Here is a 72,089-nt window from a genome sequence, read left to right as displayed (position 1 = left end):
TTCATTATCAGATATGTTTTTTCGCAAAGCATCTTGAAATAGTGGACGCGAATTATTTGAATCCTCTCCCGGTCTTTTGAAGAATCCCTTCAAGTACGAGAGAAGAGATTTCTTATTCTGGAGATTGCTCGAATTTACAGGAACGCTATTCTCGTTTTGGATTACATTGAGTGATTCTTCAGAAATCTGTTTCCCAGTATCATAAAGCAGCAGTCTTCTACCAGTTCTAAAAGTTTCACTATCGTCCACGCCACTGTTTTGACTGGTGCCGATAACTCTCTTGTTTGGATCTGAAAAATAAATTAGATATCAACCAACTCAATATCGAATACATGGATTATGAGCGCCCCCAAATAGAAACAAAACTGAAAAAAGAAATCACGAATTTTTGATTGCAAATTTCAAAATTTTAACAATTGACCACGTATTGAGTACTAACGGAGGAAATGAACGAAAATCCAATGTCACCGTGGGTCGAAATTCGTGTAAATATCTGTCTTTGGTTTCAGTATATTTCGCGTTTCCCAAACACTAGTGATTCTTATCTTAAAAGGGAGGTGCACAACTTTTTCAGTTCGCTTGCAGATATGAGATACTTTTGCTGCTAGCGGGGCAGAAACTTGAAGAAAAAGAGTGACCATATGGCCCGTGTTTTACGGGATATTCTTATGATTTTGGCGGCCTGAACTTTCTTTACGACATTTTTCACCTCATTTTCAAAATTTATTTGTTAAATTTTCGAAATCAAGGCTAAAGATTATTTTCATGGCATAAATTAGAATAGACTAATCCGACCTTGCGCTAGTCCGGCCCGTTCAGTAATCCAGCGGGCAAGAAGACCAAAAAATTAGGGAAAATAAATTAATTTTTCGGTGAAAAAATGATTGAAATATCAATATGCTTTACTAACTTTAATCCTTTATATGCTATATTAACCAATATCTGTCAATTTGAATGTTTTTTAAAGGGTGGTAACTAGAAATTTCTCTGTGCCCCCCCCCCCCAAAAAAAAGGTCCATCCTGCACGTCTGTGCGCAAAAGTTTATATTATTTCAACGAACTTTTTTTCAATTAACTTCTAGTAATCCGGCACGGTGTGTAATCATCAAATATATTTTTGTGTTATATAAATATATTCATCTCATATTTGTCAAACATACGTTTTTTTTGTGTAACTTACATTTGACTTTCAGTCAATTACCAATCAATTTCTGTTATTGGCAATTTTTCAGCAATTTTAGTTGCAGTTGCCAATCTTCTGGCTGAACTTTGCAACTGCACTTACCCTCGACAAATTTTTCATATAAATGGTAAGTTTACTTGTTTCGACATTTTTTTTTTTTTTTTTTGTGTCTGTAAATGGCAACTTTTCTTGGCATTCACAATTTTATTTTACTATAACTGAAAACTTTACTTTCATTTGGCAATTTTTTGGCGATATCCCGTATTTTCATATAAGAAATATAGTCAGCGTAGGCATTTATCTTATTATGTGTACTGATACTTTTCTACCGTAAGATCTTTCGTGAGCCGGATGAGAAATTCCTTGACGGACTGCATTTAACCCGCGGGACAGGGGTTGTGTACCCCCCGATTTAAAAGCCACTAATTAAAATGATCTAGATGAGCCTGATAATGCTATTCCAGGAGTATTTCTCCATTCTTTTTCACTCTTCAAATTCCAACGCAAATACCATACGTGTAAATCACGTCCCGTTTTTATAAGACAGTGCAAAATGGAATTTGGCGATTCCGTAGTTTTCGTAGAAATGCTCATTTTACCTTCTTTGTTTTTGAGAAAACAATTTTTAGTATGCTTTTAATTGCAATTTAAGGTTAGATCGTAATGCCAAACGATGTACGTGTATATATATTAGGCCGGTATTACACTATAAACGTTTGGTAAAAGTTCTTTTATAAAACTTGAAAAATGCACCCAATAAGAGTATCGGTTACATTCCGGCAAATGTTACCAAAACAGGATCATCACCCAAGAATTATGTTAAAAAAATAAATAATAAAATATTTTGTCTTACATATGATCTGTGCAAGAATGATTCCATTCTTTGGTCTCTCAGACAAAATCAAGTCAGGGGTCTTCGGTTTGCATTTGTTCATCACATAAAAAATATCGAGGCGTGACTCGGTGGAACACTTGGATATTATTGAATCCAGGCATTCAGCTGAAATCTTTGATAACACGCTGGAAAAAAAAAAACAAACTTTGTTGTACTTTTCCGTACAGTATTTTTACAGTGGTTTAAGAAATATTCAGGATGGTCAGAATCATCAGAAGAGGAGTCTGTCCCAATATTCCTCCAAATATATGCTCAACGAATGACCCGTGGGCCAAATGTGGCCCTCGGAGTCATCTGATGTGGTCCGAGACCATACACCTAATTTTGCTAGTGGCACACAGTTTCAGACCAATTAAGCGACCCGCAGCATATTTCCACATCATTCAAGTGGCCTGCAATTCAGTTCAGCATACCCGTAACCTGCGGTGCAATTCCAGATCTTTTGATAAAGTGGCCCACAATACGTTTTCAAATCAATGAAGTGGCCCGCGCTCTCCTGAAGGTTGAATACCCTTGATTTGAACATTTTTTTCTTACAACAATATAGTCTCATCACATCATATTTGCAGACCTGTTTAAAATACGATATTTAAGAACATATATAGCAATGTAAAAACAATTAACAAGCCCCATAGACCCCTAAGAATCCCACGGACCCCTGGTTAAGAACCCCTGCTGAAAATATCACATCACCCAATTTTTTTGACAAAGAGTAAAGAAGTGGAATGTAATTAAATACATACTCAGGATCACATTTAGTGGGATTTGCCACGTATTTCATCAATGTAGTACAGAAGCTTTGATCACAGAGTAATTCGGAACAGACGTCATCGTTGGTACAATTCAAAGACACTATCTGGTCACTGACTAAAAAAAAGAAATCGAATTCTTAAAATAAAAACGATGAAATGATGACAACAAATACAAATACAATGGCCACAACAGACCAACCGCCCAACGAGGTGACTGAAAAAAGATGTCCATAAAAATATGGATGTCAAATACAGTATCACCGAAATACAGCAACCCAATATAAAAGCATATATCACGTAAGAAAAAAAACTAATAATTAATGCTATATAATGCGCTGCAGGGATTGTAGAAAGGTTCAGGTCCAATTCCTGCCTGACTTTCATGCAGCGCCCTGTATCGGAAAGAATGGAAACTACATTTATTTCTGTGACAAAAAATGTTCTCCTTTATTGGAATAACTTTAAAAAAAAAAATTTCGCGAGCCGCATTCAGATACATCAATTTATTCAACTTTTATGAATTTTTGAACTATTTACGTATTTATGGGACACCCTGTATTCAGAATTTGCAATCAACACATTCACTAAATGTTTATTTCTCTTTCTCTTTTTTCTACTTGTCAACTAAGACAATAGAAACATCATTCGTTGTCTATAGCATTGGTGTTTCTATGATGCTGAAGCCATAGTTTATTTTGCTTTCAACTTTAAGAGAAATGTAATTCGATCCAGAACATTTTTAAATATATTTCAGGGTAAATACTCATTATTTGTTAATTTCATCATCAATTTATTTGTAAATTTAAATCAGCTGTAATTTTATCATAAATTCCATCATCGATCAAGACATGTTGTGGTTCCTAAGTATGCAAAAAAACTCAAATGGGGGGTAGTGATAGCTTTGTTTTGATTTCTGCATTATTTACATCGGAGTTGGAACAACACCTTAATATTCGCATGAGACATCATTACTTCTTCCTTCATTATTTTCTAAGAAAAATCCTACATTTTATTACTCAAACAAGAAATTTTCACAATTTCCAGTCAAATATTCGCAGAGATATTTCAATCGAAAATCCCCAACAAACAAATTTTGGAGAGCGAATTCCTACTTTAGAGGACCGGCTACGAACTAAACAATCTTATACAGCAGGGGTCTTCAACCTTTCTCTAGTCGCTAGCACTGCCTCTCCCCATTATCAAACGAAGAGCACCTCTTACGGCAACTCTGAAATAGTTATGCCTCCGATTGTAATCTCCTTTAATGTAATTTTTACATGATGAAGTAAATAGTATTAAATACTTGGGTTTAAATGTGGACAGCAATTTAAAATGGAAATCTCATGTTCATGAACTACTTAAAAAACTTCGTTTTGTTTTATATAATTTTTACTATGTAAGTAAGAAAGTTTCCGCTAATTTCTTAAAAGATCTATACTTTGCTTGGTTTCATTCACTTATAAATTATGGTACAATTATATGGGGTGGTGATTATAAAACTAATTTATTGCCTTTATAATGCTCTTTTTAGTATTATTCTGTTCTTAAACCGTTATAAAGGCTTATGCAGTTTAAAAGATAATGTTTCCGAGCGAAGACCTCATATGATTTACCGCAGCGTTTCTCAATCTTTCAGTATTTGCGACCCAATTTTCAATCATAATTTTCATCGCGCCCCCCCCCCCCACAAGTGCAGTACAGAGGGGCACCCCCCCCCCCATGAAATTTTTGGAACTTTCATATGGAATATTACATTCAAATAATTTGCTGAAAATTACTTTTATCAACTTTTTTAAACGAAAATAAAACAATCTTTCCTCTGAGAAAGTCACGAAAATACTGAACAATATGGAATGCATTCTAATTATTAAATACATTGTGCAGTACTGATAAAGTCATATTTGAAGTGTATTATATCAGTGTAAATGCGGATTTTATTTTTTATTATCTTATAATGCATTTTGTTTTGCTTTCCTTTCAGAATAAAATAATCATTTTTTTTTAAATAATACATATTTCTTTCGATATGCTAGCGCCCCCCTTTCAGTACTAATCCCCCCTTCAGTACGCCCCACAGGTTGAGAATCGCTGATTTACCGTATTCCTACTTTTAGGAAAGAAATTTTTCGTAAACATTTTTATTATTTAGCTCCGAAATTATATAATTCACTACCATTAGTAATGCAAAATATACCCACACACGCGGCATTTGAAAAAATCATTATTCAAATTATTAATTTCAATAGACGACTCTCATTTTGACCTTTAGGAGGAGCAATAAAATTTATTCAATTTAGCTTTGCCACTTTAATTACATGTATTTTTTCAATTAAAAAAAATTGTTTGTGTTTGTCTATGTATGGGTGAGTTTAATTTTTTTTCCTCATATAATTTTTATCTATAATGTTTTGTGTATATTTTACGTTTCTCGCCATGCATTAAGAACTTTGTCTTTTTTTGTGTTATGTATGTTCTTTCGTTCTTGATTTTTTATCTTTACGTATTTTTTTATTTGACAGTGATAATTTTGTCTCGTTTATGTTGTATATGTGTCTCTTTTTTTATGTTTCTGTTCACGTCGTATGCTTTATATATTTTATTTCATTAATTATCATGTAAATTTTTAATCATCCGTACAGGCATCACAGCCTCTGGATGATAAATATGTTTTTTTTAAACTAATCTAAATCTCTGTATGTTTTAAATGAATAAATTTGATTTGATTTGATTAATTGAAGACATATCTGCGAGCACGCAGGTGACTATAGGGTGGATACTATCGACCACTGAATAATTACGCGCATGATTCCTTGCGAAAAAGCAATATGTGAAAGTAATTTTCTTTTCGGGATAGGTCGAATATTTTGGGAGTTGTAACGTTTTGAGTTTTGTGACGTGTTTTCCAGTCAATTACGCGTTAAAAATACTCAAATTTTTCCCCCAGCTAATTGAAAATGACTTGGAATATTTAATCCCGCTAGCAGAAAAGTATAGTTGTTTTTTTCGCGATTGATAGTTCTCTTCGTGAAGAGTAATGTTATGACCTGGTTATTACGTATTACTTTTACCCATTCATGACCAGTTTGGTAAAGTATTAGCCAAATGAGATTTATTTGAACAATTGTCGCCCCAAAATCAACACTTTTTTGCCAAAATGTTGTAATTTTCTCTCCTTCACTATAAAAACAAATGTTATCGCTTAATATTTTCTTCAAATCAAATGAACACAGAGGGACAGACATGACCGCTGACCACCCATCTTAAGATGGTAAAATATTCATCTCTGCCTCTACCGGGACACGAACCCGGGCCCCTCGTATGCCGGACGAATGCCCTAATGAACAGAGACGTCGTGCGAAGGGGAAAAAAAAAAATTTTTTTAATAAAAATGGAAAACAACCGCGTAAAAGTTTGAAAAACTGAAGGTAAAATAACTGATTTCATATTTTTAGCTATTTTGATTTCTCTCGGGGTCATAGTATTGTTATTAGCTTCAAAAATGCCAAGTTATACATTTGGTGTGCATTCGGTGAATTTTGCAGGATTTGGAAGTAACGTAATTATTTTTTGAAGCGCTATAACAGCGTAATTACTGGTCCAATAAAAAAATGAAAACGATTTTGCACATTAGTTCTTCAAAAGGAATCGCGTGTGTAATTATTAAGCGGTCGATAGTATTCACCCTGTACGATGGTCTCATATTTCTCCAAAATCTTATTTCATTTCAAACCATGACATAAATACAATTTAGGGGTTCAAAGTGAAGTCTTTATACAACTGCGTGAGAATCGAAAGCGAATACATACAGTCAGAAACGAGTACAGTCGAGTAAAAGCCAATCGACTGCTTTTACAAGGGGACACCAGTATCGATTGGTGAGGGACAATGCAAGGTTATGGTGTCGCAGGGAATTTTTCTCCAATAGGGTTGTTAATAAATGGAATAGCTTACCCCCGGAGGTAGTAAATTGTAACACAATTGACACGTTTAAAAAGAAATACGATAAACATGTTGGGGTAAATCGAGAAGCTAACCATTCTTAGAATAAGACAACCATAAGTATTCTTTATGGGCATTGTATAATATTTTATCATGTGTATATATTGTTTGTAATTTGTGTTAATTGCATTTTTAATTGGGTTGCTGTATTTTTGAAACATATGACAACCATATTTTTATGGGCATCTTTTTATCAGCCACCTCGTTGGGCATTTTGCCTGTTGTGGCGTTGTATTTGTATTTGTATTTGTATTTGTATGTAAGTATAATAAAAAAAAGTACCGAATTTTAAAGATGTCCAACTACATTCTACTTTTCCCCTTACGACCGCGGAAGAAATTTTTCGTTCAAACAACAGTGGAATGAATTCAATATCAAGTTCTCTGTGTTTTCCTTCCTCTCTCTCCTCACCATCGCGAAGGTTTATTGTAACCCTATGAACCCCAAGGTTGTTTTCCTTTTCACCCCGTTTTTTTATACTCCTGTTAGTGGTTTTCTTCCTCATACATAATGTATTTTTCTACTATAATATACATGTAAGGGCAAAAGAGGCAACACATAGAGTGAGGATGAAAAGAGACTAAAAATTGTATCTTATTTACTTCTCTCCTTTTTCTACTCTTTCTTTCTTTCCCCTTCTTCCTTTTTCCTCAGGTGCGGTTAGGTTAGTACAAGGTCACCAGATTTGTCACCGATTCGTCAAATACAATATGATACAATTGTTTTGTAGCCAAATACTTGTACGTGAAGTAGTTTAATGTTTTAACCCTGATATACTTAAATTTTTATTTTATGGCGATTGTTACTTTAATTTTAGAGTTAAAATACAAACTTGTAGTATTTTTTATATATTTATTTTGTAATATTGAAACTCATTAATGCGTGTGTAAGTGTTACTCAATACTTTCTTTTTCCCCAATCAATTGTTCATAAGATACATATTAAAAATATATATGTGTAGTATCAGCAGTACGAGCTTAATTCCACATACTTCGAGTTTCAGTAATTCCATAATGTCACTCATTAAAAATTATCTTACAGTAATTTTTTTTTTAATGTATCAAAAGTATATGTTTATAAAGATTCTCAGTAGAAATTCCTCGAGAAGTCATGAGATCAGAAAAACAAAAGTTATTTAATAGGGCGTAGGTTTTTATTTATTACGGTGCGTGTTACTTGAATAATTTTTTCTAATGGGAAATACATTCAGGAAGGATCAGTAATTCAGATCATTAATTATAATTTATGAATATATGTTATCTTATATTATGTTATATTGTGATATTGAGACATGTTATATTTATCTGTCAATCATTGATACCATTTGCCAATCATTGATACCATTTGCCAATCATTGATACCATTTGCCAATCATTGATACCATTTGCCAATCATGGAAAATCATTTATTGTTTATTGAGTACCTTTTATCGATCATTGAGTACCTTTTATCGATCATTGAGTACCTTTTATCGATCATTCAGTACCTTTTATCGATCATTGAGTACCTTTTATCGATCATTGAGTACCTTTTATCGATCATTGAATACGAATTCTTAATCGTTGAATACCTATTCTCAATCGTTAAATACCAATTCCCAATCGTTGAATACCTATTCTCAATCATTGAATACCAATTCCCAATCGTTGAATACCAATTCCCAATCATTGAATACCTATTCTCAATCATTGAATACCAATTCTTAATCGTTGAATAACATTTATCAACCATTGATTATTATTTATCAACTATTGATTGTTATTTATCAACCGTTAAATACAATTTGTTGTACCATCAACCAATCGTTGAATACCCTTTATCAATCATTGAATATCATTAATCAATGGTTGAATACAAATACAAAGGCCACAACGGGCGAAATGCCCAACGAGGTGGCTGAAAAAAGGTACCATTTATCAATTGTTGAATACCATTTATCAATTGTTGAATTCCATTTATCAATTGTTGAATACCATTTATCAATTGTTGAATACCATTTATCAATTGTTGAATACCATTTATCAATTGTTGAATACCATTTACCAATCATAGAGAATACTATACCAATATACATATATATATTCTGCTTTTATTTATTTTTTTCAACTGTTTGAAAAATTTGAGCAATTTTTGTTGTTTACTTACACGTTGGAAGCACAATAGCCACAAGGCCGACGAGGAAACATCGTAACAGCAACATCTCGTTTCAGTTTCACAGCACCTTCGTCCAGACAGGTGCTGGATAACAACTGCGACGGAATCGAACAGTTCTCTTGCTTTTATATCCGCTTGTTTTATTCTAGAACATTCGTAGTCTCAAATTCTCTGGTGAATCTTACCATACGTGCCGCTTTTTTTCTGCGTTAATATACGCGGTTTATAAATTTAAAAAAAAATCATACTTTCTTTTCAGGGAGGATTACATGCCACGGAATATTATCTGCTTTTTTTTCAGTTAGTTTGGAATGAAAATAAATATTTTTAAAATAGCTTTTGCAAAAAAATATCGCTATACGAGCGAAAAAAATCTATATATTTTTTCTACAAAATTATTACTAATTCGAATCTCTTCGATTCCTCAATACCAGGGGTGCACAGCCATTCAGTCTACGGGAAAGATATGCGGCATTTCTGCCGTTCGATGGCCCCAAACTTGTTTATGAAGTATGACCATATGACCCGCATTTTATGAGAGCTTCTTCATAAAATATCCCGTGTTTTAGTCATTTTAATCAAGGCTTAATTGAATTTTTGAAACAAAGAATTAAGATTATTTTCATGACCAATAAATTATATTATGATAGTTATAACTCTATCATGTTCAAAAAAACTTTTTAAATACATTTAAATTCACTGCAGACCTTTTGTAGCCCTTCACTTCCAGCAAAAGTTATTTATTCGGGATAATTCACAATTCAGACCGGCATTTCCCCAGTGTGACGAGCTGTATGCATTTCTAAGGAAAACGTTATAAAAACTGAAGCAAAAGATTCGAAAAAGTGTCGTTTCCTCAAGACTCCAACATCATAATCAACAATTTCCTCTTAATTGAATCTCTCAATGCAATCAATCGATTCAATTGATCGATTCAACCTCTCTTCTTTAATCCAACGTAGGTTCTAGGTTGAGCTTGGGAACTAATGAAAAAAAGCGGTTCCAATTACCTTCCTTTACCTTACTTCAAAGTACCTGCAGTACTATACACTTATAATAAAATTCAAAAATAATGATTCAGGTATGAATAATAGCGATGCATGAATATTTATTAATTTTCCCTCAAAGAAAAACATAATTTCTTACATGTATTTGTTATAGAAAACTGCGACCACAATATTCACATTTCACTTTTTCCTCTATAATTACTCACAGACTAGGAAGTGCGCATTACATATAGTTTGTAAAACTAGATTGTTTTTCACCTATTTTCATGTAAAAATTGTGTATTGTATGATACTTGGAATGCAACGGACTAGCGTGTGTATTCTACTCCTAGTCACTAAACTTATATCCATTCCGCAGGTACACAATTGCATCTTTTCTCAGTACGTAGTTTATTTTATTATTATTTTTTAATTCAAAAAGTATGTCATGTACTTTTACACTGTATTCATTAGTGTCAGGTGTGATTTCATGCATACCCAATTTTGCAAGCATACATTTCTTTTCCCCAGCCCTTGTTTTTAACTGCACGTGTATTTTTCGATACTTTGGCCCTATCACATTCAGAGATATGTTGTATTTTTCTCCAAAACTCCATCAGAATATTCTCGAAGTATTCACATTGTTAACTGAAACCTGTTTCTCACTTTGGGTAATTTTGACTAATTTTGAGATGCTTCGCGTACATGTATTCTCTCCTATAACTGTGTACCATGCGACCATTATATTCACACAACACATATTCCTCTATAATTCTGACGGGCTAGGAAGTGCATAACGCTTCCCCCTAGGATTTGCGTATTCATAGAGTTCGTATATAAGTGGATTGTTTATTCATATGTTTTCATGAAATAAGTGTATTGTTAGATATTTGAAAAATGCAAGGGACCTGCATGTGAATTCTTCCCCTAGCCGCTGATTTTCTATTCCTTCCGCAGGTACACGATTGCATCTTTTCTCACAATGTAGTTTTTATATACTGTCACGCACTTTTCCCCCTTGATAGTGCCAGATGTAATTTCATGCGTACTCAATTTTGTAATCAATATACATTTTTTCCCCCTGCAGCCTTTGCTTTTAACTGTACGTGTATTTTTCGATACTTTGGTTTTTCACATCATCTTGAATCTTCCTGCCCCTGTCATACTTTTTTTTACCCCGGCGGTGACCTATCGGTTAGAAATTCTTCGGAATATGGACTGGGTCTCGCCGTTTCGGTTAGTAAGTAAATAAGTGTTAGTAGACGATTGTTTAAATGTGGTAAACACTTCTACGGAAGGCGAAACATCTCACTGAATTTTATGAATTGGCTTGTTAATTATATTTTTTGCGGTGAATAAATATCTTAAAACTTGGATCTGGAAAATAAAGTCAAGAACATTATGATGATGCATATCGCTGCCTATCGCTACAACGATAATAATAAGACAAAATCGGGTCTCGTTTGGTCCAAATGCAATGTTTTCTTCAGGCTCCACTTTTCTGCTGTTGAAATCATTGACCAAACGCCCATGAACTCTGGTTCTCTCTACATATTTCCCATGTTTCATTTGTTGGAACCCCCCCCCCCCCCACGTTTCTCATCCAAACTCACTAACACCTTGAAATCTTTCCAAGGTACCCCAAAGATTTCCGCGGCCACCTGCTCAAGACATCCTCTAAGTCTTATAAATCCGCGGTTTACGAGGAAGAGTAATCAGCAAGAAAATTTACGTTGACGCTCCTTCTCATTGCGAACGGAGCCTCTTTAGAAATAAAGTAGCATCTCCTAATATCCTGAGAAAAGTTAATTGCTGTACATGATACATAAATAAATACTTTTTGAAGCAAACAACTGATAAACAAAATTGAGAAGTAATGAAATAATTTAATTTTTTTAATTTTTTTTTAAATACGGGGAATGAATAATCTACGACATTTTATTAATTGATGTTCGTAATTATCAATGTAATTGAAAAAAAATGTGTTTTACACTAAAACACCCACCACATGGCGCTTCTTTTGTTTTTTTTGTTAGATTTGAAAATTTTGTAGTTCGAAATGTACCTCACAAATTACGCTGTTTCACGCAAAACCTGATGGATGCACACAAACATTGAATACTTAGTGCTCATTACGCGATTTGTGTTACACAAAACTACCACATTTCAATATGAGCACCCTCTGTAGCTGGAACTGCAACTAAACCAGAAATTCTTAACCAGGGGTCGAAGGAGATGCATTGGTGAGATGATCTTGGATTACGGAATGGACATTTCGTTTTAATTTTGGCATTTTTTAACATTATCGCTGAATGCCATTCGGTATAGGGTTAATTCCATCAGTGATCTCATACATATGTTTGGGGGGGGGGGGGACGCGATTGGAACATAGATAGATTTGGAAGTCTGGGGGGCACGGTCATTATTTCTGGGGGGATTATTTCGATGATGATGTTAATTCATATATGCATATATACATTAGATTAGTCAACTTCACCTTTGATTTGACGGGGGAGGGGGGTAGGCAATGCCCCCCCCCCCCCCACGTCTTCCCCGTATCTCCGCCCATGGATTGAAACAAGCCTCCTACAACTGTTTCAGTTGCCAATAGGAGGCCACAAAAAAAAAATGGAACAGTGATGGGAGCAATCGCCCTGAGCTGAATAATATGGAGAAAATTTATCTAATCCGTAAAATACGGGATGATCCGATGCTATTACACAATAAGTTGCTTCTCCGACGTACTGCCCTGGATCTGCCTGACTCCACTCCATTCGCAGCTGAAAATATCTGCCTCGGCTTCATTCGCAGCTGAAGATGCTTGCCTCCACTTAGTTCACAGCTGAAGATGCTTGCCTCCACTTAGTTCACATGTCACTCAAGGGATTTCTAAATGTGCCACGGATCGTTTAAGTGTTCTGTAAGTGTGTCGCGGGTTACTTAGGTGATCTTTGAATGTGAAAGTGATCTTTGCGGCCTACTTCAGTGATCCGAAAATGTGCCTTGGGCCACTTAAATGCTCTGGAATTGTGCCACGGGTCATTTAAGCGATTTGCAAATGTGCCGCTTAGTTCATTTTCACAAAATTAGGTTTGATGTGGCTGGCAACATTAGATAACCCCGACGGCTACTTTGTCCAGCGGTTCATCAGTTTAGCATCAAGAGTGGGTCACAATGTTCTTACCCTTCGAATAGTATGGAAATTAACAGAAATTGATTATAATAACATATAAAGGTATTTTCTTTCGAAATTTTAATTTTTAAAAAATATTTTTAAGATGATCAGTGATTTTTTTTTTCTTCGGGGGGGGGGGGGGGAGCACACGAGCCCTCGTTTCTGATCCCACCAATATGCGTTAGGAGGTAGGGGGCAGTGATGACGAAATTTTGCTGACAAGGCGGGGGTCAAAAATTGCTAAAAATATGCTTACGTAATACTTGAACGGCCCCTAACATGTTGCGCTTACATTTGATACTGTCATTAGCATGACTCAGGAAGAACGTCAAAAAACTATCGGGAGCTAAAAATACGAGTGTAATATTGTTGTGTTCCGGCTGGAATCAATAAAATAAAAAGTGAAGAGCAAAATCATTTTCGTATTTCTCTTAGTTTCGAAAAATGTCAAAAAGTAATTCAGTCGACTCTCGTTATAACGACCATTGCAATTCCATTGCAAAGACAGGTAGGATAAGTCCCAAATGTTTTCACATAGTAAATATCTCATATATCGTCCGCCTCATACTAGAAGCACGAATGTGCAATGTCCTTGGGGGGGGGGGGGAAACGACACTTGAATGTTCATCTCTACCCATGTTGCTTTATGGACGCTATTTTCCTAAAATGTTTTGTAACATATGTTTCAATAGTGCACACATTCGCGTTTCAGGCAAAACTTAGATAGCAAAGTGAGGTAAGTAAGTAATTAACCAGCTGATAAATAAAAGTGATAAAAAAACTGCACATTCCTGCTTCTGGCATGAGGGGGGGACGATATGTTTCCTTTCCGTATAATCACCACCCGATATAACGTCAGCTTTCGAGGGAAAGTTGAGGGGTCATTATAATAGAGCGTAGATTGTAATATGTTCATTTTAGTTTAGTTTTTCAACTGATTGAAAAAAAAAAGAAGCCAAAGTGTAACATCAAACTCGTTATAGCGTCAAAATCCTTTGAGACGGATGGTGGCGTTATTACAGGGTTTGACTGTATAAGAAAGCATCTTTCGCGGGCCAGGTAGAACCGCTTGGCAGGCTGCATTTGGCACGCGGTTCGGAGGATGTGCACTCCTGAGCTTGGCAATGATCATTTCAGGCGTTATACGCATAAATAAAACGCTAAAATTATAATTTTAAAAAAATAAAGCGGAAATTTTAAATGCTATAATAATTATAATATGAAATAATAATAAACTATACACTGAAGAGCCAAAAAAACTGGTTCCTGCCTAATATCGTGTAGGGGCCCCCCGAGCACGCAGAAGTGCCGCAACACGACGGGGCATGGACTCGACTAATGTCTGAAGTAGTGCTGGAGGTAATTGACACCATGAATCCTGCAGGGCTGTCCATAAATCCGTAGGAGTAATAGCGGGTGGAGATCTCTTCTGAACAGCACGTTGCAAGGCATCCCAGATATGTTCAATAATGTTCATGTCTGGGGATTTTGATGGCCAGCGGCAGTGTCTAAAGTCAGAAGAGTGTTCCTGGAGCCACTTTGTAGCAATTCTGGACGTGTGGGGTGTCGCGTTGTCGTGCTGAAATTGTCCAAGTCCGTCGGAATGCACAATGGACATGAATGGGTGCAGGTGATCAGACAGTATGCTTACGTACCTGTCACCTGTCAGAGTCGTATCTAGACGTATCAGGAGTCCCATATCACGCCAACTGCACACGCCCCATGCCATCGCAGAGCTTCCACTAGCTTGAACAGTCCCCTGTTGACATGTAGGGTCCATGGATTCATGAGGTTGTCGCCATACCCGTACACGTCCATCAGCTCGAAGTAATTGGAACCGAGACTCGTCAGACCAGGCAACGTGTTTCCAGTCCTCAACAGTCCAATGTCGGTGTTGTCGGGCCCAAACGAGGCGTAAAGCTTTGTGTCGTGCAGTCATCAAGGGTACACGAGTTGGCCTTCGGCTCCGAAAGCCCATATCGATGATGTTTCGTTGAATGGTTCGCACGCTGACACTTGTTGATGGCCCAGCATTGAAATCTGCAGCAATTTGCGGAAGGGTTGCACGTCTGTCACGTTTAATGATTCTCGTCAGTCGTCGTTGGTCCCGTTCTTGCATGATCTTTTTCCGTCCGCAGCGATGTCGTAGATTTAATTTTTTACCGGATTCCCGATATTCACGGTACACTCGTGAAATGGTCGTACGTGAAAATCCAAATTTCATCGCTACCTCGGAGATGCTATGTCCCATCTCTCGTGCGCCGACTATAACACCGCGTTCAAACTCACTTAAATCTCGATAACCTGCCATTGTAGCAGCAGTAACCGATCTAACAACTATGCCAGACACTTGTTGTGTTATATAGGCGTTGCCGACCGCAGCGCCGTACTCTGATTGGTTGCATATCTCTTTATTTGCATACGCATGCCTTTACCAGTTTTTTTAGCTCTTCAGTATATATGTATAATAGCAATAATATAATAAACTATAATATAAAATATTTTGATGTCATAGATTAATAATTATTAATATCATAGAGATATTTTTCACGCTGTAAGTGTGATAAATCATGTTATTATACAAAATAATCGTTTATTATGCATACTCGCCGAACATTTTGGTAAGTTTGAAAAATTTCCCTAAATCTACCCATTTACCAGTGATTATGCATAATACCCAATCGTCGCGTCGTTGGTAAACATGATAAATCGTACCACAGTCTACACTCGTTATAATGACGCCACTTTATAGCGACCCTTCCATTACAACGACCTGTAAGATAAGTCCCAAATGTTTTCATAGAACGACTATCATATACGTTTTGCATTCGATATAACGACCTTTCCAATATAGCTTCTGTTTTCGACGAGCGGTATATCGAAGCGAGTCGTTATATCGAGCGTGGACTGTATATGATTTCTTATACATGGTAGTACATACATGAATAGTATCATTATATTTGGGTCCAATTATATTCATCAAACATATTTGACTCGTTTGCAATTTTTTCCATATTTATCAAATTCACCGTTTGCACTAGGGTATTATTCATAATCACAGATAAAGGCCATATTTATCAAATTTACCAATAACATCAGGTTATAACGCATAATATCCGGTAAAAGTGATATTTTTTAATATTTATCAAATTTACCAATGACGTTTGGGTATTATGCATATTCACCGGTGAAAGTCATAAATTTATCAAACTTACTTAAAAGGCGATTAATTCCAATACAGTAAAATCTCTCTTTTGCGGACACCGACAGGACAAAAAAAAATTCGTCTGTAAAAGAGAGGTGACCGTTAATCAGGGGGTTTGACATACATACGTTTATTGTACAAGTCAAAATTTTTATTTGGCCGTGAAAGAGGCGGGTGATCGCATCTGAGGGGTGTGCGTTAAGAGGGGGTTTTACTGTCTTTAGGAATTCAATCACCTGCTGAACAGAATCGAGTGAAAGAAAACGAAACTGATTTCGCGCATATTATTCGCCACGTTAATTTACCCACCGCAAATTAAGGCTTTTGTGCCACATTTTCTGAAAATTTTCACGTATTTGCACACACACAAGGTCACTCTTTTGGTCATTGACATGCTTTCACACTCTCTATGTCGTTCTTTTGGTCATTCACATATTTGTATGCACACTTGGTCACTCTTCTTCATTCATATGTTTATCAGCATTTTAGGTCACTATTTTGGTCATTCACAAGCTTACTGACACTATTACGACTTTTTTTGGTTATGTATTCACGTTTGTAGCTTTTTGTCCATTATCTTTGTGATGGGAAATTGTTGTTTAACTGTTGGATGAGAATAAGACTGCAGGTCGGGCTCTGCTGGTGTCCCACATAAATTCTCCCACTCACTTAGAACATTCTCACTAATATTTCCTACACTATCACATTATTATTGTTGTTATATCTTCATAACCACTGTGTCACTCTCGTCGTATATATGCCCGCTTGTAACAAGAACTGTTCCTGTCCCTTGTGTACCCACAAGAACTGACCCTGTTTTAGTGACTGTGTTTACCTTGTATTACATTATTTTGTATTGCCGTGCATCGAGTCGACTGTGCGATATCTACATATGTTTTTCTTTTTTTATTGATCTTTCTTTGAATTTTTGTCATTTTGGTTATTGCTTGAAGCTTCTCTTGTATATCATTTAATTGGTACTAACACTCTCACTCACCCGATTGGTCACTCACCACCACCACTTTCTTTGCCTTCGTTATGATTTCATACATGTCTATATATAATCAAGTTTTATTGGTGTGTACGAATGATATTAATTCTTGTCTTTTATGAGTCTTTCAGAAAAAAAGACCCTGTCTTTGTTTCTTTGAAAAATTCACCATGGTAAATGTGTCGGACCTATTTTTACTGTCCACAATATAACAGTCACTGCTCTAGGAAACAAGGTGATGCTTTTCTCCTTGAAGTTTCGTTCAAGTGATATTTTGAGTCACATCTGCTGATGTTCATGAAGTTCACTTCATTTTTTCTGTGTTTGACGCTGAGAATTGTGGTACCAAAGATGTTTTTATTGAATAGCGTCAGTTTCGACTACAAATGTTTAAGTCGTTGTTATATTATTGAAATGTTGAATTATGATAACTCGTTGTAAAGCTGGAAAATGCTGTCTAATGATTTTGTTTTGTTTATCCCTTTCTCCTGAGCAGATGATAGTTTAAAAGGACATTATATTAACCTCGAGCATATCTTGATGGAAAAACTTTCATTTGGGAGATAAAACAGGATAAATCAGGGCTTTTTGTGTAGCATTTTTGTTTATATGTTGTTATCATTTGGATGACACTATATTTAATATGCATAACACATAATTTTTTTTTACATTCATGTTGCTGAGACAATAGCATTTAATTCTTTTGATACATATGATATCATGCTCACATTTATCACAAAGCCATATTTGTCTTTTTAACCTACGTACACACCATACACAATTTTTTTTTAATGTTTGAACTTTGTTTTGTTTGCATACCACTATGCATAACACTATTTTTTATTTTTTTTTGTGTTTGTACATATAACATTACCTTATGCTTACCTGTGTTTTCACGCTATCATTGTTATGTAATTGTTTCACAACTCACCTTGCTTATCATGTCACATGTAATTGATCTCTCACCACCACACCTTACATGTTAAAAATTTTACTTTATAAAATTTTCCACCCTCTTTATCGGTATATGTCATGATCGCAATTTCCACTTTAAAGTATTCATTCTAAAAATCTAAAATCCCATTTCAAATATTAATTTAAAGTTAACATGTTCATTAACATCTTCCTACACTCTTTCCCACGCTGAGAATTGCAGCACATTCATTTCATTTATGTTAGATATAACTTGCTGGGATCCATCAACAACATTGACGCCAATATATGAAAGCATAATCATGACATAGAAGTCATCAAGCCATAACATACTTGTTTTTCAAAATATCTCTGGCATTAGAAAAGATGCGACGTTTCATCTTATGAATCATTGCTATGCCACAATCTGGATTTTACCAGTTGAAATCCAAAACACCTTCTCCTTTTGATTCTTTGGTTTCTTAATATGTGATGAGTGCAATATCACCTTATTAGCCAATCACATTAGTCGTTCATCTGAACAAAGAAACTGAAACTAAAAGAATTCTGATTTTGCCTGTTGAGATAGACAGAGCTCACCAAGTTTTCTAGCAGAGAACACGCTCGTTCTCGTGAGTTCAATGAAGGTGTAGTCCTTAGTGTTGAAGTGCTAGGCACTTCGGATCCTTTTGTGAAGATGTGTCTTTACTTTCTTAAAGCGCTAAAATGCGCTTAGTGGGTGAAACGGGACCATGACGGAAACTAATATGTGAGGTGCCGTCAAAGAGGGATGGGATACCTCGGTGAATGGCGTAAAAAGCCATCGTTCCAGGTGGTGTCTGGTGAGTGATTAATATTTTCTTTTTATATATATATTGTCTTTGAGGGTGAGCGAGATAATGATGTTGATACATAATAATATAACATCAAAATACAAATACAAATACAACGCCACAACAGGCAAAATGCCCAACGAGGTGGCTGATAAAAAGATGCCCATAAAAATATGGTTGTCATATGTTTCAAAAATACAGCAACCCAATTAAAAATGCAATTAACACAAATTACAAACAATATATACACATGATAAAATATTATACAATGCCCATAAAGAATACTTATGGTTGTCTTATTCTAAGAATGGATAGCTTCTCGATTTACCCCAACATGTTTATCGTATTTCTTTTTAAACGTGTCAATTGTGTTAGAGTTTACTACCTCCGGGGGTAAGCTATTCCATTTATTAACAACCCTATTGGAGAAAAATTCCCTGCGACACCATAACCTTGCATTGTCCCTCACCAATCGATACTGGTGTCCCCTTGTAAAAGCAGTCGATTGGCGGTGTACTAAAAGTTCATGGTCCATCCTATCCATCCCATTGAAAATTTTGAACACTTCAATCATATCTCCTCGACACCTGCGTTCATCCAATGTAAACATATTCAAAAAATGAAGTCTCTCTCTTCATAACTCAAGCCCTGTGTGCCAATAAGGACACGCGTAGCTCTTCTCTGCACCCCTTCAACCAAGTCTATGTCCCTCTGTAGGTATGGTCTCCAAAACCTTACAGCATACTCCAGTCCAAGACGAACTAAGCCTCGAAAAAGCGGAAGAATGACTTTAGGAGAACGCGAAGAGACCTTTTTGAAAATGAAGTTAAGAATAAACTTTATGCGGCACAACTATTATCTTGAGTACGTTTTTGAGCAATGTCGATATATTTAAACTTAATATGATCGCGTTTATCACGGCGCGCGACACGTGCTTGCTAATTCTCTAGGTCACTCTCAAAGCTGCTAATTTCACTGCTAGTTCTCTAGTTCACTTTCTTAGTCACTAGGCCGAGGTGGATTTTTTAAGGGTTATATAAATATAAACCGCTTGGTTCCCCCACCCCCACTCCTGCAACTACACCTGTGTCGTTAAGTCACTCTTTTGGTCACTCCCATGATTGCACACTGTTTTGGTCACTCATATACTTGCACACGCTCTAGGTCACACCAGATCTAATGCACACGTTTACACAATCATTTGGTCATTTACATGCATTCACACTCTCTTGGTGGCTCTTTCCGTCATTCACATGCTTGCACACGCTCCACAACACTCACTGGCGTGGTCCCTCGCTGTTTTGCTCACTCACGTGATTGCAAACACGACAATTTACTCTTTTGGACACTCTCTGACGTAGTTCCTTGCTGTCTGGGCAGAGGTGGATTTATGGAGGTTTATACAGTCGAATCCCGTTATAACGAACTCCAAGAGACCGCAAGAATCACTTCGTTATAACGAAATTTCGTTATAAAGGAATTCCAGGTTACCTAGCATCGTTCCCATGTAAACTTATTTGGGGGATTAGAAAAGTGTTTCTAATCCCCCAACAAGTTTTATTGTATCATTCGTAAGAAATGTTGAAACTGATGAAAAATTTATGATCATGGTGTTTATGGAAATGTATGATTTGATCTTTAAATACAGAATTTCCATGAATAAAACAACACTTTTAATAACTAATGCTTCTCCATTACATGGTGTAATGATGTAAGTGTTCGATGCTAGATTGAGCTAGAGACAAAGCCATCGTCTCAATCATAAACCAACATGAAAACCCAGAACGACACTGCGTTTTTCATGTAATTACATGAAAAGTTTAATGAGACTTGAATCAGCACCTCCTAGAGATAGAAGGCCTTCGCACGGGTTGCCAAGTTAATCTGTAACGTTATTAAGACCACCTAGCAAGTTTGCCACATTTTGAACCACAGCATCCTATTTCGTTTCTTCTTATTTTGGCGTAGAATCTTCATGATTCGCCCATAAATACCGCATAGTGATTGGATGTGGGGGGCATAGAAGTCGCCAATTCTGAGCCTGATCATTTCTTTTCCCCCACAGCGATGTTAGAGAATTTTTTTCCCGCAATATTGGGAGGTAAAATGGACTACTTGCTCACGTCACAAGCAGCGTGCGGAGGCCTTCTATCTCTAAGGGGTGCTGCCTGAATTCTCTTTCATTGTACATAGTATATCACTTTAGTGCAGAAGGATTATACTGGGTGATTATAATTGAAATTTTTATTTCAAAACACTGTAAAGCAAGGACGAACCACTGGTCAGAATGACTAGAAAATTGGCATGAATACTCCCGAAGCGATGGAATTTTATTTGCCGAATGTAAAAAAGAAAAACTTTAAAAATTCACTGATAAGTTCTCAGCAAACCAACCTTGCAAATCACAAGAATATCCATTCTGGAATCAGCCTTCTAAGTGCGAAGTCTGTGGCACAGTGTTCAGCCAACTGACAGCCTCTAAATATCATGTCTCTAAATGTCATACCGTATACTCTAGTGTACACCCTCAAAAGTGTCAACTCTGCTGCAAATCCTTTAACTCGAAAATTCGTTCCCAGAAATGGGAACCATAATCAGCCATGGCAAAATGGCAATTTAATTGGCACATCGCAGAGTTTTATAATTCATGGTGACAGCCTAAAATGAGGTCACACCTAGTCAATATGTTCTGCTACGAGGTGGATGCTTAAAACTACTTGTTCAGAAAGAGATCGGGGATGTGTCTTTTGTAATGCTGTGAATGAGGTATGTAATGCTTGCTTTCAAGTCCGTAATCTGGCCAATGTACAAAAAGAAATTCTTGGAGGACCTCCGAAGCCAGAAGTCACACTGGTAAATGTTAAGTGAGCTGATTCAGGGTAGATTGATTAGATAATTCGAATTTTTTTCCCAGTGACTTTGTACTTCGAATCAACCAAGTTCTATTACATTACGTCAGAAATATTGAACGGATTAATGTGAAAAACCTGTGCATTCATGCAGCACCTCCTAGAGGTAGAAGTCCTCCGCAGTGTACTTGTGACGTCAGTAAGTTGTCCATTTTCCCCCAGAATATTCAGGGGTAAAAAATTCCCCGCTCGTGTCAGTATCATCGTTGCGAGGAAAAGAAATCATCGGGCGGGATCAGAATTGGCGACTTCTATGCCCCACATCCAATCACTATGCGGTATTTGCGAGCCACTCTGGAAGATTCTACGCCAAAATAAGAAGAAACGAAACAGAATGCCGTGTTTGAAAATGTGACAGATTTGCTAGGTAGGCTGAATGACGTTTATGGCAACCCATGCGGAAGCCTTCTATCTCTAGGAGGTGCTGATTCATGCCACAAAATTCAACAATTCAGCCGTATAACGTTTGTAAACGTTTAATGTGAGACATTTTCAATAATCGAAAGTCAAATTTGGAATGAGGAAAAAAAATTGTTCACTGCCATCAGCCGGGCAAAAAAAAAACAACTTAATGCATGAGCATGATTAGTGCAATTTTTTTCACATAATAAAAAGGGATTTACAGTATTTTAATTGTGATTTAATATGGAAAAAAAATTAGCTCAATTTAAATTTGTTTCTATTTGATTTAATGACTTCAAAAGTTAAATACGTTGTTATATGAGACATAAAATATAAGGATTTCGAGGTATAACTTTTATACAACGTTTTATAAATGAAGCTGTCTCGGAAAATGGGTCTAACAAGCTTCCGTAAGGCTAGAACAGGGGCTCTATCCAACCTGCGAAAAGTGTTCCGGTAGAAAAGTATCAAGAAGTGTCGGTAAATGTGATAAATCCGGTTATAATGCATAATCGCAGAGAATTTTGGTAAGTTGGATTTAAATTGGATATAAATTTCCATAAGTTTATCACTTTTACCGGCGATTATGCGCAATACCTAAGCGTCGCGTCATTGTTAAATATGATAAATTGTACTATATGATATACTATACATGGTAATTCATACAATTGCATCATTATATCGGGGTACGATAGTAAAACTTATTATCATTATATCGAGTCCAAGTATTTATTCAGCGCACATGCTAGATTCATTTGAAATTATTTTCTTATTTATGAAATTCACATCAATTACACTCTCGGGTTGTTATGCATAATCACAGCCATAGTTCGACATGTACAGCGAAATATGCACGCATACTCACAGATAATGGCGAAAAAAGTGTCAAGTATTTATCAAATTCACCAAATACACTAAAGCAGCGGTTCTGAACCGCAAGGGCTCCGTGCGCACCTCCCAGGGGCTCCCCGGCGACTCGAGGAAAATAAAATGAATCAGTAAATTTGATAGATAAGTAAATAAGAGAGGCCTACAAGGTTCTGCCATAAAAATTACGTACAAAAAAAGGCTCCTCCAGTCAAACAGGGCTCCGCCATAGAAATTATATACTAGAAAGGGCTTCGCGAGTCAACAGAGGTTGAGAACCGCTGCACTGGGGAATTATGCATAGTCACAGATATAGGCGATAAAATTCAAGTAATTATCAAATTTACTAACGGAACTTGAGTATTATGCATATTTGCCGGTAAAGGCAATAGGTAAGTATGCATAATAGCCGGTTGTTATATATAATGACCGATTCATCACGTTTACCGTAGCAGCTACTGTACATTGTATAGAAGAATTGTTCAATGCAAACGACGCATTCAGTTATGGGAAATATAGGCTAATATATTTGTGGAAAAAGAATTTACATCAATGAAATTGTCAAAAAAAAAGCAAAAACATCCGAAGAAGTCTTACTGATGAAAAAGATTATATTCAAGAAAATATTCGTGAGCATTTTTTGAATTTTTTTTTCCCCATGAATCGACACGTTATACATCTGAATCGAAATACATAATAATACGTTGTGATTTTTGTACACTTTTTAGGCGCATTTGTAGTAACTCAAATCAGTGGAAGGCCATAAATCTCCCATACATTGGCGAACGTCCCGGGCCACTCCACGAATACAGTCCTAAATATGGAAAATGAAACATTTTCAATTACAAATTTATAAATAACAACACAATTTATCTAATTTATCCACTACGAGAAATACAAAAAACAAAAACCTCATTATATCGACAACCTTTATGGAATAATCGTCTCTTGTGAATCGTGTCATTATAACTATTTTTAACTGGAAAAATCTAAGTTCGAATCCCGTGTGTTAGATGTTCTGTGCAGTTAAGGTGTCTGGCTGCGTTGGAGAAAACTTTTCAGTAAAATAGTCCGATGTGAACTTGAAAAACATTTTTTTTTCTGATAGAAAGTGTCCCAAACTGGAGAAATCTAAAAATGGAGAATCTATGCCAGATTCTCAACGTGGGCGTTAACGCCCCCTGGGGGGGGCGATGGAATGTTCCAGGGGGGGCGGTAGAGGCTACGGGTATAACATGGAATTCTATGGGTTGGATTGCGTTCGGGGGCGATGGGAGAAAACATTTCTGAAGAAGGGGGCGGTGGGACAAAAAAGGTTGGGAAACTATGATCTATGCCATTCTTCATGAAAAAGGTAATTTTTATGTCAAATTTTAAGCATAATCCGTGTAATATTCGAAACACGATTGCAAAACATTCTATGAATGGAATGTTTCGTTATTTTCCCAGTATATTCAGATAGTAATGTTGCAGCTTATAAACCAAAATTTAAAGAGGATTATATGATATACTCATAAGTTACACTCAAACCTATTAATGTACGTGTAAATTTTTCGAAATTTACTTATGAGTATATCATATAATCCTCTTTAAATTTTGGTTTAAAATCAAAATTCATCTATTTATTCGCTATTTAAATTTATGACCAAATTGCACAATATTTTTATACATGTCCTAATGTGGACTTTATCTCATCACATAGTCGTAATGAAGGTCATCAAACGCTCAGAATGTGTTCAATAATATCACCTTGTCAAGAGTGAAACTACAGTGTGTCACAAAATAAAAAAAATCTACATTTTTTTTTTATACTGCCCCCTTGCCCTCCTGTGGTCTCCGTCTATCCTGAGTGCAATCGAAAAAAATTCCACGGTTCTAAGTGGTAATATTCGCAGAGATATTTGAACTCAAAAACCGGAGAAAAGTTGGGAAAGTTTGTTATATAAATAAACCAACGCTTTGATATCTCCTTGAGATGGGAAGCGGGGTGTGTCCGGTCCTTCAGTGTATAAATAAACCGCACTTAGAAGCGTGTCAAGAGAGACAGGGAAACAGTTTTTCCATAGAAGAATTCAGATTTTTTTTTTTTTTTTTTTTTTCATTTTTAACACACTGCACTTTCCACGCTCAAAACTCGTACCGGGCCGTTCAAGTATTACGTAAGCAATTTTTTGGCCATTTTTGACCCCTACCTGCCCACCCCTTGTCAGAAAAAGTCAGCAAAACGCTGATCCCTCCCCCCTTGTCAGCAAAATTTCGTCATCAGCTCTACCCCCCCCCCCGAATCCTTACTCATATTTTCATAAAGGGTGTTGATGACGTAAGCATTATCCAACCCCCGCCCCTCTTGTCAGCAAATCGGACCCCCCCCCCCCCCTCCCCATCGATGATGACGTAATACTTGAACGGCCCCTACAGGATGATTTCTAAACACATTTTGAGCGTTTCTCAAACTGATACCAGGCCTGTCGACGTAAGGTTGATGAGATGAAGGTCACATTAGCACTTGTAGGTCACCCTGTATATGATTAACTGGTTACTTAAAAATACTTCACTGGTTTGAATATATTGGACATAAATTTAGCGCTTTTTTTTTGTAATTAATACAAATTTCTAATTAATTAAAATTTTAATTAATATAAATAACTTAAAATTTTTAATTTGTTAAAATAAGAAGTATTTATGAGTTTGCAAAATTATATTTTCTATGAAACAAGAAATAAATTTAAACAAGAAAAAAAAATTTTTAAATTTATTTCGGTTCTTGGTCATGAAAAAAAAAAAAGTTTCAGATCGAAAATTAGGAGATAGAATTTCTGAAAATTTCATTTTTGAAATTCATGAAAAAGTCAAATTTCTTTGCAAAAAAAATTTTAAATACACTATGCGACTCTCTCTCTCTGTTAATTCCCCAAAATGTCCGTTCCATTGAAAAATTTGTGTGAAAATTGACTGAAAAAAAAAATTTGTTTAAAAAAAAGTTGCGCGCGCACAAAAGTATAACGTCAGTCAAAAATGTGATGAGAACAACGTTTGAATTTGAACTCTTAGGTATTTTTGAAGATAACTACCCATTGCTGTGATTATGATCTGAAATAATTGCTACCGTATTTTCCTGCGCACAATCCGTGAATTTATACCTAATAAGAACATGGGAATTTCTGAGTGCGAATCATGCTGCCGCTGTGGTGGTCGAGTGGTTATAGTGACGGACTCGCAATGCGAGGATCCGGGTGCGAACCCCACAGTGGTGGTCGGCTGAAGTTGGTTTTCTGTGGTTCCCAACTTCAAGGCGCAAATGCGAGCCGATAAAGTCTCGCCACAGAGAGCAACAGTCCTACAACGAAAAATCATTCAATCATAACACTTCACTCATAGTTTGAAAAACTGGTGGCAGATGGCAGCACTACACATAACAAGCATTACAGAGAAACAAAAAAACTTCACGTCAGGTTTCACTACACGTACACGCACATTCCCGCATGTACCGATTCGTTGGGGGTTCCGCGGGGGGTTGTGGGCGGGGTGCATGTGTGGTGTAGCAGTAGTAGGTAGGGTAAAAAAGGGTTCGGGGATCCATGATGTTCTTAAGTCAGCCACCTCGTTGGGCAATTTGCCTGTTGTGGCGTTGTATTTGTATATGTACCGCTGCGTATTATCTGTGATTTCTGATTTTTTGTTGAGGAAATAAACGTTTAAAATTTTAGAAATTAATATGTGACAAACAATTTTTTTTAAAGACAGCAGACAGATGTGAATAGACAGATCGATATTTTTTGAACAAAAATAACACACCTTCCATTCCTCAATATTTGATCACTAGAGCCCGGAAGTTCAGACAAAATGTCATATAAAGGCCTATTTTCAAACATTTCTTATTGTGAAAACGACGTTTTGGGACTTTTCCTGCTACAAATGCCTATTCCAACATTGTTTTAAATTTGTTCGTGAATTTCAGAGGTTATATTCTGTAGAACCCGGATATTTTGAGCATTGAGAGCTTCAAAAGACTATCTTTTTAAAATCTCTAACTCTTAGTATTAATTATTATCAGAAAGTGCCTGAACGACGGAAAACCCTGGTGTTGTCCTGCATTAGCTTTGCTCTGCCCGGATGGTGTTATGGTTATGTTTTTTGTTTCAGACGAACGCAACCTATGTATGAGAAAAGCTGAGAAAAATTGGAATTTATTTTTTTTCCCTCAAATAACGTATGTTGCTCATGCATTGGATTGCATTGTATATGTGTAGCTGACTGATCACTGTGTGTCCCAAAGAGGTCATCAGTTGGCTTCTTAGCTCATCCAGGCGGTGTAGGGATTGAAAGGGCTCTGGCCCTAGAAGCCCATATTCTACTGGGGCCCCATTTTATTTTATTATTTTTTTACACCACAAACACACTGCAAACAACCGTCGCAAGTTATTTTAGGTATTTAGTATTCGATTGAATTCACCAGAGACGCCCTCAGGGGTGGTTGTGTTTCAACTGTAAAAATTGTATGGATTTTTCAAAATGATGCATCAAATCATTCGTAACTCGAAGGAGCCCCACAATCATTTTTTCTATGTGCTTCGTGTCTGGTAATGCTGGCCCTGGAATCGACCTAAGACTCTGTGGGGCCACAGAGACTTTATTTTTAGCACGAAATAAATTTAATTGTGAAAATTATGTACTTATTATAAGCTATGATGCAACAATAGGCGGAATAAGTACAACCAATTCGGACACGCTTAATATCTAAAGGCTTTTATTTATTCTTTCTTTCTTCCATCAACTAACTATAATGCCTTTTTTGCCTATTTCAAGCATTTTTGGTGCCTTTTTGCCTCTCTATTTTGAGTGCCTAAGGTTCCGGACTGTATTAATCACCGATGAATAAAATTTTCACATATGTCACTGCGGACATACGATGTTTTTATCATGGTAACCAAATTTGTATCTGTGGAATATGCGCGCGAAATTACGGTAGTATAATTTTAAAAATATATATATTGTTAATCATTATCGTAAAAAAAACGCATTGCTGAGAGCAGATTAAACGTTATCTTTATTAGCTATTATGAACCTTGAAGAGCTTTAAATTATTATAAATTCAATTTGCAGTTCAATTCTACTCACCTCAAAATCCACCATACGTCTTGATTCTAAGCTTGAGAGCTAGAAAAGAAAAAACCCCCAGATATATAATTAGCAAGAGAAACATGCAAGTACAACCACATTAAATACAGAATCCACATTTTATCAACATTCTAGTACAGTGTTTCCCAAAATGGGCAATATCGCCCCCCCCCCGGTGGGCGATGGCATTGTCCAGGTGAGGCGTGGGGGGGGGGGGAGGGCGATAGAAACTACGGGTATAACATAGGATCCTATGGGTACGCTTGAGTTGGGGAAGATGAGAGAAAAATATTTCTGAAGAGAAGGGGGCGATGGAACGAAAAGTTTGAAAGTTTGGGAAACCATGTTCTAGTAAATTGTTCTTCAAGCCTCTCACAACTGCGAACCCAGGAAAATACTTGAAAATTGCACTGACCAGCGGAAATGGGAGAAACAATTTGGGAACACGAAAAAAATTAATAAATAGGTGAAATAATTTGTGGCCTGGCAGAAAAATAAACAAATAAGACGAATAGTTTCGGACCAGCATAAAAATACACATATTAGACACATAGGAGAAATACTTGGAGATCCAGGAAAAAAAATACATAACTAGAAATAATCTGTACAAAGGTTTTCAACAGCTGGCTGATGCGAAGTTTTGGAAAGAGAAAAAATTCAACTGTGCCCCTGCGCGGGGAATCGGGAGTGACATCATCTTCTGATAAGTCGCCATCTGGTGGCATTGCCAGCAATTGTGAGCTTTGGCCTGAGTTAGGTCCAACCGTCCATGTACTGTCCCATTCAGCGTAAACGAGCTCCAAGGAAAGATTGAGATATTCGTTCCCTCTGAAGTCTAGTGCGTTTACCCGGAAAGTGAAGGGACGTTGGTTCGATTCCCCGCAGCGGCAGTTGAATTTTCTCCCTTTTCCAAAATACATCTTCGCATCAGCCAGCTGTTAAAAACCTTTGTTATGGATAGCGGAGAGTGAGATCATCTTCGAAATAATTTGTAGACCGGAAGAATATAAATAAACAAAATATAGGAGAAATAATATTTACAGACAGCAAAAATAAATAAATGGGAGAAATAGGTTTGCGAATCGGCAAAACACATGCATAAATAGAAAGTAATTTGAGAAATTTCCAGAAACATAAATAAGTAGAAGAAATCATTTGCAGAGCGCAGGAAATAAATAAACAGAAATAATTTGCGGATAGCAAGTTATAAATAAATAGGAGAAATAATTTGCGAATTGGAAAAATACATAAGTAAAAATAATTTGTTGTTTTTCAAAAATTACACAAATAAATTTGCGGACGGGCAAGAAGTAGAAAAAATAATTTAGGGACCGGTAAAAAGTTCATTAATAGCAGAAATAATTTAAGGACCGCAAAAAATTCACAAACAACAGAAATAATTCAGGGACCGGTGAAAAATTCATAAATATCCAAAATTAATTTGCGGACCGGACCGGCACAAAATCCGTACCGGCCAGCGACTTTGGCCGGGATTACACTATGAAAGTTTGATAAAAGATCTTTTATAAAACTTGAAACATTCAACCAATAGGCACATCGGCTGCATTCGAGCAAATGCAACCGGTGATCTTATTGGTTGAATTTTTCACGTTTTATCAAACAGCTTTTACAAAACTTTTATAGTGTAACCCCGGCCTAAAGAACACTAATATAAATGTTGGAAAACCTTACATAAATCAATTCGAAAAAAGTATAAATATTTCAAGTCGAACACCCTGAAGGCATTAATTCACATACTTCAAAATAATAAACAAGTAATGTACAGGGTGATTCTGAATTCACGGTACAAACTTTTATAGGGTTAAAAAGCCATATTAAAGCGAACATAATTCCGTGTGCCAAAATAAACATATCAGCCATTTCGGAATTCTCAAATACGTCCATCACGTGCAATGAAGTTCAGAATCACCTCAATATATATATATACAGTCAAATCCCGTTATAACGAACGCCAAGAGACCGGAGGAATCCCTTCGTTAAAACGAAATTTCGTTATAAATTAATTCCAGGTTATCCCAGCATTGTTCCTATGTAAACTTATTTGGGGATTAGAAAAGTGTTATTTAGATTGTTAGTGAAAACGAGATTTTCGCTATAACTGTATTCGTTAAAACGGGATTCGACTGTAGTGATTATAATTTACAGAAAAACTATTTCTTGAATCGACTTACTTTTCCGACTCGTTGTGTAAAGCATTTGAATATCTAAAGAGAGAGGAAAATAGATATGAGAAGAGTTTTTTGTGGAAAATATGGCAACCATTATGCAAAAGCCGATTATCAGATAATTCACACTGACATTAATCATATAAAATCTTGATACCTTATTTATAATGTCAGGGTCTTGCGGGTCTGCTTCAGAGCGAACTTTCGTTTCGCAATACTCAGTCTCCTGAATCACCTGAAAAATTAACACGGTGATGAGTTACAATTGAATAATAAAATTATGGATTATATTTATCCAGTGATATTTCAGGAGCTAATAATAATGATTTTCGGCATTATGGACTTTTTATATACGGGACACCCTGTACGTGAGGGGGTGCTCCACCTCCGGCCCGCGAATGCTGTTCCAGTACAGAGGAATCAGTACACATCACGATAGATACGTAGGCTGACCAGATATCTTTCCTAAAAATACGGGATACCGCTGAAACGTTGTCAAAGTACGTAGCCCTATACAGCCAAAAAAAAACCCCAAAAAATGTCAAAAGCAAGTAAAGATTCTATTTACAGCCGAAAAATTTGTCAAAGGCATGTGAAGTTGACATTTACAGCTAAGAAAATTGTTAAATAAAGTTGCCAGTTGAATCAAAAAATTGTCAAAAGCACGCGAAGTTTCCCCAATTATAGCCAAACAAATTGCCAAATTTAAATGAAGTTGTCATTTACAACCAAAATAAAAAAGTTGTCAAATGCAAGTAAAGTTTCTATTTACAGCCAAAAGTTTGTCAAATGCAAGTAAAGTTGCCAACTATCGCTAAAGTTTAAAAATCACGAATCACAGAAAATGATAGGTACTGCAAGTCAAAATGTAATTCGTCAAAAAAAAAACGTATATGTTTGAAAAAATACGTGAGATGAATCATTTATTTTATTATACCAATTATCATAGTAATAATTATCGTAATGTAATTTATAACTCATAAAAGTAATCTTGATTCTTTCTTTCCATAAATCCACTAACCCTTGTTGAAAGTAGGAGAAAAAAAACGGGACATTTCATGAGAAAGTTAAGAATGCCAAAACTGCTGGAATATATCGTAAAATGTGGGTCATATTGTCTCTCTGTCTCCGTATACAAATTCCCTGCCCGAGAGCGACAGAAATACCGCGTATTTTTGCCCACAGACTGAAAATATTTTGCACCCCCTGCAGTACATACAGTCAAACCTCGTTAATGAGTCATTCTTGGGAGATCAAAAATATGACTTGATAAGCGGAGTGACTCGTTAAACAGAGTAAGCCATAGCTGTGCCAATTCCTACATGAAGATAATTGGGACTTAATTGGGATAATTGGGATACTATAATTGGGATTACTTAAATATTGGATTTTAAATATTGGATACTTAATATTGGGATTACTTAAATTGGGATAATTGGGAAAAAAGTGATCCGGTAAGCGGAGTGACGTGTTTACCAGGTGACGCACTAATGAGGTTTGACTGTATATATGTATCATAAAAGTAGCTGTATATATTTTTTCGTAATTATTCATCATCTAAAAATATTGAATATTTCAATTGTAAGAGTTATCTATGGTTATTCAGAAAATATTATTCACCCTTATTGGTTGTAGAGCCTCGCAATCATCGAAATCTTTCATGATTTTTTGGTCATTTGCTAAAAATATTTAATTGAATTAATATAAGAATCAGTTGAAAGCTTATTCAAAACACATTATCATCACTCAAAATGCGTCAACACAAAATTTTCTTACGGTGATCCATGAGTGAATCGGGTGCTTAAACGCTTATCGTTGCCCAATTGATGAATCCTGAACCGCGGCAAGTCTTAAACCGAGTCCACGCCCGCATAAACAAACCACTAGTCGCACCTCAACTGATGTGGCCCGTGACCTAGAACCTCATTTTGTGAAAGTGAACTTAGCGGCACATTTACGGATCGTTTAAGTAACCTGAGCTGCAGTCCCACATCATCTAAGTCAGTGTTTCTTAACCTTTTTCAGCTCATGCCCCCCCTATGGATAACATTTTTTCTTGTGGCTCCCCTGTATAGGCCAGGGCCCCCTCTACCCTCATCCAAGATTGAGATACTTTTATTTTTTTTTATTATGAATGAAATTTGAATAAATCAGATCAATATCTGGAATCCTGGCTAGGCACGGATTCAAATGGTGTATTATCATCCCTTCCAGGAGTCAAATTATATGGTAAAAAACGGTCTGTGTAAAATATGGGACGATCCAACGAACCTGCACGATAAATCGATAAAACTGGAAACAACAGCTTACATATGAAAAAATCATAGTACCAGATCCCATATAGTGCAGTCCCCTGCCTCCATTATAGACACGAAGATCCGGGTCATGCCCATATAGACCCAAGGGTTAAGATGGCCCTGGTTCTATTGACGGATCTGTTTGATTCTGAAAGTAGTAATATTTTTCATGTTTCCCTTTTAAAGCTTTTCTCTTCACTGCTTTCTATGACTCCCTTCACCACCTGTCGTGGATCACCTTTCTTCTGATTTTCTCCCGTGGCCCCCCCAGAATATCTCAGGACCGCAAGGGGGCCATATGGCCCCAGGTTGAGAACCACTGATCTAAGTGACCCGTCACGGTTCCAGAGCAGATGAATTAGCCTGGACACATTCCCAGATCGCTTAACCACATTGAGATCAAAGACGTAATAATAATTTCATTGCCAGCGGCATAAATTCGAACGAGTCCTCTTTGTTTTCTTTCCTCTCTCCTCATAATCGCGAAGCTTTGTTGTAACCCTATATAATCTTTTTTCCCTTTCTCGTTTTTTCTATGCCCTGATAGTGATTTTTTTTTTCCACATATGATGTATCTTTTTACTATAGGCCTTTATATGTAAGAGTGAAAGAGAACAGTAGTGTGAGGGTGAAAAGAGAAATCTGCTTTGCACCTGCTAATATAACTCTTACCTATTATATGTATATACTGTTTCACTCTTTCATTTGTTTTTTCTTCTTCCTTTTTTTCTTCCACTCTTTTTTTTCCTTCTCCTTTTCCTTTTTCTAACGTGTGGTTAGGTTAAGAGAAAGTTATCATATTTAACGCCTATTCGTCAAATAAAGATCATCCGAATTTGTTGCCAATTTGCTTGTAAGAGAAGGTGGGTTAAGCGGCTCGTGGTTCATTCCCCAGATCACTCAAGCGACGCGACCCGCGTTACAGTTCCAGATCAATTAAGCAGCTCTTGGTGCAGTTCTACATCACTCGAATAGCTCGCGATACCTTCACAGATCACTTCAATAACAAACCTGCTGACAATGCAGTTCCACATCTCTTAAGTCACCCGATCGCATTATTAGATCACGCACATTTCCAGATTTAAGGTACATAAAAAAAATTCTTAATGTCATCTCATTGAATGAAATATCAAGAAAATGATATATCCGTTATTTTCCATATGCAAGTTATTATACTTTGCCCTTGAAGCTTGGCCGGGATATTACATTTTGAGATGATCAAAATATCTAAAAAATCATAAAATAGAATGTTCCCATACACAGGATGGGTATTGTCCACAGCCCAATAAGTGTTCCGTTATTCCTTGTGAGGAACAAACACAGGAAAGTATTTTCCGTTCTAGAATTGGAACCAATATTTCGAGAGATACGTTTTGCAATTTTGTTACATGTCATTTTTCTAACTGTAAGTTACACTCCAAACACCCAACGAAAGTAAATTTGCCTTCCCCCCCCCCCCCTCTCCCAAGCCTGCAGCGGATCGGAGCTAATTGAAAATGGACTGATATATTCGATCCCGTTAGAAGCCAAGTTGAGGTTTTTAATACATGATTGGCGCTTTTTCTCTTCGTGTAAAGTGTTGTAGCCTTGATATTACGTGTTACCTTTGCCCATTATTTTGGCAAATGTATCACCGGATTTGTAAAGTGTTAGGCAAATGAGATCTATTTGAAAAATTGTTTTCCCAAAATCAACACCTTTTTTTGCCGAAGTGAATTTTCTCTCCTGTACTGTTAAGTCAAATCTTTTCAGGGAAAGTGCAAGAGAAAAAAAACTGATTTGCACATCTTTATCTCCCTTGATTCCTCCCAGGGTTAGCCTTCTTATCAGCTTCATTGATCATTTTTGTCGCACCACGGTCATTTTCTGCACACGAGGGCTAATTAGACCGGGACCTACAATTTATTGCCGATTCCGAACGGCAGGCTTGTTTTTTTATACTCATCGAGAGGTTGGTGCGTTAACCCCTCGATGGGGGACTCCCTGCGGTAGCAATTTTTTGCTGCGGTCAAGTCGCCGTTTTTTGTTGTACCCCTGTGTCAGGAAAGTTTTCTGACAAGGACGAACCGGGTATCGAACTCGCGACACCTCTAAACACCTTTTGGTACTTTAGGCGAGCATCGTATCGACCGGGCTACCACGCCCCTGTTATCAGCTTCAAAAACGCCAAGTAATACGTTTGGTGCACGTTCGAAGAATTTGGGGAGGATTCGGAAGTGACGTAATCGATTTTTAAAGCATTATAACTCCATATTTATAGGTCCAATCAAAAAAATGGAAAAGAAATTCAATTCCATATCAGTTTTAAGGAATCACATTGGGCTGTCGATATCCATAGATAAATTTTAGTCGTAAAACAGTGGATATATTTCTCACATGTTAGTGCATGTTATTTTCATATTAATTTTAACTTATACGAGCCGGAGACACAAAAATTTAAATTTCATAGCTTTATAACAGTGGTTCTCAACCGGTGCTCCGCGGAGCTCTTGGGGCTCCTTGTTCACTCTGCAGGGGATCCACGACCACACTCTAGGAAAATTTTTAAAAAAAACATTAAATTTAGAAAAAATAATAATTACAAATATTTTTAAATAGTAAAAATAAATCAATAACCTTAATGAATAATTAAAAATGGGGCTCCGCCATAAAATCTTTTTACTAAAAAGAGCTCCACGCGAGTCAAAAAGTTTGAGAACCGCTGCTTTATAAGAAACATTTTGATTTTGCATTGAGTTTCTAAGATGACATAGTGCGACATTTGAAACATTTTTGTTGTTTTGTTGAAAAATATCTCTAAGGCCGGCCGGCATTACACTATAAAAGTTTGATAAATGTTCGTTTATAAATGCAACCAATAGGCGGATTACTCAAGTTTGACATGTAACAGGTGTGCTTATTGGTTACACTTTCCGAGTTTTATAAAAGAGTTTTTATCAAACTTTTATAGTGTAATACTGCTTGAGACTAACGGATAATGATAAGAGTGGTAGGCTGAATGTTTTATAAAGAGGAAAGCAGAGAACAGAAACGAAACATACATAAGATAACGCATTCGATAATTTTGAACCACTGCGGTTTTGAAAGTGTGGGCAAGCTAAATTCTTCGCAATTTCCTTTATTTGTGTGTCTGTGTGCCGATATATCTGTAGGAGAGAAAAAAAGAAAAATTCACAAGATCACAAATTTCTACAAAAATTCAAAATTACAGTCGAATCCCGTTTTAACGAATACCGTAATAGCGAAAATCTGGTTTTAACGAACACTTTTCTAATCCCTTAGATAAGTTAACATGGGAACAATGCCGGATAACCTGGAATTCCTTTATACCGAAATTTCCTTATAACGAAGTGATTCATCCGGTCTCTTGGAGTTCGTTATAACGGGATTCGACTGTAGTATAGAACAAATATTCTGAAATCACCATTCTACGTAAATAGTAAATAATTCATAAAGATTGAAGACACTTGTGTATTTAGAAATGTCCTCTCTCCACTTGTTAATGCAAGATTCATTGAAAGACTGGTTATTTGTTGAGATGAAGGAAAAAAAAATCATCACTGCCCCAACGGGAACTCGAACCCCGGTCTCTCGCTTATCGGACGAGTGCTCTACCATTCAAGCTATGAAAGCAGATAGAACACTTCGACCTTGGAGAGTATGTATATGTTGAAAGGCTCCGCACATGGACGGCGGCAGCAATTAATTAATAGCTAGTGAATGACATAGCCCACCAGATGGCCACATGCAATGCAGTTGCAGAAATGTCCTCTCCTTTTCTTCCTTGTGTATATAGATAGATAGATGGAACCGCTCACAACCCCGGACTGACGCAAAGCACTTTACTTCCGTTACCTCAAAAGAGGCAGAGTTGTGTCGGAAAAGTTAGCAAAGATTTATAGTGGTGGCTCCCCTTGCCCCGTGCTCGAAAGTTTCGAATCACTCGCGTCGTTCTCCCCATGAGGACAGCCAACTCGATGCAACGTACAGGACATTTGACTGAAATGGATGACTGAGTCCAATTCACTAGGGAGAAAAATTGCACGTGCGCCCAGTGGCACATAAGAGACCGCAGCCAGGGATTTCGAAAGAAGTGTGGAAAAGACCTGTGGGCAAGAAAGAAGAAGAAGCTGGCATGTTGAAGTAGGAGAGATTTTTGGGAATGGTCTAAATCGGTGGTTCTCAACCGGGGGCCATATGACCTCAGGGGGGCCCTAGGATATTCCGGGGGGGGGGGGGCCGCGGATGAAAAGCTGGCAAAAGGGGAGCCACGGCTACTGATACGGGGGTCACGAAGAAGTTTGTGGAATTAAATTTTTTTAGTCACTCTGACTAAAAAAAATTTAGTTTCAAACAAAAAATGCATAGAATATATTTTTCGCAATTTTTCCCCATTCAAGTAACATTAACATGAGGAAGGAAATAAAAAAAGTGGTAATCTCGGTGGGTTTACGACTTGGGGGGTGACAGTAGGCCCTGACACAAACTATAGAGGAGGTTTAAAGCAAAATGGAGTAACTGCAAAGACAGAAAGTTGCGTGTGTTCGAAGACTTTTCATTCAAAGAGGGCTGCCATAAAGAAAGCAGACAAAGATTTGTTGACCATTCATTGACATTTTTTTGAGTGCTGGTAGTAAATGCAATCCAAGAAGTAGATGGGTGAAAAATGAAAGCTTGTGTGTAAAAAAAACCCCATCGTTTTCATGCAATTACAGACGGATAGCCATCTAGTTTAGCTCAAAACTATCTTCAACCGGCACTGAGTGGTCTGATCACTAATCATTTTTGTCGCACCACGGTCATTTTCTGCACACGAGGGCGAATTAGACCGGGTCCTACAATTTATTGCCGATTCCGAACGGCAGGCTTGTTTCTTATACTCATCGAGAGGTTGGTGCGCTAACCCCTCAATGGGGGACTCCGTGCGGTAGCAATTTTTTGCTGTACCCCTGTGTTAGGAAAGTTTTCTGACAAGGACCAACCGGGTATCCAACTCGCGACACCTCTAAACCTTAGTGGTCTGATAGGGAACATATATTTATAAAAATCGAATAAAGAACGATTGCTCTGGGGTACTTTTTTAATGAATTTTTGGGGAGGGGTGTACCAACACCCATTCCCTCCACTGCAAAGAAACAAAGTCGAATTCAGTTATAACGAACTGCAAGAGACCAAATAATACATGAGGAAAAATACCCGCGAAATTAAATTTTTTGAAACTACATTGCTGTATAACTTAAGAAACTGTAATTGCATAAATTTGCTGTTGTTTCAAAATCGCAAGTGTTCATATGCCATTCATTTCAATTTAACAGGAAAAACGTGATTTTAAACATATTTAAGACGATCTTAACGTCATTTGGTTTCTATATGCAATCCAAGCAGATAATGTATTGGGACACTTAGTAGGACTAAGATTTAAAAAAATTTAAAGATGTGGTGTCAATCTATACTGTAATGCTTCCTATTAACTTCCCTACTACGTAAGCCTGCTGCTGGCATGCAACATCCCAAATAATTTCAATGCAATTTTCCTATCTTGCAAGAACAATGTTGTGGACATTAGAAAAAAAATTCTAAAATGACGTATGACCACATTTAAAGCAATTTAAATCCATTTATTTGGGACTCACTGCGTCTGTTGATTTCTCAGAAAAGTGCAATAAATTCTCACGTAAGTCTTCACTTTGAAATGTCCATAACCGGCTTAATGCGTATCTTTGTATCTGTCAACCTAAAATTTGGGGCTTTTAGTGTTGATAATGCGCATGCAAAACCAATTCAGCGACGCATTTTTCACAATCTGCAAAAACCTCGTGGATTTGATAGTTGAAAATGATGTCTAAATGCCAAAGATTTGGAGTTCGAGTCCAAATGAAAATGCCAAATAATTGAAATTGTGTTTTAGTATAAATGAAATATTTTAATATTGAAAGCTATATATATAGAGGTTAATCGTAATCCTAGTCAAACGTCTCATAAATGTGAAATTTTGTCATAAAACTGAGTGTGAGGCCCGAATCCCCCTTGCGCACAAGAGGAATTTCAAGGCATTTATGCACAACCGAGCCCCCTTGGCCATTTTCCTTTTTTTCTCTCTCCACCCTTTCTTTCTTTTGTTTCCTTCTTAAATTTATAAAAGTAAAATGACATAATCATTATAAAAAGGGTGCTTTCACATCAAAAATTGCCAAAATATCAGATTTTTTTGGTGGGAATACAGTCAACCCCATTATAATGAACTCCAAGAGATCGGAGTAATAAGGAAATTTCGTTACAAGGAATTTCAGATTTTTATATTGTTCTTATGTAAACTTATCCGGGGGGGATTAGAAAAGTTTTCGTTAAAACGATATTTTTTCCGGTATAACGGTATTCGTTAAAACTAGAGTCGACTTTATTTCGTCCCAAACTATTTTTTTACGTGTATATGCAGGCTTATGGGTAACAGGGCATATGGCACTTTACTGGCGGGCCATTAGTCTTAGAGACATACCTAACTAGAAAAAGTATCCAAATCACGTGTCCAACTCAGATATGCCATTCATGTTGTAAGGGAGTGTGTAGTTATAAAATAAAAATAAAAAACTTTTTATACCATCCCCGTGTGCCAAAGAACCCAATTAAGAAGTTGTTGCTCTGTCTTTTCCGATGGCAACTAAAATAATTTCGCGTTTCTAAGAGCAATATTCACCGAGATATGCGAATTCAAAAAATTGAGGAAATTTGGGGAAAAAAACAGCATTAAATGCGGGTGAAATGGTTTCCTCTCATTTAATGATTTTTTTTTTCTCCAACTTTCTTCGAATATCTCAGTGAAAATTTGAACTTAGACACGTTAAATTTTTTTGTCGGAGACCAGGAAACAACTTTCCAATTGGGTTTTGGAGCACAGGGTGTCCACATAAAGAGTTAATATTTTTATTTTAATAACTATATAACCCCTGGCAACATGAATCAAATATCTGCGTACTACACATTATTCGGGAACTTTTTCCAACTGGAAGTATGCCTCTAGGACCAATGGTTCGCCAGTAAAATGCCATATGCCCCGTTACCTATGCGCCCTGTATATTAAATATAGTACGGACTATTATGTGAAATATTGTGTTGTGTTTAAGCCAACTCCCACGTTGCTTCGTTCGCCTGCGAGAGAACGAAGAGAACCAAAAAGCCATTTGAAGGTAGCTTGTCATCCAACGAAATATCAGATTTTCACCGTATCGAAATTGAAGTCAACAAATTGATAATTTTCTTATTTGAAAATCTGATTAGGGGTCATTCAAGTATTACGTCAGCATCAAGGGGAGGGAGGGTGTTTCGGATTTGCTGACTTTCGATGATAAGGGGGAGTTTGAAGTAAGACGACTTCATATACTAAGTGTATTAAGGAATACATTAATACTAATTACTCCTTAATACTAATGTATTAAGGAGTTCTAATTTGAAAGTTGCTTACGTCATCAACCACCCCTTTTTGAAGATATGAAATATTCAAAGCTGCTGACGGGGGGGTCAGTGTGTTGCTGACTTTTGCTGACAAGAGGGGGGGGGGGAGGGGTTCAAAAATGGCTGAAAATCTGCTTACGTAATACTTGAATGGCCCCTTATTTATATTTTCCGATGGGCTTGAAATCCTGATAATGAATCATTATTATGTTCACATGAACAGTTTTGTCACTGCGTTACGCAATGACAAAACCCGTATATACCGGGTGACTCGAAATGTTACGCCGTCCGCCAATAGCGGGTTTTTTTTTGCCTTGTAGCATTTGCCGCGAATTCACAATGCCACTAACAATTTTAGAAGGGAATTAAAATTAGTTCAATACTCTAGAATACTCTAGAAGAAATTCATTTTTCAAAATATTGTTGGTGCTGCTACCTACTTTCAAAATCAGAAGTGCCTTATGTGGTGATGGCGAAGCTCAGGTATAAAAAACTAAATTCTTCATTCAGCTTTGCTCCTTATAAAAAAACTTATAAACTGACCTGAAAAATCCAGCTTCCAGGTCAGTAATTTTTTCAAGACCCAAAGAGACATCCAAAACAAAGGTCCTCCACACAAGCAGACGACAGGTAAGATCGTAAAAAGTGAATTTTTCCACACTGCACTTTATAGTAATGTGCTGCCATCTAATGTCGAATTTAAAAGTGACTCATGTGGTGATGATGAAGTTAAAATTAAAAAACTATATTCTTTATTCCGCTCAGTTCCTTATAAACAAAGCTCGTAAACTGAACTGGGAATTTAGACTATACGTTCGGTTATTGTATTCGAGCATAAGGAGACGTCCAAAACGAATTACCTCTTAATGAGCAGACGACAGAGAAGAAGTCGGTTCCCTACAAGCTAAGCTCACAAACAGAACTGAAAGTTCGAACTGCCAGTTCAGTAATTTTTTAAGGACTCAAGGAGACGCCCAAAACAAGTAACCTGGAGAAAAGCGGACGACATTACTGGTCGGACTTATTACTGGAGGGAGCATCTCTAGCCACCGCGACTGCAGCGACATCAAATGCAAGGAAATTACGTCACTCGGTCAAAACAAACTTCCCGCCTGGCAATTTTTCCATAGAAATGTACAGTTCGGTCCCTAAATATTGGGTTTTAAAGATTTAAAAAAAGGTGAAAAAAGATTAAGTTATTTATTTCATTATATAATACTGGAATCATTTCTTTCATCAATTCTTGATTTTCCTTCATTATTTTTTGAATATTCTCTCATTAATTCTGGAATTATTTCCTTTATTAATTATTATTTCTTTCCTTACTTCTGAAATAATTGTTTTCATCAATTCTGCAATTGTGTCTTTCCTTCATTCTGGAATTATCTCTTCCCTTCATTCTGGAATTATCTCTTCCCTTCATTCTGGAATTATCTTTCATTAATTTTATTATTATCGCGTTCATTAATTCGTTCACTAATTTTGGAATTATCACTTTTATCAATGCTGTAATTATCTCTTACATTAATTCTAGAATATTTTCTTCCATTAATGCTGAAATTATAACTTTCATTAATTTTGGAATTATCTCATCCAAGCTGAAATTATTTTTTAATTTATTGTTTCAAACTCCTATTTATGCCATAAGAAAATAACGGGGGGGGGGGGGGGGAGGAGGAACGTGTTTGTTTTCACCGAGTCACGTGATGTTCCGACGAAAGATGTTGGGGGGGGGACAGTCCTCAGCACTGCCGAGGCGGAGACCGCTGACGTCATACTCTCTCCGGAGGCTTGATTTATATACTGTTGGCGCCGCCATTTAATCTCGAAATTTCAGGCAACTCATGAGATGATGAAAGAGAGATTTTTGTCATGAACGTTTTTTATGAGACGAAAATTTCGGTAACAAAATTCGTACATTTGCAACAATCGATTTTATGTAGAAAAAATAATTATTTCTTTCCACAAAAAAAAATCGGACAATATGGATGATCGAACAAATAAGTGAAGACACGGATTATGTGGTCTTCAGATAGGGTTACCAGATTCAAAACTGAAAAAGGAGGACGCCTGGTGCGAACCTTAGGCAGTGCCGTCTTAACGCATGCTTCCTCAACCCCGGCCCGTGCCCGAAGCTCATCAAGAGAAGAGGTGCCTCAGAAAAACGAGACGTAGTTGAATTTTTCGAGAATTTTCCAGGTAGGGCCTCCAAAAAATCCCTTGGCTCGGGGGGGGGGCTATGATGCTATTACGACGATCCTGCCTGTCAGCCCTACTCTTGTGGACGTCATGGAATTCCAGTAATTGATTCCTTTACCTCTATTAACTTACATTAATTACACAAAATAGCAATAAAAAATTCGAAAAATGATCAAAGTTATCGAATTGCAACGTATATTTGATAAAGAGATAATGAAACGCTTTAAAATTATGACAAAATTTTATGTCTGTTCAATATGGTTCGAGCCACGATGAAGTGTCAGCAGGTGGACCACGTGCTAATTATTATTAATAATCTATGAATGTTGTAAAATTAATTTAAATGTCATTCTCTCTCAATGGATCGTGTTCGATTTCGATCCCAACTATCAACGCGTTCCTGAAATAATGGAAAAAATTAAAGTAATAAAATGCGTTCTTTCTGAAAAAAAAATCCCCTCCAAGATTTATGTTCGCAACTCGAAAAGTTTGTAAGTCGGGAAAAACTACATAAAATGTTTTTAGACGGAGCCGCAAAAATTTTTTTCTGGCATTGGGCCGCGAAATTCTCCTGAGCCCGGACCTGTCTCCGATTTTGAATTTAAATATCTCAGGGAATAATGCAGTTAAAAACATGTGATTTGTTTGTTGGGCTCGAAGAGAAAGAGCAATAACTGTCTGATTGGAAATTAGAGGGGGGGGGGATGGTACAAAAATTTACATTTTTCATTTTGCGTGCACTGTGTTTTCATCCTCAAAACTCGTACAGGGTGATTTTTGGTCATATTTTGAGAACTTTTAAAATTATAACCATACCGCTACGGCGAACGGTTGATGGATAAAGGCTGCACCAACACTCCAAGGAGAAACCATTGAATCTTAGAATGGCCATAATATTACCAATTGGCAAGGCCGCAACTAGTGGGAGGGGGGGGGGAGCAGGCGAGTCTGGTGCCCCATGCGCATTACAAAAGGGGGCGAAAATTCAACCATTCAGCCTATCCTTCAGCATCACGGGGGGGGGGGGTGCCTAAATGAGTAGTTGCCCCGGCTAACCAAGTATCCAGTTGCGGCCCTGCCAATACGTATCTTATTTCTGGCGATTCACCGTTATATATATTGGGTATTTTTTCTTTTTAGGTACTTTGTCAAGTTTGTAATTTACACCTGGTAGCATTTGTTTTACTTCTATGGATCAAACTACACAGTTGATCCACTAATGACCCACAAAAGTCATGTTCTTATTCTGTAGAACTTGGTTTACTGCATGAGCCCATTGGCACTTCTCCGGGGTGTCAAGTGACAATTAGATCTGGTTCCGATTTTCAAGAGTAAATATGCAAATAGGTAGGTAGGAATTTTTAGCAAGGTAGTAGTGCCTCTCTCAGAAAAATCGCATTGTATATGGGCGTATGATAATGTTAAGACAGCCCTGGGCGTACTTTATGAAAATTGTGAAAAGCTAATCGAGAGAAAAACTTGGCAATAATGTGAAGTCTAGTTTGCAATATTATTGGTTTCTCATCTTTCGTGCCATTCTTGTGATAATGATCTTCAACTATACAATCGAGTGCTCTTACAATTTTAGGATCTTCTATCGGATGATCGATGTTTTAAAAAAATCGTGCATTAAAAAGAAAATACCATATGATATCTTTTTGGTGGTGCCCCTTTAGTACTGATGCCTTAAGTACGTGCTTATTTTGCTTAATGGTTAATCCGGCCCTGTGACAGCGCACATGATTTCTCTGGAATATGAATGTTTCAAACAAATATTTAAAAAATTTTCACACGAATTTTAGTTCATTTTTTTAAGTTCATAATATGGCTACTACAACATGAACCTATATATCCTTGATACATTATTGAAAACGATGTGGAAGGTTGAACTTTTCAATTGTGATTCATTTCTGTGTGGCTACTCCCTCATTATATACTACTTTTATGCGCATGAAGAGAATAAAATTAATAAAACTGCTTGCTACCACATTTGGCGATTTTCATCACTACAAGAATGCGTATTTTGGAAGCTACAACTGACATTTTCTCAATGAAACCATAATCATTTACACAAAAATAAACTAATTTGAAATAATACAAATTTCATCCAGTACAGTAACTTCATGACTTTGTGTCGTCTTCAAGAGCAGAATTTACATTGATTGAAAATAATTTATTCTATTTTTTTTTTTTACTGTATTCTATTACGTTTATTTGCTGTTTCGTTATTTTCATAAATTAAAAATTAATCAAATTAAATTCAAACATATTTATATTACTTCAGACAATTTTTGAATAACTATCTTCTAATGGGAAAACGGGGGGGGGGGAGAAGGAAGGAAGGAAGGGGGAGTAGAAAATTATTAATGTTCGCAAGAGGGAGCCATAGGAATGAGAAATGGTTGAAAAGGGGCCATGGACAAAAAAAAGGTTGAGAACCACTGGTCTAAATCACAATATATACAAAATATATATACGCAGCGCCTCCACTGTGACGGGAAACGAAGGAACAAGTCCTCCGTCCACAGTGCTGGCCAGTTTTGTTTCCCCTTTCCTTTTACAGAATATGCAATATATACACACACAGAGCCTGCACTGCGACGGGAATAATCAAACAGAGCCTCCGTTGACAGTGCTGGACATTCACATTTGAATTACTCACATTTGCATTACAGAAATTTCCCTTTTTTATACTATTGGGAATGCACATAAACATTACTATGAAGGTAGTATTGGGTACTATATATATATATGCATATTTCATGATTTTCGATTTAAAATCAGTATATATATTTTTTCCCTCGCTATTCCAATCTGCTTCAGACTGGTTTTTGCGGTTCCCCCCTCTGACGAGGAGTTCTTAGAGCTAGGATTTTTATGCACTAAAAATGGAACGTCGTTGCTGATTGGAAAAAAAAGATCCTGAAATTCAGGTCTCTCAGCAAATCAGCAATGACTTTGAATTGTTAGCATTGGCGTACCCAGGTATTTGTTAGTGGGGGAAGCGAAATATTAATTAGACGCCTTTTTTATTCTGTACCTCATCTGGGCACGATTAAAATGAATTTTATGTATATGTGATCGCACATTATGTTATCGCACTCGCGGTGCGATCAAAAGGAGGATTACACGAGTCCAGTCGGTATTACAAAACATCGATGAATCGAGTGAAGAAACTGATGTTGTGCTGTTACAACAATTAGTGAAAATTGAGGACATTCGAACGAGTATCGATGAACTCTTAGAGGGATACGCCGCCTTGCCAGCGGACGCACAACTAGATGATGCCTTCGACCAAATCGAGGAGATGGAGGCGAACGTAGACGCACTAGAGGTACGTTCAAAATGCTTAGTTTCAAAACTAAAAATCAAATCGGAAGATAATCAGGTCGCTCAACCTGCAACCGTAAAATTGCCGGAGATTCCTTTGCCGAGTTTTTCGGGAAATCCGGAAGAGTGGAGCTCATTCAAATCGGAGTTCAAATCTTCAATTATAGACAATGAATCATTGAATGAAGCTCATAAACTTCATTATCTTCGAGTCTCGTTAAGAGTAGAAGCGAAACTTGTCGAAACAGTCGACGATACCTTCGACTCGCTTTTCGGTGAATTAGAGAAGCGATTTGAGAACAATTCATTGTTAATGCTATTCTGCCTAAGCTAGACCGTGAGTCACGCAAGCAGTACGAAATGTCGCTGAAAAACACGGAATTTCCCGAATGGGAAGCGTTTGTTGACTTTCTGCAAAGAAGGAGTCAAGTGCTTGAAAATACTCAACGAGTTTACTACGCAAAATCTAAATTCGATACATTTCCAAAACCTAAAAGTCTGATAGCCAAAGCGAATGCAAAGCAAAATTCCTGCCCCATTTGCGGAGAGAATCATCCAATTTATAAGTGTAGAACTTTTCATAGCCTTTCTATTGAAGAGAGAATATACGAAGTAAAAAATAAAAAACTGTGTTTTAACTGTCTGGAATCCCATAGAGTAGTCGAGTGCGGCAGCGATAAGAGATGCCGTATGTGTGGGAAAAAGCATCATTCGTTAATCCATAGAGAGAATGCACACCCACAAAAACCAAAACAAAATGAGTTCCCCACCCTCACCCCCCCCCCCCCCGAAAGAAAAGAAATCGGGGCTTGTGAGACCAAGAAAGAGAAAACGACAGACTCATGTGCCGCATCTTCCAGTGTTGACAATTGCTTACATTCGAGCGAGAAAAGGGGATGCGTTCTGTTGTCAACAGCAATAGTTTACATTCAGAGGCCAGCTGGTGGGTTTTTTCCAATACGCGCTTTACTTGACGCCGGCTCCCAAGTCAGTTTTGTCAGTTTTGTCAGCAATGAGATGGCAGACTCTTTACGACTTCGGAGAGACACTGTAAACGTTCCTATTTCAGGACTGAATGACTCTATTCTGAACATAAAGAAAAAAGTAACAACGCTAATCGCTAACCGCGAAGGGGACTATAGTAAAAAACTCGATCTTTTAGTTGTTCCCAAGATAACAGATTTAACGCCGTCAAAGCGTTTGGATTTAACCTGCGTTGAACTTCCTAGAAACTTGAGTTACGTGGATCCCAACTTCAATATTCCGCAAAAAATAGACGCATTGCTGGGTGCAGAAATATTTTACGAATTATTGGAGAACAACCAAATAAAATTGAAGAATGAGCCTATCATACTTCAAGCATCTGTGTTTGGTTGGATAGTAACAGGGACATTCCAGAATGCGGTAACCTACAACAATCTTCATTGCCATTTAACGAGTTATCGGGATGAGGTTGAAAAGGGTTTGGCGAAGTTCTGGGAACTGGAGTCAATCGGGATAATGGACGATCCTAAATTCAAGGAAACCGACGAGGCCAAACAGTTGTTTGACAAAACAGTCTGTTTCAAAGACGGACGATATGAGGTTAGCCTACCATGGAAGAGAGATTGGATAGAGCTAAGTGATAACTTTAGTGTCGCAGAGAAACGATTACAGAGCCTTCTCAAGAGAATGCGGTACGATCCGACTTTGTTTGCTCAGTACCGGGAAGTACTAGACAATTACTTCGATCAAGAGATTATAGAGAAAGTACCAGACGCTGAGAACACTGATGGAAAACCAGTATATTACTTGCCACATCAAGCAGTATTTCGAGCAGAAAGCGTCACGACAAAAATGAGAATTGTAATCGATGCAAGCTCTCACAAACCAGGTGAACTGTCCTTAAACGACTGCCTTCGTCAATTTAAACCCGAACATTTTTCATTTGTTGACGTACTTTCGTCTCAACAAAATCGCGTTTCTTGCAGATGTCGAGAAAGCATTTCTACAGATTTCTCTTGCGGAAAAAGAAAGAGATGAAGTGAGGTTTCTATTCACCAATGCAAGGTGCATCAGCGATCATGCCAACGTGCAAGAGTTTCGATTGAAAAGAGTATTATTCGGCGTCAATGCCAGCCCATTCTTACTTGCTGCTACGATCAAAACACACATAGAAAAACAACGCGACAATTATCCAGTTGCAACTCAAGTGCTCGACACCTGCGTTTACGTCGATGATCTAGTGGCTGGAGAAGACAGCGTGGTAGAAGCATTGCGAGTCTCTCGTGAAACTAGAGAGATCATGAGAGGTGCCAACATGAATCTTCGTAAATGGATATCTAACGATCCTAGGCTGATTCATCTATGGAAGAAAGAGGGATTTGAAAAATCCCTCATATCTCCCGCTCCGTCCATCCTCAGCATACCGACGGCATCAACATGCACAAGGTTTTGGGATTGTCATAGAATGCTTCTCATGATTATCTAGCCATGGATATCATGGACCTTGTGGAATTCCTGAAACAAAACAAAAATACGAAACGCTTCTTATTGCAAACAGCAGGTAGAATCTTCGACCGCATTGGACTTCTTAGCCCGTACACGATTAGGCTGAAGTGTTTATTCCAAGAACTGTGGCTTCGAAAATTGCTATGGGACGATGAGCTTCCAGCGGATGTCAAGGAGAAATGGATTCAATGGTGTACGGAACTTCCCCGCCTATCCGAACTACAAGTGCCGAGGGTCATTCTCGATCTTTCTGAAGATGACTCGAATGAAATAGAGATTCATTGTTTTTCAGATGCCAGTCAAAGAGCCTACGGAGCAGCGGCGTACCTCAGAGTCCGGTTTAGAGACCATATTTCCGTGAACCTGATTGCTTCCAAAAGCAGAGTTGCGTCACTGAAGAACCTTTCTCTACCTAGGTTAGAGTTACTCGGAGCACTGCTCGCGGCAAGATTGACCTGCGAGATTGAGAAAGTCGTGAGAAGGAAAAGACCATGTAAGACCTACTTCTATTCCGATTCACAGATCGTGTTGCTGTGGATAAAGGGTTCAGTAAAAAGATGGAAACCATTCGTTGCAAACCGTGTGAACGAAATCCAAACTTTGACGGAAAAAAACTGTTGGTTCCACTGCCCTGGGAAAGACAACCCAGCCGATTTGGCTACCAGAGGCATCAGTGCTGACGCTCTTTTGCACAGTTACAGATGGTGGACCGGACCGAGATTCTTGATGAGAGAAGAGCTTGCTTATGAGGACTCACCACCTGTGGTTACCGAACTGTTTGAAAGCGAGTACTCCAAAGAACTCAAAAAAGATTCGAACAGTAATTTTGAGGACACTAACTTGTCTTTGACTCTAACTACCAAGAGTTCTCTCATTGAATATATCTTAAAAATTAACAGTAGTTACTTCACAATATTACGTATATTGAGTTTTGTATTAAGATTTGCCTATAATTTGAGATCTTGTGAAAAACGTGCAGGTAACTTAATGAGACAGGAAATACAATTTTCTGAAAATCTCCTGATAAAAATCATTCAAGGGTTGGAGTTTAAGGAAGAAATCGAAAGGCTTAAGGGGGAGAGGCTCTAAAGGGTAACTCCAAGTTAGCTTCCTTGAACTGTTTCTTGGATGATGATGGTATTTTGAGAGTTGGTAGAAGACTTCAGAATTCCGATCTAAATACCAACAGTAAATTTCCCATGTTATTGCCATCTAACCATCCTCTCACCATGATCATATTGAGATACTACCATTTAAAGTATTTGCATATTGGTGCACAGTCGTTATTATATCATGTGAGACAAAAGTTTTGGCCAATCAATGGTAGAAATCTTTGTAGGAAGTTAGTACATGAGTGTCTTATTTGTTTCAAAAACAAACCTGTGCTGCAAAGTCAACTTATGGGTAGTTTGCCAAGAGAACGTGTGGTTCAAAATTATCCCTTCAATAACACGGGCATTGATTTTTGTGGGCCGTTCTATGTGAAATTCAAAAACCAAAGAAAGGGGGTGCTGAACAAAGTGTACGTTTCAGTATTCGTGTGTTTTTGCACCAAAGCCATCCATTTAGATTTTGTAACTGATTTAACATCCCAATCATTCATAGCCAGCTTGAAACGTTTTTTTCAGTAGGAGAGGAAAATGCTCCACAATTTTCACAGATAACACCAAAAACTTTGTGGGTGCAAATGCTGAACTGAAACATCTCATGAAAAATCCCGATGAGGCATTATCCACTTACCTAACAATCGAGAAAATTGACTGGAGGTTCATTCCCCCCAGATCACGCAATTTCGGGGGCCTTTGGGAGGCAGGTGTGAAGTCATTCAAATTTCACCTGAAGAGAATTGTTGGCAATGCAAACCTTACCCTCGAAGAATTTCTTACTATCATCTCAGAAATTGAAGGGGTTCTCAACTCAAGGCCACTAACACCTTTGTCCTCAGAATTTGACAACTTTGAGACCTTAACTCCAGGTCATTTTCTGATTGGTCGACCCATAACTTCAATTCCTGAGCCTCAACTTATCAATATCAATGAGAATAGACTCAGCAGAACAAAATTTTCCCAACAAATTTGGGAACTTTGGAAACGAGATTACCTTAATAGCCTACAAGAACGGAACAAGTGGAGGTTCGCAAAGGACAATGTAAAAATCGGTTCACTTGTACTGTTAAAAGATGACAATTTACCAAGCACTCAATGGAGTACTGCCAGGATCACCGACGTGTTCCATGGCAACGATGGAAAGATAAGAGTTGTAAATATACGTTTGCCCAGTGGCAAACTTTTGAAAAGAAGTGTGCGAAATATTTGTGTTTTACCTATTGAGTAAGAATTATTTTTGCATTTGTGTATAACATGTTCTAATGTATTTATATTGTATATTCATTTCTTTCACTTATTCAGGACATTAATTTTTATTGCGTTATTCATTCTATTTTGAAAAATTTTGTATTGTATGTATTGTATAATTGATAATTGAAATTATGTAATTTCAATCGGCGGGAGTGTTAAGACCGCCAAGCTGCGCCATGCGCCAAAACCCTCCCACTGCGTGGGAGTAGAGGAGAGTTGCTGCCTTAGCACGGGCCTTCCGTCGCTCTCTTGAGTGATGTTGTTTATAGCATAAGAATAAAGTTGTTTAAGTTTTCAAAGCCTACTTCAGATACAGTCCACTTGCTAGAGTTTAGGGAAAACCGTTTACTTCATATTTATATAATAGAGAACAAAGAGTCAAAATACAGGATAATTTCAGTAATTATGTCCATATAAATAGAGGAGTCCCACAAGGATCTATATTGGGTCCTTTACTTTTTCTGATTTTCATTAATGATCTTTGCATTTTAGAATTTGACGGTTCCATGATCACTTATGCCGATGATTCTGTTTTAATGTATTCATATGATGATCTTGACAGCCTTAAGAATCATATTAACCACGATCTAATATTAATTCAAATATGGTTCTATACTAATGATTTAAAATTAAATTTACAGGAGGCAAAATACGTTTATTTCAATCTTATGCAATCAGATTTACATCTTAATCTAAACTTTCATACCCTCGCTTGTGATTTTCAACCTCATTGTCATTGCGATGCAATTCAAGAAGGAAATAGTATTAAATACTTGGGTTTAAATGTAGACAGCAATTTAAAATGGAAATCTCATGTTCATGAACTACTTAAAAAACTTCGTTTTGTTTTATATAATTTTTATTATATAAGTAAGAAAGTTTCCACTAATTTCTTAAAAGATCTATACTTTGCTTGGTTTCATTCACTTATAAATTATGGTGCAATTATATGGGGTGGTGATTATAAAACTAATTTATTGCCTTTATTTTCAATACAAAAAAAGGTTGTCAAAATTTTAAATCGGGGTCAGTCTCATTCTTCTATAATTTTTAGAAATCTTAATCTACTTCCTTTACGCCATATAATGCTCTTTTTCGTATTATTCCGTTCTTAAACCGTAATAAAGGCTTATGCAGTTTAAAAGATAATGTTTCCGAGCGAAGACCTCATATGATTATAGGATATTAGATTAGGATTATTAGATAGAATTTAGATTATAGGATCCGTATTCCTACTTTTAGGAAAGAAATTTTTCGTAAACATTTGTTATTATTTAGCTCCGAAATTATATAATTCACAACCACTAGAAATACAAAATATACCCACACACGCGGCATTTAAAAAATCATTATTCAAATTATTAATTTCAATAGACGACTCTCATTTTGACCTTTAGGAGGAGCAAAATAAAATTTATTCACTTCAGCTTTGCCACTTTAATTATGTGTATTTTTTCAATTTAAAAAAATTGTTTGTGTTTGTGTTTGTCTATGTATGTGCGAGTTTCATTCTTTTTCCTCATATAATTTTTATCTATAATGTTTTGTTTTATTTTACATTTCTCGCCATGCATTTAGAACTTTGTCTCTTTTGTGTTATGCTTTTTCGTTCTTGATTTTTTTTTATCTTTACGTATTTTTTTATTTGACAGTGATAATTTTCTCTCTTTTATGTTGTATATCTGTCTCTTTTTTTGTTTTATGTTTCTGTTCATGTCGTATGTTTTATATATTTTATTCATTAATTATCATGTAAATTTTCAATCATCCGTACAGGCATCACAGCCTCTGGATGATAAATATGGTTTGTTTTGTTTAAACTAATCTAAATCTCTGTATGTTGTAAATGAATAAATTGATTTGATTTGATTTGAAATTCCTGCTTTTTAAAAAAAAAAATCCGCGGTTTTATTTTCTTTTTTCCTCACATTTTCCCTCTTCGGGGAAGCTTCAGCATTTTCAAATGCATTTTTTTTTTAAAAATTAATTAGTGGTGTATTTTCCATTATTCCCATGGAATACATTGAAGAGTTTTAGAGCATTTTTATGCATATTTCGTATTTTTAAAGGTATTTTTCAATGTTTCTAAATGCATATTTTAACACATTTTATGAACTTTTTAATTTTTTGGCACTTTTAAATGCATATTTTTTTAATTTTTGCGCAAATATCTTTCATTTCTGCAAATATTTCTTATGTTTAGTCCTATACTTCAGCATTATTATATATAAGTATGCTTTCATTTTTCACACATAGTTTTGATTTCATACCATATCTCGATATTTTTAAATGAAGATTTATCTTAATTTCTAGTGCATATTTCAGCTTCTATATAAGTGCATAGTTTGCCCCTTTTTTTATCTCATAATCCGGCTCCTGTTATAGTATTATTCGACTTACCTTTTACGAGCGTGAAAACCAGCAGCGTTTGAGCAATGTACGTCAAGGAAACAATAGCCATCTTGATGTTCAAATTCGAATCTTGTGAGTGATAATTCCAACGATGCCAATTTATACCAATTTTGGTATGTGGTCGGCTGTTGACGTCATGTCACGTGATGATGAACGATTCACACAGTAATGAATCGTGATTCGACGCTGGATCTTTGCGAGACTGCGCATGTGCGTGCTTTAACTTATTCAGAAGTCATTCGTTAACAGGAGGGATACGTAATTACTGTATCTACGAAATAGATGGATAAATGCGAATTTGTCATTTTTGATGAAAAATAAAAATAATATAGATAAAAATAATTAAAAATGCAAAAATTTGATTTTTTTTCTCTCTTTTTTCCTCGAATTCTCGATAGTTCTTCCTTATTAAACCGAAATCGGTATTGATTGTTTGCTGAACAGTCGAATTTCAAACAGTTCAATACTTGATGCCGTGAATAGACTCTAAGAAGATGTTGTGTCGTTAGTTCAGTTCGTTTTCGCGAATGAATGCGCAAATGATTCGGAAAATATCTCTGCAGATGAATGCAAAAAATTTTTATAATGAAAAATATAATTTCATGGATGGGAATGATACACCTTTTGCTTTGGAAAAATATTTCTGCTGATGAATGCAAAGTTTTCGATTTGCATTTTTTTGTAAGGGAATGCAAAGTTTTCGATTTGCATTTTTTTGTAAGGGAATGCAAAGTTTTCGATTTGCATTTTTTTGTAAGGGAATGCAAAGTTTTCGATTTGCATTTTTTTTGTAAGGGAATGCAAAATTTTTGATATGAAATACATTTTTGTGGATGAATGCAAATTTTCTGATTTGAAAAATATTTTCGCGGATGAATGCAAGATTTTTTCTTTGCTTCTTTTTGCAACTGAATGCAAAATTTTTTATTTGAAAAATATTTTAGAAAATGAATGTATAGTTTATGATTTGAAAAATATTTTTACGGATGAATATAATTCTTTTATTCAAACGACGCCTCTAAATATCCTTTAGTACTTTATGTGACCTGGGTACTTTATCGACCTGGGCTACCGCGTTCAGACCACCCTGTAACACAGGTGATCTGATTTGTGATAATAATAGATTAGTAATTAGATTTTTAAAGATTAATTTTAAAAAATACCTTATACAATGAATCAGAAGAATTTTCATTGTCAATCCACTTCGTTTGAGGTTGGTATTGAATTTCGAGGCACTACTGTATTATGCCGGGATTACACTATAATTGTTTGATAAAAAATATTTTACTACACTTAAAAAAAACAGTGAGCCTGTTGAATACATTTTCCGAAATGTAACCGATACGCTTATTGGTTACATTTTAAAAGCTTTATAAAAGAGCTTTTATAAAACTTTTATAGGGAAGTCCTTTATAACGACAAATGTGGCCCTCTAAGCTCTTCGCCATGGCCCGCTGGCATTTTTAGGAAACATCTGAACATACATTTGAAGACGATTAAATTAAATAAAAAAAGTTGAATCGATGAAGAACGTGTTTTTAATTTTAGAATCAGTGATAGAATGAAATAATCAGTGAAAACAATAATTTCGGAATCAGTGAAAACAATAATTTCGGAATCAGTGAAAACAATAATTTCGGAATCAGGGAAAACAAGGAATAATTTCAGAAGAATACAAAGAAATCATTTCAGATAATCAATGAAAGAAATCATTTCAGAGCATCAATGAAAGAAATCACTTTAAAGAATCAGTGAAGAAAATCACTTTAAGGAATCAGTGAAGAAAACCACTTTAGAGAATCAATGAAAGAAATGATTTCAGAATAAATAAAAATTTTCAATTTTTGAGGGATCATGATTTTTCTAAGAATTATAAATATTTCAGTATGACTTGATGTGGTGGCCCACGGGGTTCCCAGAAGTCCGAATTCGGCCCGCAATGTGTCGAAGGTTGAAAGTCCCTGACTTGGACGATAGTAACGTCACCTACAGTACTTATCAAGTAGTATTTGAAACTCGACTGAAAACACATCAAGTTATCATTGAGTATCTATCATCAGCATGTTTGCTACTGAGTTAAAATAAATAAATTAGTTTTAATATTTATAACCCAAATATTACGTTTCTTCTTTGCAGTTACTAGTGAAGAAAACGATTTTAGTACATTAACAAAGAAAAGCGATTAAATATATCACTATAAGCGCTCTGGAATGTAAAAGTACGTACTCGTCTATAAACATAGTATGTGGTGAGAGCCAATTCAGAACCTCTTTACAACGGACAGTTCAAAAAAAATGTAATGGTTAGGATTTCTATGAATTATACCGTATTTCAATATTGTTACGTGATAGAGCATATTTTAATGACATTGTTCTGAATATTTCTGTCTTTTCAGTGAGAAGTAATTTTTTTTTCCTCCTTGCCATTCCATCTTTCACTAAAAGACCTATACAAGGTCGAGATAAAAAAAAAATACTGAGGCTCTAAGAGTTCAGAAACATCTCTACATTCGTGCTAGTGACAATACCGATTCCTTCTCCCGCTTCAAGCTAGAGACAAAATTTGACGAAGTAGACCTGTTGAATGATATAGTCTTGTCCTCGAGGTTTTTCTGGCGATCTCTCCAAGTTTGATTTATCATTAAAACAAATACAAAGGTCACAACATGCCATACGAGGTGGCTGAAAAAAAAGATGCCCAAAGAGAAAAAAAATATATAGGTGTCAAATATATCTAAACCAGTTTTTCTCAGCTTCTGGTCCACGATGATGGTATAGGTGGTCCGCAAACAGACTTGTTAAAATTGAGTCTAATAAAACTTAATTTTAATTAAATTATTCAACCTTTGTAACTGATGTTAGTTTTTTTTCCCATATGGGTTCAAATAATAATTATGTCTTCATACTTGGGTTCAAAATACATCGTCGTGGTAAATGTCGAATTGCGATAATACGGGGCATCACTAAATTCAGTCAGAAAACGCAATTTAATGCCTTAAGTACAATTTATTGACTCAAATGAAACTTTCTAACTGCTGCAGGGAATTAATTAAAAAGGACTGCTACAAATCGCAGTGAAAAAAATGTATTTCACGGTAAAAAAATATTCAAATCATCAGAGACCAAATTTCATTGGGAAAATACGTTAAACTGAGATCTTTTTTTAAATAGCGTAAAATGCAGTACATCGTCAATTGTCATCAAAAACGTCGTCAGAAGTAGGAACAATCACCAATTGTTATGAACCTGGGAAATGTGTGAGATGTTCTATATTGTAGTTTGTTATATAAGTTGTTTCTCCATGTTCCGTAAACAAAGATCTTTCCTTGTTATAAATGAAACCACTGTAGCTTTTGATGGAAATTTAGAAAAGAAAATTTTATCAAATGTTTCGTCATGAGTGGAAACGCAATTTAATGCCTCGAAGTTAATTAATGGCGGCAGATGGCTGCTGCTGACAATTATGTAAATCCTTCACACTTATTTTACACCGATTCATGCAACTTGTTTCCTCCTCGAATAAGAATCTGAAGGAAAAGCATTGATGAGTGATGTATTTTCCTTCTATTTACTTTGATTTCTCTCCGTCCCCTTGTCCCATCTGGATGTCTTAAAATTTTATAGCTCATTTGCTATGGGTTGTTAATGGGTTGTTAATGGGTCGTACTATGATTTCAGTGTCGTCACCAAATGCTCAATATGCCGTTCCATGGCTTCTTCGAAACACCACACAGCAACTGGTACAACCTACCTGCTACTAATTACAATGCCTTGAGTGAAGATTGCATTTACATGGCGGAATTTCTTTTTTGGCAACTGTCACTGTTGTTTACAAACACGCCCGTGTAACGCTATTGAAAAAAAATTCTGTTTTCTATTCGATTCTTCGATTTCTAAATACGGTGAGTGACGCAGAATATGTTTAACTATGTCAATAATTGAAAATTAACATCGTTTATGCAATTAGCTGCGTTAATTAAGATGTAAAGGAAATAAATAAAATTGGATTTAACCCTAAAGTTAAATGACAAACGATTCAGTCGTCATTTTGAAAAAAATTATTGCAAGATGAACTGCAACGTTTGCTCTGCCACGATATATGATATTAATGAGGTGCTGAAATGCAAGTGCTGTTCAAAATTATTCCATCCAACCTGTATAGAGAAAACTGAAGCTGCTTTCCGCAAAATGAACAAAGAGTCAAAAAAAAATTATGTATACAAAAATTGTGTTGAGCCCAGTGAGGGGTTTGAGGGTACTCATCAAAATGTTAAACACGTCTTGGATCAATTCAAGCAAGAGATGAAAGCAATGATCCAAAATAACCTGGCTTCAATTCAGGATACCATGAAGGAATACAAAAAGGATATAGGCGACATTACTAAAAGCTTAGAGTTTCATATGGAATTATTAAAAGAGGTTGACAACAAGTTGCAAAATTTATCCAATGAAATAACCCATTTGCGTGATGAAAACTTGCAATTAAAGAACGAAAATATTCAACTACACAGGGACATATTTGAACTTAAAGAATCACTTTCACATATAGAATATAGGAGTAAAGCAAATAACATCGAAATAAATGGTATTCCTGAGGAGAAAAATGAAAACATAATTGAAATGTTGAACAACATAAAGGATGTGCTCAACATCACCCAAGATACCGAAATTGAGAAAACACATAGGGTACCATCATTCACAAAGGGGAAACCTAATCCAATTATTGTCAGATTCAAGGAGGAATCATCAAAGACGACTTGGATTAATGCTGTTAAAAACACTCATCCTTAGATACTGATATCATCAATAAGAATTTTACTCCTCAGAGAATTTACATCAACGAACATTTGACTCGACACATCAAGCAACTGTTTTATGCTGTAAGAAAATTCACAAGTATGAACAAAACTACCAGTTTGCCTGGACTAAAAATGGGAGGGTGTTTTTAAGACAGACGGAGACATCCATGGTATTAAGGATAAGAAACACCAAAGAATTGGAAAAAATACTTGTAAACAATGTTTGACTTGGTAACTGAAAACTATATAGAATTGAACAACGATAGAGTGCCTGTCTTGAATTCGCCTAATTCTATAAAAGAGTTTCTAAATACCGATGAAACAGCTTGTAATACGACACTGAAATATATTGTCTGTAATGTGAGAAGTATGAGGAAAAACTTTGATAATTTTATGGTATTTTTAAAATATACTAATGAAGATTTTGATGTGATAAACTGAAATCTGGATTAAGGAATGTGAAGTGAATATGTACACAATCCCAGGTTATTATAGTTTTTATAATTGTCGTGAATATAATAAATCAGGAGGAGTTTACATATACATTAGAGAAGGTATAAAAGTCAATTCAATCTCTAGTCAATTTCAGGCAGCAGAAATTTTAACATTAAAAATTTGTGATTTCAATATTATATTTTCACTATTTTATAGGTCTCATAATTATACCATTGAACAATTTAATATTGAACTTGGAATGTATTTGAACATATTTAAAAACTCGGATATGGTAATTATGGGTGACATGAATGTCAACCTATTCAATGATAATGACATAAATATTAATGAATATTTGAATTTATTCTGTTTAAATGGTTTTTCTTCATTTGAAAAATGTGTTACAAGAATCGGATTTACTAATTCAACTGATTTTGGCCATGTTTTTTACCGTTCGCTAAAAAATAATTTTCAGTGTAAAATGGGCGTATATGATGCGGGAATTACTGATCGTCATCTACTAATTGGTTACATAAGAAAATGTCCACCATATAATAGCGATAACAATTCAAATTATATAGAAAAAACTTGGATAAATTATGAATTATTTGAACGATTTATTAGGGGTGTTGATTTCACGCGGGTTTTCGATGAAATCGATACAAATCAGGCTTATATACGTTTTATGGACATCATAGATTGAATTCAAGCTTATTTATAAAAAAAAAAATATGTTAAAGATAGAAATAGGGCAAAGCTTAATGAATGGATTACGGATGACCTAATTAAAATGATAAATATTAAGGAAAACCTATATATGAAGCATCGTAAAAATCCATTCAGACATGATTATGAAATCAAATATAAACAATATAGTACTAATTTAAAGAAAGCAATCAAAAAACAGAAAGATAATTATTTTAGGGAAAAGTTTATCAATTAGGGATCAAATAAAAGAAGACAGTGGAAATTTATAAACCATTTTGTAAACAACAAAAAAATTATGAAATTACCCAATTGTGATGATCAAAATAAACTAGCTAACGATTTTAATGATAATTTTATAAACCGAGTGAGGGATACTGAAGTAAACAATCAAATAAATGACTTTTCAAACAACGAAAGTTCTCAACTCAATTCAATTGTTCTTCACGAAATTGACTTGCCACAAACTGAAAGCTTGGTTAACTCAATTAATATTAATAAGCCGGCAGGAAGTGATGGTCTGACACCAAGAATGATTAAAATTATCTATCGTCACCACCCATTACTAATAACCCATCTGATTAATAAATCTCTAGATACTGGAATATTTTATAATGAACTAAAAAAGTCGATTGTTACGCCTATATACAAGAAAGGTAATAAAGATGACATGAACAATTACAGACCAATTTCGATTTTACCTATTATGTCGAAATTATTAAAGAAATGGGTAAAACGACAACTTAATAGTTATTTACACGCCATTGCCTACTACTCACATCATCAATTTGGTTTCAGGGGAAAAAGGAATACTGAAATAGCTATGATTAAATTAATGGATTATACACAAAATGAAATAAATTGAAAGCAAAAAAGTAGCAGCTGTATTTATAGATATCAGTAAAGCGTTTGATACAGTAAACTGGGATATCTTATTGGAAAAACTAAAAAATATTGGAGTAAGAGGACTCCCGCTCGATTGGTTCAGATCTTTTATAACAAATAGGAAACAGACCGTTAAAGTAGGCAATGCGATAAGTCAGGTAAGGGCAATAGATACAGGCGTACCTCAGGGATCGGTCCTGGGCCCAATACTTTTTTTCTATTTACATTAATTAAATTCATAATATCAATATTTCCGGTAAACTTGCTTCATTCGCGGATGATACAGTTCTGGTTTCCTCCGCTGAAACAACTGAAGAACTGATAAAAAATTTTGAAAAAGACATCCATGCAATAAATAAAAGAATTCGAAACCTTCGACTTAGGCTAAATGCTAGCAAAACTAAATGGGTTCGTTTTAATTTAACTAACTTAAGCACACAGACAGATTTAATGAAATTTCATGAATGTAACGACTTTCTTTCAAATACTATATGTAACTGTTCATACATTGAAAGAGTACAGCATTATAAATATCTTGGAATCATTATTTCATCTAACCTAAAATGGAAAGATCATACTGATCAAGTTGTTAATAAATTACGAGCAATTACAGCAATGACGTATAAGTTAAAGGCTATCATCTCACACCAAAGTTTGAAAGAAGTGTTTTTTGCATGGGTGTTCCCACATATTTTATATGGACTACAAGTTTGGGGGGGGGGGGGGAACGTATAAAAATTCAATCCATACTATATATAATCTTTGTGACTGTTTGCGACGTGACATTATACAAACTAACAGTTCTTCACAAAATAAAGTATCATTAATCCAATTTAATATACGGCAACTTTATCTGTATAAAGTTTTAGTATTCATCTATAAGAATCCTGTATCCCAGAGTGAATATACAAAGAAGCACTATGAGATCACAATATTTATATCAAATACAATTACCTAAAAAAACAATTTTCAAAAAATCAATATGTTTTCTTGCTCCAAGAATATGTAGAGAATTTGATGATATTATTAGACAACAGCAATCATTTTATATGTTTAAAAAGGCTATAAAAGGTCGTATACTGGAAATAGCAGATATGGAGCGCTTCGTTTCGTTCGATAGTTAATGAAATTGCAAATGATATAAGGAGTAAAATTTGTTTATATCTTTGTTGTGTAAGAAAATATATCTGTATTTCGACATATCAGACTGTAGTTTAACATTTTAAGGTAATATACTGTATTTGGTGTGACTTGCCTGCAGCAATTGTAGTAAAATATATCTATGTATGTTGCAAGAAATTCTTTATGTAATGTATCAATACGACCCATGGAAGGTTATTTATATACCTTTGGGTCGAAAAGTGTTTGTTTAACTTTTTTTTTTTTTTTGTCTGTTTTGACCATTGTGCTGTTTGTTCAATAAAAAAAATCACTTGTGTAATAAATAATTTTATTAAACTTTCATCAAATGTTATATATATTTTCTGCATAAGGTCTGTATAGTGGGAAATATAAAACATCTGTGATACCTTTACTACAACGTAATCAAACTACAACCGAGCTTAACTAATTCAATCTTCGAATTTTTGGATAGTTCGAATTTTAATAATTCCCCTTGAGTTTCCTATTAAATTGAATGTTAGAATTACCTGTTTAGTTCGAATGAGGAGCTTACTTTCAAAAAGGGGAAAAGGAAACGGGGTTATACAAACGGGAATATTTTTGGTATAAATTACAATGCAAGTCAGTCGTTTCTGTAAAGTAGTCGAAAACACGACAGAATCAATTTCATTCCTCTATTTCGCGAGATATGAGCGATTATATGAAAATGACCACTTTTAGGGACCATATACTTGATATAAATATGAAACTCATTGAAAAATTTCTCATGACAAATTATGTGAAAATGTTTAAATATGTTGCTCATAACTTTCCTGAAATGGGCAATTATTGTTTTAAGCATACGGTGATACGATAAATAAATCATCCATCCCAGTTTTTCAAACATTTTCTTTTTTTAAGTATTCGAGTATTAAACAACAAAAATTTGAAATTTTTCACTATTTCAGAAATTTGTTTCATTCCTTAGACAACATGCATGAGCTGAAATGATAAATATACCAATGTGCAAAGAATTCACAAATTAATACCATACAATTATATTGATGTTAATATTTACGGAGATAATAATCAAAAAATAATGGTTCTCCCAATAGCATAAATCATCTTAGTGTGCGCCAAGTTTAAGCGATAGTGGTTATTGGTGGAGTCGTCTCTGCTAAAACCACGACATTTCGTTTCATCCGTATTTTGTTAACATTATCAAAAATTGGAGAATTGCAAAATGAAAAAAAATTATAATATAAAATAGTGAAATTTGTTTGACGAAAAATTCTTATATACTTTTTTCTAAATTGATGAAATTGTCGTCACAAACAATTGCTTTGTAACACATCGTTTGAAATAATTATGGTATAAATATTCGTTCAATCGCGGATATAAAATCACTAACATAAAGAGTAATAAAAAAAAGTTTGTTTTTCACCTCCATAAAATAAAAACTATTTTTTAACAGCACTAAATCTAAACACTCGCGTAGCACATATCGTTCGAAACTTGTTTGGTGTGTGTTTTTTCCCCTGAAATCATCTTCAAAAATTCAGTTTCTCCATGTTTAGAATATATATACACCGCTCTCTACCCCTCACTACCCCGGACTGATGCAAAGCGCCGTATTTCCGTTACCTCAAAAGAGACAGAGTTGCGTCGGAAAAGTTAGCAAAGATTTATAGCGGTGGCTCCCCTTGCCCCGTACTCGCAAGTTTCGAATCACTCGCGTCGTTCTCCCCATGAAGACAGCCATCAACTCGATGCAACATACAAGGCATTTGACTAAAATGGGTGACTGAATCCAATGACTAGGGAGGAAAATTGCACGTGCGCCCAGTGGCACATAAGGGCCGGAGACGGCAGCCTGGGATTTCGAAAGAAGTGTGGGAAAGACTCGTGGGCAAGAAAGATGAAGAAGCTGGCATGTTGAAGTGGGAGAGATTTGAGAATGGTCTGAATATACAATGTATACAAAATTTATATATACAGTATATATGTGGAAACGAAAAATTATTTTACAAAGATCTGCAACGAGGAAACTACAAGTCTTGGACTATCTGATGAATAATAAAGAAACTATTTTGATAATACCTGGGAGCAAGCAGTGAACAATCCACTAGTGATTCGGAAGTAGAATCTGAAACAGATGCAGATTCAATATAGAGGGGCGCATTTAGGCTAATAAACCATATTATTTAAGTAATACACCCTGTATAATTTATGAATGTTTTTGTATATACACTTTCATAATGTGATGGTGGTATTGTAACCTCGAATATTTGTATGAGCTCATTATGGTATTCGTTTCCAATATATGTGTCGTGCATAGTAATGTTTATGTGTATCAACAATTATATAAAAAGGGAAACTTATATTATGTAAATAGCGTATATTATATAAATATATTATGTAAATATGTGTGGGTAATTCAAATGTGATCGCTGCCACCCAGCACTGTGAACGGGGGCTGTGTTTGATTGTTCCAGCCGCACTTTTATAGTATGATAGTAATTTTGTAACCTTGAGTATTTGTATGAGCTCATGGTGATATTTGTACCCAATACTACCTTCATAGTAATGTTTATGTGCGTTCCCAATAGTATGAAAAAATTGAAATTTTTGTAATGTAAATAATGTATGCGTGTAGTTCAAATGTGAATGTCCAGAACTGCCAACGGAGGCTCTGTTTGATTATTCCCGTCGCAGTGCAGGCTCTGTGTGTATTCTGTGTGTGTATATTATTGCACATTCTGTAAAAGGTAAGGGAAAACAAAACTGCGCAGCACTATGGATGGAGGCTTTGTTTCCCATCAGGCGCTGTGGAGGCGCTGTATATATATATTTTTATATACACATTGTGTATATATTTAGACTATTCTCAAATCTCTCCCACATCAACATGCCAACTTCTTCTTACTAGCCCACAAGGTTTTTCCATATTTGTTTCGAAATCCCAGGATGCAGTCTCCGGCCCTTTTGTGCCACTGGGCGCACGTGCAATTTTTCTCTCTAGTCATTTGGTTAAGCTGTCCATTTCAGTCAAATGTCTTGTACGTTGCATCGAGTTGATGGCTGTCTTCATGGGGAGAACGAGCGAGCACGGGGAGCCACCACTATAAATCTTTGCTAACTTTTCCGACACAACTCTGCCTCTTTTGAGGTAACGGAAGTAAGGTGCTTTGCATCAGTCCGGGGTTGTCAGCGGTCTATCTATCTATCCGCTCATTACAATGAAATATTTTTTCAGTATCACACATCAGAACATTATCTGTTTTTTAATATACCCATAGCTTGGAAACGCTTGATTTTTCAAATTAGGATTTCTGTTGTACCCTTGTGTCAGGAAAGTTTTCTGACAAGGACGAACCGAATATCGAACTCGCGACATCTCTAAACATGCTTTGGTACTTTAGGCGTGTATCTTATCGACCGGGCTACCGCGCCCTTATTTTGGAATGCCCATTGTTTAATTTGCAAAGAGCTGTCGTATTAAAATCATGTTTTTCCACAACCCAACCAGACAAAACCGAAAATTAATAAAATTTCGCACCTCTCTGAATATCAAATTGGAAAACTGTTTTAGTTTTTTAATGATATCGTGAAGTTCCTGAATTTTTTTAAAATTGAAATGCATGTGTGTGTGTGTGGGTTCTGTATCCTACGACTGGTATACTAATGTTTGTAATTTATTACTTGTATATTTTTTCTTAGTATGCCATCCTTGTATGGGTCTGGCCCCATAAGCAAATAAATTATTATTATTATTGAATATTATGAACATATTTTTATGAGTTTTCATTCAGTCGTACGAGTCCTGTTCAAATACAGACATCATTCATCAAATAAATCACGTCAGCTTGTTTTCTGCGTTTTGTATAAGTAAATTCACACACAAACATCTCCTGATTGCGATGCGTAAAAACGCTGAGAAAACTGCAGTATGTGAATGATGAATATTGTTCTACTTTTGTGTTCCGTGATATCCGTGCACTTCGCCTTCGCACAAAATGCGGAGAAATTTGAACAATTCGGGATCGTTCCTGACGTTATTCCTGAAGCACCCATCCAAGACCTCAAGGCAAGTTTGGTTTTTTTTTTTCATTATTGACGTTAAAACCGAGTTGCCGTGGCAATCGTGCTAACTTTCATGTGCTCGAAATGAGTGACGAAAAGAATCGAGCAATGTACAGTGATACCTGTTTTGTTTGCTGTATCAGTAGTGTACTAAAGAGTATGGACGGACAATTCATCTTTTTCGCTTTTTTGCAACTGTTAAGTTGTTTGACCGTAACCGCTTCAAATTGCTTATAAAAAAAACTTAATTTGTAAAGTATTATTGTTTAAATATACTTGTCAAGTCAAAAAAATTAACGGGTTTACTGTGAAAAATAATTAAACAAATGCAATACCGTAGAAAGTGCCCTGATTGGACATTATTTTGAAGAAAAACGGCAAGTTGATCAACTTTGCCCAAGAATATCAAGAATACACCAACGAATAAGGCATATAAACGGAAATAAAAAGTCCTTATGCATTTCAACACCAATGGGTGCCGTCTTCAGAGGAATGGTGTGACACCATGGCTGAAATTCATTTCGAGCGGGAATTATAAGAAAATTCGAATAGACCAATCGGATAGCACTATTCCGCAAGCGTCCAATCAGGACGCTGCATTAGTATCTCACGCAGGCTCACAGCTTCATTCTGACAACGAAACCGAGCGTTAAGATTTGGTGTTCAACCCAAGTGGGAAACTCGGTCAGCGTGACTAGTGGTTAAATTTTCCTCTGAAGACGGCACCCATTGGTGTTGAAATGCATAAGGACTTTTTATTTTCGTGTATTTGCCTTATTCGTTGGTGTATTCATAATACGTCTAAATTAGTTACTAATTTCTCATTAGATGAAGCTGCAATGGAAATTAAACCTGTTTCCTAAATATCCACCATTTGCAGCAATAAAAAGTATAGTCTCCGGAACATAACTCGCAGAAACCCATATTAAACGAATGAGCCAAGATTTTGAAAATACCGCGAAATTTCGGTATAACGATGCTCTGTGGACCAAGAAAAAATATTATTATAGAGGGAGGATTATTCGGAAATTGAGAGGCAGCGCAGCTTAATATTATGTAGGGTTTGAAGAGAGTTTTCTCGTTATATCGAGTATCGTTGTAGTGAGCTTTCACTGTAATGCTAAAGGATGCTTATTTTTGTCTTACGCGTTTTATACTTCATCTTCCAGTTAAGCGAGGTTTAACTGTACGTACCTCATCTCAGTTCTGAAGTCGATTCAGTCTGTACCGGCTGAGATGTTTGCTGGAGTTTCTGTGCGAAATTTTGTTCTGAGGCTATGCCAAGTTGTCGCTGCAAATGGTATATAGTTTGAGATTATAGTATTTTTATTTTATACAAATGCAGTGCCATCTGTTGAAAAACTTTGTTACTAATTATGAAATTCAGACTGAAAATTCGCTGTTTTCTTTACCTCTTCGCTCCAGAGATCCATTTATGTGGACCTTCATGTTTAATGGTTTTGAATGCTTTTTAATGATTCTTTTCCCAATTCAGGACCTGAGGTACGTATGTGTGTATCTAACTCCAATGTTCCTAGTAGATTAATTAAACCGGAGTCAATTAACTGATTAATTTTTTTTAATTAAATTTTTATCTTTAAGGAACATTTTGATACAAAATAGACACAAATCAATCAAAAAAAAAATTTTTAACTGTCAGTTTTGTTTCAGGGGTGAAGAGAACCACTTATCAGAGATTTTCCCGCATCTAGCACGGGCACATCGTAATCTTTGCCCTTAGAAGGCACTAACTTTTAACGGAAAGTAAAAATTTAATTAAACCTGCACAAAAATTGTGTATTCATGCGACATCCGCCTGCAGATGTTGGCACTAGATGAAGATGGTATTATAGCGCTATTTGAGACCCCGATGGACCAATTATGATTCTGGTAATCCTTTATGCTTCTGTTCTGATTTGAAAGTTTTTCTCTGTTCCGTAATCTTCTCCCCCTAGAGGCGTTAAAAGTAAACATTAAAAAAGTCGCTGTCCAGACTTTTCTTTTTAATGTCCCGGTTTTTTACGTATTTTCAACGAAGACAACTTGACTTTTCATTCTTTAAATTAACGATTAAAATTATCTGCCCAACTCAGAAATTACCTAACGATAATTACGACCACACAAATACGAATATTCACCTCGCATATTTGTTATGTGTTTTTAATGCATTGCAATTTGAAGTAGCGCTTCATTTCCCGTTATTGGCGACTTTGCCGACTTTTGGCACCATTTTTGGCAATAGTTGGCATTTACCCGTATTTCGAAGCCCAATTTACCGTTTTCCTCTCGAGCAAATATGGTCAGTCTAGTGATACGTGAATCAGAATCTTAAGATTTTTAAATTAAAAAATTAAGTATGATTTCCTATCATTGTCCTTTATTCCTAGTAATAGACGTGTGAATAGAATGAGCAAATAACAGAAAAGCTGACATTCTCTGTGCAGAAAAAAAATTAAAAACCCGTCAGGCAAGTGTTGCCACAAACTGTACATTTCCACGCTTCCCATTCTTTCTTTTATATTAATTTTTCAGTTGGGTCCGGCAATTTTGGGACGCTTTGTATGTCAGGAGTGCACAAACTTTTCAGTCCGCGGGCCAGATGTGCGGTATTTTTGCCACTCATGGGTGAGAAATTTGTATACTAGATAAAAGGACCATATATAACCTGTATTTTACGAGGCATTCCCGTAATTTTGGCAATCCTGACTTTTTCCTTTAGTAAAAATGTCCGTTATTTTGGCTTGATTTACCGAGGGACTTACTTGAATTTTTATTCTCTTCTGAAATTAAGAATATTTTCATGATTTTTAAATTATATTAAGATATTTATGACTCTATCATAATTAATTATAATAATATTTATACATTAATCTCACATATCTCTCAAACATATGCAATTTGTGGTGAATATTTCAACCCACTGAGACTTGCAGCAGCCATCATTTTCTGCCGTTATTGACTTCTCAGCAATTTTAGAGATAGCTGGAAACTTTTCTTGACCTTCAACCTTTTTTTCGGCTGTAATTGGCAAATTTACTTGCATTTCACAATTTGTTTTGGTGGTAATTGGCGATAACTCCGTATGGATCCCTATTTCGTCAATCTTCATGAACAAAATATCGTCAGTCTGGGATATTGTGTTTTATATAAGCCCCGTTTACATTGGAAATAATAAAAAGCTGGTTCAAAACCCGCTTCAGGAATTTTCACCAATGACTGCCCTCCATTTCTTTACTTACGAAGGAAAAAAAGTTGTCAAGCAGGTGTTAGAACTCCCAATGCTACCGCAATGTTGCGCATGTAAACGGGGCTATATTGATATACTTTTTTACCGGAATACCTTTTGCGGGGCCGGATGGAACCCCTTCGTAGGCCGCATTTGGCCCGCGGACTGGAGGCTGTGCACCTGTGCTGTTTTTCATCTATGTTTGTCATTCATTTTACCCAATATGAAAATAGAAAAAAAAAGTTGAGCCTTCTATTTATTTAAGGTGTCGTACTCCGAAAACATGGTCGATTTCGGGAACGAGCTGAGTGTAGATGGCACGCAAACCCCACCGGACATCGATTTCAACGCTGACGGTGACTCATTATACACTCTGGTCATGATTGGTAAGATTTCAGAATCGCTCAATCAAACGCCTGGGATAAATATTCGTGTAATTTTCGAGAGCATTCCTGGAATCAGATCTGAATATTTCGATAACTTATGGTTCCGCTTCAAGGACGCATCATGGTCCTTGAAAGAGGACTGGTCATGGTCCTTGAAGGAGGACTAGTCATGCTCTTTAAAGGAGAACTCGTAACTTCACAATTTGTTTTCAATCATTAATTTTTTTTCCCTCTTTTCTTTCGGTGCAGATCCCGACGTTCCGTATCCCAGTGATCCTTATTTAGCAAATTACCTGCATTGGCTGATCGTCGACATTCCTGGGAGTGACGCTCATAAAGGGAACGTGCTGTCTGAGTACACTGCACCAGCTCCTCCGTCTGGACGTAAGTGAGAGCATACCACACGTAATTTATTATATGCTTGAAACAATGAGAAACCTAACACACATCAAACAAATATATTGACCTATTTTGAATGAACTCCGTAACCAGTAACGGATCCAAGGTGGAGGAGGGTAGTCCCTCTCAAGAATCAAACAATATGGAGGAAAATTTGTCCGTCCCGTAAAATACGGGATGATTCATGGAACTTACACAATAAGTCACCCCTCCTAAAAATCACCCTAAATCCGCATCTGGTCAACACCTTCTATAGTGATAGGATATACCACAAAAACACCTAAAGATTTCGCATACGTCGGACTGCTATATCCAATGGCTACAGGTGAAATGGACAACACTTCAGTGACGTCAAAGCTTCGCGCGGAGGCTTTCTGCTATGGAAGGTGCTGATCTGGTCCTCAGCAATGGCGGAGATGCTTGAGAGAGTCTGTGGAGTCCTGGCGTCGGAGCTCGGGGGTAGGCGCAGATCCGGAATAGGACGATGGAGACGATCAACCCTTCCAAGAGCCAGACAATATAGGGAAAAAATAGGCGTTTCCCGTAAAATATGAGACACTCTTGTGAGCCTACACAATGCGTCGCTCATTCCGACGCACATTTCCCTTGGTCACACATTTGATCCTCAAAACCCGGTTTCACTGAAAGCAGGTTGCCCGCGCCGCTTTCAGCGTGAAAACGCTTGATTGGTGAAACGACCTAAAATGCAGGTTTTTCGTATCTTCAAAGTCAACAAATTCTCTTCAATTTTTCATTCTCAGACATACATGACTCTCATAATCAATGTTAATGTGGATAAAAGTTACTGGGATATGGCATTTTACTGGTGAACCGTTGATCCTAGAGGTGTACTTCCAATTAGGAAAAAGTATCCAAATAAAGTTTAGTACGGAGATATGTGTCATTCATGGTCAAAAGGGTTTTGTATAGTTTTTAAAATAAAAATGTTAACCTCTTACACGGACACCCTGTCTTCAAAAACAGAATTAGAAAGTTGTTGCCCTATCTCTAGTGAGATATTCGAATTCGAAAAACGGAGTAAAGTCGGGGGGGAAACAGTATAAACGGACAACGCTTCTTTCCCAATTTTTTTTTTACGCCATTTTTTCCAAATTTTCCCTAATTTTTTTAATTGAAATTTCTTTGTGAATGTTGGTCTTAAGAACATGGATTTTTTTTTTTTTTTTTGGCCTCAGGGGAGAGACAGGACAAATTTTCTAATTGAATTTCTGAGGACAAGGTGTCAGTATAAAAAGTTGGCATTTTATTTTAATACTTATACAACCCCTTGCAATACGAATGACATATCTGAGTACTACACGTTATTTGGATACTTTTTTTCCCCTTATTTTAAGTATGCCTCTAGGATCAACGGTTTGACAGTGAAATGCCGTGCTTGCTGTTACCTATGCACCTTGTATAATGAACATTTTTTATAGTTTATGATTAATATACAAATACAAAACAAAACAGGCAAATTACCCAACAAGGTGGCCGAGAAAAAGATGCCCATAACAGATATGGATGTCATATATTTCTAAAATACAGCAGCCTCCAATTAAAACTGCAATTATAAAAACTAAAGACTATATTATGTTACTGCCAAAGCCCGAATTTGGTCACTTCGCGAAGTGGCTTTCCCAGTTAATCCGGCCAATGTCTGAAATTCGGGATTTCGACGGGCTTCGGCCGGCCCCTATGTATCGATCCCTGTACATTCCTATGAAGCTTCACTGAGATATCGATATTCCTTTGATCGTTAGGGTGAACTGATCCAAAAACACAAGCTGCAACTACAATATATAAGATGTCTCGCACCATTTAAAACAAACTTGAAAATGCATTCTCTAACAAACCAGGTCATCCCAAGGTTTTTAGTGTGCAGGAAGAACTAGCATTTGCTAGTCAAGTTGACAAATGTGTAATTATAGGTTCCTAACAATTAATCCTTCAAAGTCTGTTAAGAAGAGGGTTTTTTTTTTTTTTTGGTCAATTTGTAAGGCATAAGATTTTTAATTTTAAAAAAAACATGTAACTATTGCTATTTTTATGGTCAATACAAGTTGGAATATAAGTTTTTCTATCGAAAAATGGAAGTTTTATTACGAGAACGGGTTCGAGAAATAACCTATCTCTTCATTTAATGCTTTAAGATAGGGGGAAAAGTGAAGTGGGCCAAAGTTAGGCACATACAGCGTGTCCCTCAATCGATTGACGGTTTGCTAAATGGAATAGAAAGGAAACGGTGACAGATATCGAAGTCATTCTCGCAGAATACAAATGTGTGAAGTCACAAATTTCAGTCAAGTCAATCATGTTGCAAGTGTTACAGATATACAGCCAAACCGCGTTAGTGCGTCACCCGGTTAACACGTCACTCCGCTTACTGGGTCATTTTTTGGAAGTCCCAATTGTCCTCATGCAGGAATTGGCACAGCTATGGTTTACTCCGTTTAACGAGTCACTCCGCTTACTAAGTCATATTTTTGCTCTCCCAAGAGTGACTCATTAACGAGGTTTGACTGTAGTTATTAAAATGAAATAAAAATTAACTTTTTATACGGACATCCTGTGCCCAAAAACCCTATTAGAAAGTTGTTGCCCTGCCTCTCTTGATGCCGACAAAAAATTTCCACGTTTCTAAGGCCGGTATTACACTATAAAAGTTTGATAAAATCCCTTGTATAAAACTCAAAAAATTCAACCAATAAAGTTCATAGGTTACATTCGAGCAAATGAAACTGATAATCTTATTGGCATTTTACAAGTTTTATAAAATTACTTTTATCAAACTTTTATAGTGTAATCCCGGCCTAAGTGCAATATTCGTCAAGATATTTGAATTCAAAAAATTGGAGGAAAGTTGAGGAAGAACAAAACAAAAACACTAACGGACAACGCTTCTTTCCCCCCATTTTCTTCCGATTTTTGAATCTCAAATATCTCTGCAAGTATTGCACTTAGAAACGT

General features: G+C 36.2%; 3 protein-coding genes across 4 annotated transcripts in view; 1 reads left to right on the top strand and 2 right to left on the bottom strand.

Annotated features, from left to right (window-relative positions):
* Positions 1 to 9,029, bottom strand: part of LOC149084035 (uncharacterized) — a 17,841-nt gene extending 8,812 nt beyond the window's left edge. Inside the window, exons 1-4 of the mRNA XM_089235252.1 lie at positions 8,975 to 9,029; positions 2,822 to 2,945; positions 2,037 to 2,203; positions 1 to 290 (exon numbers count right to left, since the gene is read on the bottom strand). The exon at positions 1 to 290 is cut by the window's left edge and continues 32 nt beyond it. Coding sequence (XP_089091378.1) covers positions 1 to 290; positions 2,037 to 2,203; positions 2,822 to 2,945; positions 8,975 to 9,029 — 636 coding nt within the window. The remainder of the gene's footprint in view (positions 291 to 2,036; positions 2,204 to 2,821; positions 2,946 to 8,974) is intronic.
* A 14,825-nt stretch (positions 9,030 to 23,854) lies between these two features.
* LOC149084034 (uncharacterized) lies at positions 23,855 to 53,215 on the bottom strand. The gene is made up of 7 exons (XM_089234381.1): positions 53,090 to 53,215; positions 35,906 to 36,010; positions 32,188 to 32,246; positions 30,725 to 30,802; positions 30,574 to 30,606; positions 28,382 to 28,420; positions 23,855 to 24,077 (listed from the first exon to the last, which is right to left on the bottom strand). Exons 1-7 carry the CDS (start codon positions 53,148 to 53,150, stop codon positions 23,988 to 23,990), a joined length of 465 nt encoding a protein of 154 aa, XP_089090507.1. The 5' UTR covers positions 53,151 to 53,215; the 3' UTR covers positions 23,855 to 23,987.
* An 11,704-nt stretch (positions 53,216 to 64,919) lies between these two features.
* Positions 64,920 to 72,089, top strand: part of LOC149084033 (protein D2-like) — a 7,817-nt gene continuing 647 nt past the window's right edge. For both annotated transcript variants that reach the window (XM_089234380.1, XM_089234379.1), the window contains exons 1-3: positions 64,920 to 65,112; positions 68,600 to 68,720; positions 68,970 to 69,104. In XM_089234380.1, the coding sequence (XP_089090506.1) occupies positions 64,981 to 65,112; positions 68,600 to 68,720; positions 68,970 to 69,104 (388 nt within the window). In that variant the 5' untranslated portion in view covers positions 64,920 to 64,980. The remainder of the gene's footprint in view (positions 65,113 to 68,599; positions 68,721 to 68,969; positions 69,105 to 72,089) is intronic.

This window comes from Pholcus phalangioides, unplaced genomic scaffold, assembly GCF_987345545.1.
Source record: "Pholcus phalangioides strain wild (caught in Gottingen) unplaced genomic scaffold, Ppha-v1.0 ptg000008l_1, whole genome shotgun sequence".
Lineage (NCBI taxonomy): Eukaryota > Metazoa > Arthropoda > Arachnida > Araneae > Pholcidae > Pholcus > Pholcus phalangioides.
Note: the sequence above shows the minus strand (reverse complement) of the source record. Positions and strands in the feature narration are given on the sequence as shown.

Coding starts and splice junctions, on each gene's coding strand:
- LOC149084034 (XM_089234381.1), bottom strand. CDS start 53,150: ATGGCTATTGTTTCCTTGACGTACATTGCTCAAACGCTGCTGGTTTTC. Junction 36,011..53,089: donor GGTTTTCACGCTCGTAAAAG/GTAAGTCGAATA, acceptor TCTCTCCTACAG/ATATATCGGCACACAGACAC. Junction 30,803..32,187: donor AGGCTCTACAACCAATAAGG/GTGAATAATATT, acceptor TTAATTTTTCAG/GTGATTCAGGAGACTGAGTA.